This window comes from Salvelinus fontinalis, chromosome 36 (assembly GCF_029448725.1).
Source record: "Salvelinus fontinalis isolate EN_2023a chromosome 36, ASM2944872v1, whole genome shotgun sequence".
Classification (NCBI taxonomy): Eukaryota; Metazoa; Chordata; class Actinopteri; order Salmoniformes; family Salmonidae; genus Salvelinus; species Salvelinus fontinalis.
Window position 1 is genome coordinate 20,707,108 of NC_074700.1, and position 72,089 is coordinate 20,779,196.

The 72,089-nt window shown below is 43.7% G+C and overlaps 4 protein-coding genes across 4 annotated transcripts; 2 read left to right on the forward strand and 2 right to left on the reverse strand.

Moving 5' to 3' along the window:
- Positions 1 to 7,203: 7,203 nt before the first annotated feature.
- LOC129835672 (protein mono-ADP-ribosyltransferase PARP14-like) lies at positions 7,204 to 31,771 on the forward strand. Its single transcript, XM_055901390.1, has 15 exons — positions 7,204 to 7,533; positions 12,121 to 12,245; positions 12,739 to 14,919; positions 15,032 to 15,268; positions 15,409 to 15,633; positions 15,773 to 15,839; positions 26,339 to 26,485; positions 26,608 to 26,667; positions 27,254 to 27,430; positions 27,690 to 27,828; positions 28,923 to 28,975; positions 29,159 to 29,872; positions 30,153 to 30,289; positions 30,753 to 30,924; positions 31,236 to 31,771. Exons 1-15 carry the CDS (start codon positions 7,362 to 7,364, stop codon positions 31,520 to 31,522), a joined length of 4,893 nt encoding a protein of 1,630 aa, XP_055757365.1. The 5' UTR covers positions 7,204 to 7,361; the 3' UTR covers positions 31,523 to 31,771.
- Positions 31,772 to 32,222: 451 nt separating this feature from the next.
- On the reverse strand, positions 32,223 to 33,618 carry LOC129835714 (complement C1q-like protein 2). The gene is made up of 3 exons (XM_055901478.1): positions 33,179 to 33,618; positions 32,810 to 32,938; positions 32,223 to 32,640 (listed from the first exon to the last, which is right to left on the reverse strand). The coding sequence occupies exons 1-3, from the start codon at positions 33,531 to 33,533 to the stop codon at positions 32,354 to 32,356; spliced, it is 771 nt and encodes a 256-aa protein (XP_055757453.1). The 5' UTR covers positions 33,534 to 33,618; the 3' UTR covers positions 32,223 to 32,353.
- Positions 33,619 to 40,655: 7,037 nt separating this feature from the next.
- On the forward strand, positions 40,656 to 46,016 carry LOC129835685 (kelch-like protein 33). The gene is made up of 5 exons (XM_055901416.1): positions 40,656 to 41,557; positions 41,892 to 42,502; positions 42,708 to 43,045; positions 43,324 to 43,494; positions 43,712 to 46,016. Exons 1-5 carry the CDS (start codon positions 40,708 to 40,710, stop codon positions 44,238 to 44,240), a joined length of 2,499 nt encoding a protein of 832 aa, XP_055757391.1. The 5' UTR covers positions 40,656 to 40,707; the 3' UTR covers positions 44,241 to 46,016.
- Positions 46,017 to 52,704: 6,688 nt separating this feature from the next.
- LOC129835686 (kelch-like protein 33) lies at positions 52,705 to 67,472 on the reverse strand. Its single transcript, XM_055901418.1, has 4 exons — positions 66,605 to 67,472; positions 53,807 to 54,746; positions 53,512 to 53,682; positions 52,705 to 53,374 (listed from the first exon to the last, which is right to left on the reverse strand). The coding sequence occupies exons 1-4, from the start codon at positions 67,470 to 67,472 to the stop codon at positions 52,852 to 52,854; spliced, it is 2,502 nt and encodes an 833-aa protein (XP_055757393.1). The 3' UTR covers positions 52,705 to 52,851.
- Between the last annotated feature and the right edge of the window lie 4,617 nt (positions 67,473 to 72,089).

The window sequence follows — 72,089 nt, forward strand, 5'->3', positions numbered from 1 at the left end:
GAAATGAAAACCACCTGCCTCTAATTGAGAGCCATATCAGGTCGCCCTTTAAACCAACATAGAAACAGAAAACATAGACTGCCCACCCAAACTCACGTCCTGACCAACTAACACATACAAAACTAACAGAAAACAGGTCAGGAACGTGACATAACCCCCCCCTTAAGGTGCGAACTCCGGGCGCACCAGCACAAAGTTTAGGGGAGGGTCTGGGTGGGCATCTGACCACGGTGGTGGCTCAGGCTCTGGGCGAGGTCCCCACCCCACCATAGTCAATCCCAGCTTACGTTTCCCCCTACGACTGACCACCCTCCTATTCCACCCACTTAATTTTTTGGGTAACATTGAGACAAGGGGCAGCACCGGGACAAGGGACAGCACCGGGATAGAGAGGTAGCTCAGGACAGAGGGATAACTCAGGACAGAAAGGTAGCTCAGGACAGAGAGGTAGCTCAGGATAGAGGGGCAACTCCGGACTGAAGGGCAGCTCCGGACAGAGAGACAGCTCTGGACTGAGGGGCAGTTCTGGATAAATAGCCGCTCTGGGCTGAGGGACAGCTCATGACTGGCTGACGACTCTGGACGCTCATGGCTGGCTGACGGCTCTGGACGCTCATGGCTGGCTGACGGCTCTGGACGCTCATGGCTGGCTGACGGCTCTGGACGCTCATGGCTGGCTGACGGCTCTGGACGCTCATGGCTGGCTGACGGCTCTGGACGCTCATGGCTGGCTGACGGCTGTGGCAGATACTGTCTGGTTGGCGGCTCTGGCAGATCCTGTCTGGTTGGCGGCTCTGGCAGATCCTGTCTGGTTGGCGGCTCTGGCAGGTCCTGTCTGGTTGGCGGCTCTGGCAGATCCTGTCTGGTTGGCGGCTCTGGCAGATCCTGTCTGGTTGACGGCTCTGGCAGATCCTGACTGACGAATGGCTCTAGCGGCTCCTGACTGACTAACGGCTCTGACGGCTCGGGACAGACGGGCGGCTCTAATGACTCGGGACAGATGGATGGCTCAGACGGCACTGGGCAGACGGATGGCTCAGACGGCACTGGGCAGACGGATGGCTCAGACGGCACTGGGCAGACGGATGGCTCAGACGGCGCTGGTGAGACGAATGGCTCAGATGGCGCTAGTGAGACGGATGGCTCTGGCCGGATGAGACGCACTGTAGGCCTGGTGCGTGGTACCGGAACTGGAGGTACCGGGCTAAGGACACACACCTTCAGGCTAGTGCGGGGAACAACAACAGGGCACACTGGACTCTCAATGCGCACTATAGGCCTGGTGCGTGGTACCGGAACTGGAGGTACTGGGCTGAGGGCACGCACATCAGGGCGAGTGCGGGGAGAAGGAACAGTGCGTACAGGGCTCTGGAGACGCACAGGTGGCTTAGTGCGTGGTGCCGGAACTGGAGGCACTGGGCTGGAGACACGCACCATAGGGAGAGTGCGTGGAGGAGGAACAGGGCTCTGGAAACGCACTGGAAGCCTGGTGCGTGGTGTAGGCACTGGTGGTACTGGGCTGGGGCGGGGAGGTGGCGCCGGAAATACCGGACCGTGTAGACGTACTGGCTCCCTTGAGCATTGAGCCTGCCCAACCTTACCTGGCTGACCTGGACGACGAACTTACATGAAACACGAAGAACGCATGAACATGGAAAACTGACTACTGTAAGAAATTGTAATAGATACTGGAAACTTGTTATAACAACTTCTCAACACAAGCTATACTTTGCACAACATGCACCCCCCCCCCCCGCTTTTCTCTCAGACACATTCTGCTCTCATCAGATAACAACCACCGACACACACATTCCTTTCAAGGTTGGGACTCGAAGACAAAGAACTTTGTTAAGAGCCAATGGAACGTCGACACCAGGCCCGAACAGGACTACCCACGACCCAGATCGACCAATCCGACGAACAGACTCCTAGAATATACCTACGTCATTTTACTGTATAAATGATCTGCACACCATGTTTCGGGGCTCCTTCCGATAGTTCCATAAGAACTAGACGAACGAGTCCGTGCGGCACGCTTTGCCAGATATCTTTACCTTTGAATAAACTGCCTTTACTATTCCTAAAGTCCACCATGTCTAGCGTCTCAACTTGGTCTCATTTCTCCAGTAACGATTCATCAACACTACATAAAAGAACGAACATACAAACAAACCGAAAACAGTCCCGTGTGGCGCAACAACATACACAGACACAGGAGACAACCACCCACAACAAACAGTGTGAAAACACCTACCTTAATATGACTCTCAATCAGAGGAAATGAAAACCACCCGCCTCTAATTGAGAGCCATATCAGGTCGCCCTTTAAACCAACATAGAAACAGAAAACATAGACTGCCCACCCAAACTCACGTCCTGACCAACTAACACATACAAAACTAACAGAAAACAGGTCAGGAACGTGACAGGAAGGATATATCATGTAATGAAGTGAATTTCGATACTGGATTTGACAAAGAAGGCTCCGAGTCCTCGGTCCTTGTTAAGTTAGAATATTTTTTTATTGTATATAGTGCAGCTGTTGATGAGCTCCTGTAGGAGTTTCAGTATTTTATCAGTTCTGTATCTTTGCCTATTACACAAAATACTATAACCCAAATGTTACCAGATCACAGTTGTCAAGTTGACAAATCGGTTGTTCAAGAGCTAGCCAATGCACTCTGCAAGTCAACCCCCATTGAATTAACAATAGGTGACAGAGGTCCACTCTACTGCTTGGAAAAGGGTACTTTAAGAGCCTCTTAAATGCTTGTTTTTTCCTTTGCAACACGTTTTGTTATGGTGTGAGCTCTAATGAACACAGCCCACCTTCAATAAAGAACATGCTCAAATCAACAGAGGACCGCATTAAGAGGATTCAGTTCAGGGGGATGACAATGTACACATTGAACATAGTAGTAGGCCTAATGTTACAAATAGAGATAATATGATTAATTGCTAGACCTACTGTACTTGTCAGAGAGACACATAAGATAATATCTAGAGAATTCATTCACTTTTGACAATGTTGTTCTCTACAGAACACAGCCCAGGCTCACACACTTTACAATAACAGACAGGTGAGTGACTACACCTAGATAGAACAAGAGATAACCAAACCAGTTTATCCTAATCACTTTGTGTGCGTGTTTGTGTACGGACAATGGAAGTATATACAGTGCATTCGGAAAGTATTCAGACCCCTTCTATTTTTCCCCATTTTGTTACGTTACAGAAAAAGTCAAGGGGTCTGAATACTTTCCAAATGCACTCTAGGTTTTTTTCTATGAGATAATATCAGTACGTTAACCTGACCTTTATGAATTATGAAGCCTTTATGCGTGTTATGTTTTTGTTTTATCACATAAATGCTTCAATATTCACAAAAAGTTACATTACCTAATGAACATCATCTCATAGAACAAAACGTATAAGATCTCCTAAGCTCGTGTTTACAACAGATCTTATTTTCTGTGTTTATCCAAAAACCCTACAAAAATAAACATTTTCCATAGGCTTTGTCCAACCAACCATGGCGGAGTTAGTGCCTACAAAAAGACGCCATTACTATTGCCCTCTTTTGAAGCATTTATGTAACACGCTGAACAAAAATATAAATACATTTTAGTCATTTGGCAGACGCTCTTATCCAGAGAGACTTACAGTAGAGTGCATACATTTTTTTTATTACATTTTACATACTGAGACAATCCCTACTGGCCAAACCCTCCCTAACCCGGACGACGCTATGCCAATTGTGCGTTGCCCCACGGACCTCCCGGTTGCAGCCGGCTGCGACAGAGCCTGGGCGCGAACCCAGCCCAGCCTGGGCACGAACCCAGAGACTCTGGTGGCGCAGCTAGCACTGCAATGCAGTGCCCTAGACCACTGCGCCACCCGGGAGGTTGATGCAACATGTAAAGTGTTGGTTCCACTTTCATGAAATTTTCCACGCGCACAAAAAGCGTATTTTTTACTCACATTTTGTGCCCAAATTTGTTTACATCCCCGCTAGTGAGCATTTCTCCTTTGCCAAGATAATCCATCCACCTGACAGATGTAGCATATCAAGAACATGATCAAACAGCATGAGCATTACACAGGTGCACCTTGTGCTGGGAACAATAAAAGGCCACTTTAAAAAGTGCAGTTTTGTCACACAACACAATGACACAAATGCCTCAAGTTTTGAGGGAGTGTGCAGTTGGTATGCTGACTGCAGGAATGTCCTGCCCAGTCATGTGAAATCGATAGTTTAGGGCCTGATTAATTCATTTCAAGTGACTGATTTTCTTATATGAACTGTAACTCAGTAAAATCTTTGCAATTGTTTCATGTTGCGTTTACCTTTTTTTTCAGTCTAATAAAAAACACATAAAGGCTTCATAATTCATAAAGGTCATTTTATTATTTATTATCTCATAGAACAAAACGTATAAGATCTCGTAAGCCTGTGTTAACCTCAGACCTTATTTTTAGTGTTTATTCCAAAACCCCATTCATTCCACATACATTTTTTGAATAGGGATGGCTGAACGAAGCAGAAGTAAGTCATTTCCAGGTTTTAGGACTACAAGCTGGCAAGCTCTATATGGCGTGCTTAAAACTCTAAATACGTCCGGCTCCATAGGAATACGAGGATGATGTCAGCGCTATCACTATCTACCTGTTTTAATGAGCACGTTTGAGTGGTAAGGCTAAAGCAACCTACTGTAGATGAAAGTTAAGGAGGGTGACTGAGACGCCCGCCATTTGGTGCAACACAGACCTGGTGGAAAGTGTGGTGAAAAGAGAAAACACTGTATGTACTACTGAGTTTTGATGTAGAGTTATTACCAGATAAAGTCAAGTTAAGAGGTCAGTTATCCCATGAAATCTTTTGTCCTGAACTCATTACAGTTTGTTAGGGTGTGATATAGGGGTCAACATTATAAAGAAAAACTTGTATAAACAATGGCAGCACTGTCATGTTGATCTGAGATTTGCTCTTGGAAAATCACATTTGTGTCCGACTTTCGGCTGTCACAGATGCACCTCCCCTAACTTCACTCCTCGACTTTCTTCTTCTTCTTTGGTATTATGGCGGTCGGCAAACAAATGTTGTAGGTGCATGCCGCCACCTAATGTATTGGCTGTGCATCACATTGGAGGCTGGTGGGAGGAGCTATAGGAGGACGGGCTCATTGTAATGGCTGGAATGGAATAAATGGGATGGCATCAAACACATCAAACGTATGGAAAGCACATGTTTTCTCCATTCCATTTAATCCCTTCCAGCAATTACAATGAGCCCGTCCTCCTATAGCTCCTCCCACCAGCCTCCACTGGTGTTTTAGCTTACTATTCTGTATTATAAATTCATTACACTATGAAAAAATTGCCCATCCCACTAACCCTACACCCATTAAAACCAAATAACTATTTTACTACTCTGGCCCGATCTGATCCTACACCTGGGAGGACAGAACACTATTGTTCAAAACACCTTGTAACTCATATGCAGTAAAATCTGATACACCCAACCACGTCTCTGCAGCTGTCACCGCAACATCTATCCTCTGTGATTTACGTTCCATTCCTGCGGTACAGTTGACAATCATGGCCATGAAAAAATAAATAATAATAATACTGAATCACTTATTCCTATCACTCTATCAGAGCCGGCTGTAGGCTTTTGGGGGCCCTAAACGAGATTTGGTTGGGGGAGGGCCCTCACCTCGTGGCAAAACATTTTAGTGGCCCCCCTCTTGATGGTGGAGAGAATAATTTGAGTCAATTTCCTGCAATTCTACACATTTTGCCATGGGTACAGATCATTTGTTGCTGTTTTACAGCTAATTGTGTGCAATTCTACCCATTTTGTGATGGGGTGGAGAGAAAAATGTACAAGTTTAGATAGCTGGCTAGACTAACTACCAATCTAAAAACTGTTAGCTGACATGGTTAATTGAGTGACTGTCAGTGACTTGACATAACAAGAGAAAAACTGATGATGCATTACCAAATTTCGAAATTGCACCTAAGTAAGTGATTGCTTATGTCGCTTATGCCTGGAACCGGCCCTGCACTCTCTATTGACCTTGGTCTACTGACAAGGATCCTTTTAGCATCCCTCATCCTGGACACATCTTCTTCTACCACTCTCTTCACTGCCTCAGCATAAGACACCTTATGCACTACTCTGATCCTGGCAACCTCAACCTGTCTTTCTCTCACTGGACACCTCTGATCTCCAGCACCCTGGGTACCCCTACAGTTTACACACTCTTTTTCCCATCGATGCTGCACATTCCTTTGTCTCATGTCCTCCTGCATATTTCTCGCATCTAGGAATCTCCCACCTACACAGTGCTGCCACATGACCATACGCTTGACACCTAAAACACTGAAATCATATGTGCGTGGAAGGAGTTATATAACAAACCAAGTGATGAGGGTGTTAGTATGTGGCTGCCGCTGCTATGCAAGTGAACTTGAACTATATGTGCAGGTGATCAGGGGTGTATTCCTTCTGCCGATTCTGTTGAAAAACATTTCTTAAGCGGAAGGAAACGAAACAGGGATAGACCTGCTGAATTTGTCCAATAGAAACTTAGATCAGATGGATGCAGGCAAGAGTGTGCAAGGCAGTACTGAATGTGTCACTGTCTGTCATCTTGATTACTCCAATTTGTCTCTCCACATATGCACCTATATTCAAAGCATTAATTTGTAGGCTAGTTTGTAGCAACCTCATTATGGTATACGAAAAATGTGAGTGTCATGTAGTAGTCTAAACCTATCAATGATACATGGAGCTGGGTGAATGGAATATGAATGAGTCATCCAATATACTGTGATAGTATGTCCACTGAATACATGAAGAGTGGCATAGTTGGTTCCTATATAAGTCAAGTTTTTGGTCACGTTCAGGTGGGTCAAACAAAAAAAAAATAATAATTGGTTGACAATAGAGCCATACACAATGCAGGTGATGGCTGGTAAAGAGCAACTGCAGAAACTTGCAGTCGACTGCAGTCAAAACTACATTACCTATGATCACATGATTTTTGTAAAGTTCATGCAGTCCACATTAGGCGCAAGTCTGACCATTTTCATCCCCATAATTCAACACACTTTGAAAGGCGTTGACCACTTGACAAAAATGATCCACTTGAACGTGCCCGATGTCTATGTTGCCAAGTAGAATACAAAAAGGTGTGTTCCTTTTGCGAGAAGTGTGCTCGCGCGCTTCAGCCTACATTGATTGGCAAGTTCACCGGCAACAATAAACTGACGGTTGTCCTGTTCGAATGAAACTGATTTGAGATCATGTATAGTAGCTAATATAAGAAAGCGAATAGGCTACTTTAAGTTACAATATGGAAGTTTACAAATACCCCGTTTTCTTCGAGGTTCACAGTCTGGATCCAGCACAGAAAGAGAAGATAGAGAAGTACTTTCAGGTTCGCCGTAAATCTGGTGGTGGAGACTGCGGACCGATACACAATGTTGGTGACAACGTTTACAAGATCGCATTTATTGACCAAGCAGGTATGAAAATGTTGAAATTAGTATTTGAACTGTACTTGAAACTAAAGGTGAAACGTAAAAAAGTATCTTAAATGTTTTCCTGTGGATAATTCTGTAACAGTTTCACTTTCACATTTAAATTGGCTACATCACAGGCCCTGCTCACCCCATACATCTCTGTCATATCATAACCAATAGAAGTTAAAGGGATATTTCACCCAAATTAAAAATGTACATATTGGTTTCCATACCCTGTAAGCAGTCTATGGACAAGGTATGACCGCAATCCATGCTTTGGTTTAGTTTTTCTGGCACGGTTTCCATAATGTTTTAGTATTTGTGGCACAAATCCCATTCCGGTCATGGGACCGATATTAACCAGTTGGTTTTATATTCACACATTCAGACATTCAACAGACATTAAACAGATATTCGCCAAAAGCCATTTAAAATTGTAAAAATCAATAACTCATTAATTGATTGTCACAGAAACATAAGAATATATATATGGTTAATTCTATAAATGTCTAGTATACTTATACAACCTTTGCTTTGAATAAAAAAATCCAGTTTTGATTTGATGGAAATACATAAAATCTTTAAAATGCAGTTTAAAGCTATATAAATCAATAACTAATTCAGGCTTTGTCACAGAATCATCAAAATAGATATGATTTATTCTATAAAAGTCTAGCACACTTTTACGACCTTTGTTTTGAATACAAATTCCAGTTTTGATTTGATAGAAATATATCAAATATATAAGATGCCATTAAAAGTGGTATAAATCAATAACTAATTCACCGTTTGTCACAGAAACATCAAACTAGGTATGATTGATTCTATAAATGTCTAGCATACTTTTATAACCTTTGTTTTGAGGAAAACTCCAGTATAATTAATAAAGTTTTCAAAGCGCTGGCAGTGCATTCAGACTTCTATCACCCGAAGCATGCACACAAGATGAAAATACATGCAAGCCATGCATGAAGTACTTGAAGAGTTTGTGCACCTGTATACATGGTTCTGTTCCTGCTTCAGGTGAGTCTGATGGCATCACCACCCATATAGCCTATAATGCCCAACTTAGGGTGTACAGGTACTTCAGATTAGCTCAATGACCATTTACTTAGCCTCTGAGTATCACAGAAACTGTCATTTAGACGAAGGGAGTAGGAACCAGGTGCAGTTAGTGAGTTTAATAACAATGAACGATAACAAAACAAGAGAAGCATCTGACATGGAAACAAAAAATACTACCTAATGACAAGAGTGCTATATAAAGGTTAAGTAATCAAGGGAGTAATGAAGTCCAGGTGTGACTGATAATGAGATGCAGGTGTGCGTTGCCAGGACCGGTGGTTAGTAGACCGGCGACATCGAGTGCTGGAGAGGGGGAGCAGGGGTAGATGTGGCAGTTCCCCCCGACACTCGGCTCCAGCCGCAGGACGACGCCGGCCAGGAGGACAGCCCCGAGGGAGAGGAGCAGCCCGGTCTGAACACAAAGGTGGAATTCTCGGATGATGTTGGGATCTAGAATGTCGTCCACTGGAACCTAACACCACTCCTCTGGATTGTACCCCTCCCAGTCCACCAGGTACTGGAGCCGACCCCCATCCTAAGTCTAGGATGGATCTGACGGCATAGGCAGGGCTTCCCTCAATGTCTGGGGGGGTGGGGGGGTCGTGGGGGACGGCATCAGCCAGGGGACCAGGAACCACTGGCCTGAGAAGGGTAACATGATTGTGAGTGCCTGAAGTTAGTGGGGAGTTGTAATCTGTAAATTACATTGTTGACCCTCCGGGGGACCTTGAACGGCCCCACAAACCAGGAACTCAGCTCCTTACAGGCCAGGTGGAGCAGGAGGATCCTGGCGGAGAGCCAGACACGATCACCAGGATGGAACACGGTAGCCTCACTGCAGTGGCCATCCGCCTGCTCTTTCTGATGATGCGCTGGAGTCTCATGTGAGTATCGTTCCATACCTCTTCTGCGCGCCTGAACCACTTGTTTACCACAAGAGCTTCGGTCTGGCTCGAAGTCCATGGAGCCAGGGCTGGCTGATAACCCAGAACACACTGGAAGGGATTCAGCCCGGTGGAGGAGTGTCGCAATAAACTCTGGGTGTATTCAGCCCAAGGAAGGAATCGGGCCAAATCCCCCTGCCGGTCCTGGCAGTGGCTCCTCAGGAACCTCCCCAGCCCCTGGTTCATCCTCTCCACCTGCTCGTTAGACTGACGCCAGTACCCAGAAGTGAGGCTGACTGTGACCCCCAGCTTCTCCATGAAAGCCTTCCATACACGTGATGTGAATTGGGGGCCACGATCTGAGACGATATCCTCCGGAAGGCCATATTGCCGGAAGACCTGCTGAAACAGTGCCTCAGCGACCTGGAGAGCATTACGGCGACAAGAGAGAAGGATGAAATGGCATGATTTAGAGAATCTGTCCACTATCACCAACTTGGTGGTGAAACTATCAGAAGAGGGGAGATCAGTGACAAAGTCAATGGACAGATGAGACCAGGGACGCTGAGGCACGGGAAGGAGTTTCCCTACTGGAGCGTTCCAGGGGGATTTGGATTGGGCACATACAAAACAGGAGTTAACATAATGAGTTACGTCCTGCGCCAAGGTAAGCCACCAGTACTTTCCAGAGATGGACTTAATGGTGTGGGTGATACCTGGATGTCCAGCGACGACAGCTGTGTGCGCCCAGGTCAATAGCTGATCCCTTATCCCTGTGGGAACGAAGGTGCGCTCAGGAGGACAGGTGGCACATGGATATAATTTCTGTGGATTACCTTGACATTGGGACAGGACAGCCCACAACCTACTTCTGAGGTGTCCACCTACACCACAAAGGGCAGTGTAGAATCTGGATGTTTAAGCAACGGGGCGGAGGTGAAACAACCCTTCAGCAGGCGAAGGACAGCCAGACAGTAAAATTTATACTAGGAAAGGTTTGGCAGAAAGTGGTGAGGATGGAATGCGCATGCCAAACCCAGGAGACGGATGATCACGTGGCTGTCCCTCTGCTCTTGTGGATCCCCGGTTAGAACGTACCGGACACCGTTGAAGCTGGTGCCCCTTCTGTCTGCAACAAGGACAGAGCCACAGCTGTCTACGACGGCGTCGCTCAGCTGCGGAGACGCGTGTTGCCCCCACCTCCATTGGTTCAGTCTCTGACTCAGAACGATCAACGGAGGAGGGAGAGCGGCGATGCGGGTTCCAACGCTCCCGTAGCAGGTTTTCCAGACGGAGGACCATTGTGATGAGGGTGTCCAAGGATAGGTTATCATCTCGGCATGCTAAACTCCTTCTGGACCTCTTCTGAAGAGGTTGCAGAGCACCAGCTCATTCCAGCCTCTGGATGCTGCCGCTGTCTGAAAGGTGAGCGCGTACTCTTCCGCGGTCTGGCCATCCTGCCATAGTTGGAGTAGGCGCTCACCCCCCTCTCTACCCTCTGGTGGCTGGTCGAAGACCACCCTGAACAGAGCCATGAACCCCACATAGGAACCCAGCTTATCCTCTCTCTCCCAGACGGCCGTGTCCCACTCCAACGCTCGTCCTGTCAGCAGAGAAATAAATGTGGCAACCTTGGACCTCTTGGTGGTGGGGGCTCCCATCTGATGAGCGAAATATAGGGAGCACTGGAGTAGGAAGCCACGGCATTTCAATGGAGTCCCGTCATATTTGTCCAGAAAGGACAATCTGGCATTGCTGAACAGGACGGACAGCTGGATGGGCTGTGGTACTGGCTCGCTGGGTCGACTTGTGGTTGAGAATCCTCCGCTGTTTGGAGATGAAGTCCCTTGAGTAATGAAGAGGACCTCATCACAGCCGTTCCCAAATGAGCCAGCTGGTCGAGGTGTTGACAAAGTAGGTGTCCCTGTTCAGCGACCATCTGGGAGATGTCTTGATTAACTGCTGCTTCCATTTGTGGAGGTAGTATTCTGTAACATAGATGCCGGGAGTCAGGAAGCAAGTGCAGTTAGTGAGTTTAATAACAACAAACATGGATCGATAACAAAACAAGGGAAGTGTCTCAAATGGAATCACAAACAACAATACCTGATGACTGATAACAAAAGACTGTGATATAAAGGGTAAGTAATCAAGGGAGTAATGAAGTCCAGGTGTGACTCATAATGAGACGCAGGTGTGCTTGAAGATGGTTGCCAGGTGTGTGTAAAGGTGGGTTGCCAGGACCTGTGGTTACTAGACTGACGACGTTGAATGCCGGTGAGGGGGAGTGGGAGTAGACGTTACAGAAACACAACACTTTGAATGAATAGCCCAAAAATTCATACGTTTCTATTGATTAAATTGATCAAAATAACTGTTAAAAACATGCAAAACATACAAAAACAGATGTGTGAAAATGTAAAAAAAATAAGCTTGTGTTACAAAAGGTTAATTAAATAAAACGTGTTACTGCTTGACAGACAGTGTCTCTATGCAATCATTACCAATTTGGGGTAAGAAAATGACCCCATGTGGTGCTTTTAAGATAAAAATATGTTGGTGCTTTTAGTTGTTATTTTTATTACCACCACAACTATAACAACGACTACAACATCAACTCATGCCTCTGTAACTCTTCCAGTCCAGGAGAGGGTACTTCAGAAACCTAATCATGTGTTGGAGATGCCTGGAGGACCTCTCTCCCTCACTCTGAGAGACAGCCTGGAGACTCCACCCACAACAACCTCCACAGTCAGCAGTCAGGAGGTGAGGCCAGACTATACAGTACAGCTGCACCTATATAGTGCATGCTTAGTCACATAACTTGTTAGATAAAACATTTATGTTCCATAATATGAGGTCAAAACACACAGACATCAATGCACTGTTGTTGTATTTACATCCCAGTAAACACAAAGTTTAGTCATATATCATGGATCTGTCAGGTAATAACTTTATTGTCCCGTCAAATGAGGTCAAAATAGTCTGATTACATTGCATGTTTGATTGTTATAATAAGTAAAACATGAATTTACAATATGAGGAATGACATTAAAATAAATTCCAACTGAAAACAATCTGTACTAAACTAACAAAATGGACAAATGCCAAACCAGTTGCTAGATTTATCAGATAATCCAGACGCAGCTGTACGGTCAACCTACAATAATAAATGAATAATAAACGTAGATAAAGACAGACATAATAATCATTAAGAGTGGAATTCCCCAGGACTTACACCTTTTTTCTCTGACTCTAGAGTCACCAGTCCCTCCCATTCCCTCCCTCCCTCCCTGTCCAGACAACGCCACCTGGTGGCCTAGAGCATGAACTCCATCTAGACTCCTACCTCCTGAGATACCTGAAGGAGAGCCCTGGGGCTGGAAGAGACCTGCAGCAGCAGCTGTCCTCTCTGGGCTGCTCTGTCCACCTCCATCCAGAGGACGGGACAGCAGTGGTCAGAGGCTCAGGCCAAGCTGGGTCATGTGGAGATGGGGTTGGGGTGGGACCATGGAAGGCACAGGTAGAGAGGCTGTTCAAACATCTCCAGGAGCAGCACAAATGCCACTATGAGGTAGACCCACGTAAGCTCCAGACTCTGCTGCAGAGCAGTACCCTGGGTTCAGAGGATGTGAGGGTTTACTGCGAGGCAGGGGAAGGGTTTGCGGTGGTGGTTGGGGAGGAGCCCGAGGTCCAGGCCAAGCTGAAGGAACTGGAGGCCTTCCAGGGTCAGGGTCTGAGCTCCGGGAAGCAGGAGAAGATCAGCACCACCTGTCGTCTGGGACAGTCCAAGCTCCGGCTTCTAGAGGAAGTTATAGAGAAGGATCTAGGTGAGGCTGTTCCAGGGGTGAGGGTGACGCGCAGTGACTCATCTCAGCTGGTGCTGGAGGGTTCAGCAGGTGAAGTCCGGACAGCCAGACAGTTAGTTACAGATAAGATCTCTCTGGTGCTGGAGCGGGTGGTGCCTGAGATGTCCCCCCACCTCCTGTCCTTCCTGAGGGATGAGTATGGGAGGCCTGGAAACCTGAGCAGTCTGCTGGGGTTGGGACTCCATGTGGAGGTAGAGCTGGGGGATACAGAGCTCCGTCTGTTCTCCCTCTCATCTGGGAAACTGGATCAGGTTGAGAAGGATCTGCTGGGGGAGTTTGGAGAGGAGAAGATCGATGTGCCCAACTGTGGCACCCTGCCATCTGTACTGAAATCCAAGCTTGAGAAGAAGGTCAAGGAGATGAACCAGAGCAGATGCAGGGTGGTAGCCAGGTATGGTCCTGGGTGTAGAGTGCAGTTGCTGGGCCACGTGAAGGAGGTTCAGGAGCTGAGGGAGGAGATCGGGGCCTTTCTGATAGACCAGTCCAGTGTGGAGGAGACAGTGTGTCTCCCTTACCCGGAGATTGCTGACCACCTACCAGAACTGCTGGAGAGGATTGGTGTGGAACACACTGGGGTGACCCTCTACCCCTCAGCCTCAGCCATCCACCCCACTGTGGTGCTCTGTGGACCCTCTGTCCGGGTCGCCCAGGTTAGGGACAGGTTGGTACCTGCTCTGGCCTCCTTGGTCCACCAGACTGTGACCATAGACCGGCCGGGGGCGCTACGCTACTTCCAGGGCCTGGGAAGGGAGTACCTGGGAGTGGTGGGCCGCTCTCAACACTGCCTCATCCAGCTGCACAACCACGGTGGTGTTGCCGGCGAAGCTAGCGCCGGACCAAGACTGGAGGAGATGGTCACAGCCACCAGCTATCGCCTTCAGCGGGGGCTGCAGGTTGTGGTGCGTCAAGGTGACATCACCAAGGAACGGGCGAATGCGCTGGTGAACGCAGCCAATGAGGACCTGGATCACACTGGTGGCGTGGCTGCAGCTCTAAGCCGTGCGGGGGGGCCTGAGGTACAGCAGGCCAGCAGGGATCTGGTTAGGCAGATAGGGAGAGTGCCCACAGGTACAGTGCTAGTGACTACAGGAGGGAAGCTGCCTTGTAAGATGCTGCTGCATGCAGTGGGACCAGTAGGTGGCAGGGTAGGTGGGAATGAGCGTCCTCTGCTGGAGAAGACAGTAAAGGCAGCCCTGGATCTGGCAGAGACCATGGAACTCCAGACCTTGGCCATGCCCTGCATCAGCTCGGGGATATTCGGTGTTCCTCTGAAGGTGTGCTCTGAGGCCATAGTCTCTGCAGTGAGGGACTTTGGGAGGGAACAGCGCATCCTTACCAAGGTCACTCTGATTGATGTGAGTGGAGAGGCAGTGAGAGCCATGCAGGAGGCCTGTGATAGGCTGTTACAGGGGAAGAGGGAGTTTCCTGGGTGGGAGGTAGAGTCCAGCACCACCACTACCACTACACATGCTCCTCAGAGAGACACCACTGCTGCCTCCACCAGGGGACCAGTGGCTCCAGAGGTCTGTGTCCAGGTGGAGATCATCCAGGGAACCATAGAGAAGCAGGAGGTAAGAGAGAGACACACTGACATGGCCACAGCCTTGATTCAACATTCTGTGAATTAGGTTGACTTCATACTGACTCAATGTTCCCTTTCTCTTTCCATCTCTCTCTCTAAAGGTGGATGCGCTGGTGTCCCCCATGGTTGGTAGCGACCCTCTCTCCTCCCGTATTGGTAATGTCTTGTCGTCGGCAGCTGGACCAGGGCTGATGACAGCGTTTCAGAGGGAATCAGGGGAACACACTGCACCTGGTGACAACGTCCTGGTGGAGGGACTGTCTGGTCTCAGCTCTGGCCGTGTCTTCTTCCTCAGCTGTGCACACTGGGACAACAACCTCCACGGACCAGCAGTACAGGTGTGTCCCCTTGTGTGTGTCTGTGTGTCCCTATGTCCGTGTGTGTGTGTGTGTGTGTGTGTGCATGTGTGAGTGTGTCTTCACTTGGCAGTTGTGACCTTTGAACCACCATTAACTCAGCAACTCTGGTCCTCTCTCAGGCTCTGAGGCAAGGTGTGAGGAGAGTTCTAGCCTCTTGTGAGATCCGGGGATTCTGTTCTGTTGCCTTCCCTGTAGTTGGAACTGGTGTGGTTCTCCAGTTTCCTCACAACGTGGTAACACAGGTTCTGCTAGAAGAGGTCCGTAGGTATGAACAGAATCGAGCGAGCAGAACCCCCTTCCTTGTCCGCATTGTCGTCCATCCCAATGACAGAGATTCTACCAAGGTGAAAAGAGACTTTTAAAGAAGGGCGCTTCTCTTGACTTCAATGGATGTTTCATGCAAATTAAAAACTCAAGTTACTGTTTAACACAGTTCATCACTGGTTGCCCTTGACCTGTGGTTGTATTCTGTTTTACTTCCAGGCTTTCCAGACATCCCAGAGTGCTTTGCATGTCAGAGGGTTTGTAATGGATGCTTCTCCAGATCAGAGTGAGTTAAGGATACTATTCCTGTCATATTTACAAATACACCTCTGCTGTCTTCCACCAGGATCTCAGCGATCATTGCCTCATTGCCTGCGTCTGTAATGGGTCTGTGGTCAAACGACCACCCCTCATCACTGTTAAACGCTCCCTAAAATACTTCAGCGAGCAGGCCTTTCTAATCGACCTGGCCCGGGTATCCTGGAAGGATATTGACCTCATCCCATCAGTAGAGGATGCCTGGTTGTTCTTTAAAAGTGCTTTCCTCACCATCTTAAATAAGCATGCCCCATTTAAAAAAAATGTAGAACTAAGAACAGATATGTTCCCTGGTTCACACCTGACTTGACTGCCCTTGACCAGCGCAAAAACATCCTGTGGCGTACTGCATTAGCATCGAATAGCCCCCGCGATATTCAGCTTTTCAGGGAAGTCAGGAACCAATATACACAGTCAGCTAGGAAAGCAAAGGCTAGCTTTTTCAAACAGAATTTTTAATCCTGTAGCACTAATTCCAAAAAGTTTTGGGACACTGTAAAGTCCATGGAGAATAAGAGCACCTCCTCCCAGCTGCCCACTCCACTGAGGCTAGGAAACACTGTCACCACCGATAAATCCACGATAATCGAGAATTTCAACACGCATTTTTCTACGGCTAGCCATGCTTTTCACCTGGCTAACCCTACCCTGGCCAACAGCTCTGCACCCCCCGCAGCGATTTGCCCAAGCCCCCCCCATTTCTCCTTCACCCAAATCCAGATAGCTGATGTTCTGAAAGAGATGCAAAATCTGGACCCCTACAAATCAGCTCGGCTAGACAATCTGGACCCCTACAAATCAGCTCGGCTAGACAATCTGGACCCCTACAAATCAGCTGGGCTAGACAATCTGGACCCTCTATTACTAGCATGTTCAAACTCTCTTTCGAATCGTCTGAAGTCCCTAAAGATTGGAAAGCTGCCACTTTCAACCCCCTCTTCAAAGGGGAAGACACTCTAGACCCAAACTGTTACAGACCTACAGTTGAAGTCGGAAGTTTACATACACTTAGGTTGGAGTCATTAAAACTAGATTTTCAGAAGCTTCTAAAGTCATGACATCGTTTTCTGGAATTTTACAAGCTGTTTAAAGGCATAGTCAACTTAGTGTATGTAAACTTCTGACCCACTGGAATTGTGATACAGTGAATTATAAGTGAAATAATCTGTCATTAAAAAATTGTTGTAAAAATGACTTGTGTCATGGACAAAGTAGATGTCCTAACCGACTTGCCAAAACTATTGTTTGTTAACAAGAAATTTGTGGAGTGGTTGAAAAAAAATAGTTTTAATTACTCCAACCTAAGTGTATGTAAACTTCCGACTTCAACTGTACATGTACTGTAGTTATTACCACGCATGAGATCCCCACATTGTAGCCTGTACATTGAAAATATTCACTGATCATGTGCTCTTCCTTGGTAAATAAAGGTGCGGTTCAGGTATGAATCTCTGAGACATTCTTTTTTCAGTCATATGAAACTCCATTATTTGAATGATGCTGTGTCTGCATGTATGTATTACAATTATACACTTCAACAGTGTTTACCACTCCTGCTCCTGAGACATCAATGATTACACATTGTAACTATGAAATAGACTAGAAACATGATTGATTTGTAATTCATATATACAGAAAAGACCTATGCATATCTAGCTCCCTTCATCTGCATTAGTCTGAGGACACAGGATAGTATTTCAATGACCTACTTAATTTCAACCTGTGGAGAATTTGAAACGTTTTCTTGAAAGAAGTTAATTATTCAGGTGTTGTAACTACATAAATGCATTATAATTATGATAATTGTAATATTATATTATAAATACAAGTTCAATCTGTACTTCAATGCACATATGTTGTGCATTATGAAACAAGGAAGAAAGACTAAGTGGGGAGAGAGGTGTAGAAGACAGAAAGGGAAAGAGGTAAGAACAGCGGCAGACAGAATATGATTCATGAATTACAGTGCTACCCTAATATTCTCTCAGTTCATCACAATTGCGGTGTCTCCTAACCAGCCTTGGGCCCCCAGGTGGCCCGAAGGTTATCTTAAGAGCAGGTGAGGTGGCGATGACGGGACTGGCTCCTCTCTCACATCAAAACATACCTGCAGACGAGAGACAGATGGATAGAGAGAGAACATGATTAAGCTTTGTTTTTTTTATTCTAACACAGTCAGTCATCATAATTATCAGGAGGTGAAATGCAAAACTGACCTTGGATCATTAACTCTGGGACTACTACATCTCTGTCTTATTTAAATTTTAAAGCATCTCTTTAATAATAAGTCCTGTTGACCCGACCAAGTGACATCTCACCTATGATCATGCTGTGCCCTCTGTGTCAGCCAGTTCAGATGCGGGAGGGGTTCACCAACACAGCTGATATAACCTAGAGGATTTAGAGAGAAGGGGGAGAGGGATGAAGTGAAGAAGAGAGACTGTTTTTGTGTGTGTGTGGTCTCACCTGGTGTCCACACAAAGTGGCTACAGAGAACTTTATGCTGAAAAACAGACACGAGGACAAACAATAGAAGATCATGTCAATAGAAGATACTGTATGTGATGCAGACACGTATCTGAGTGTACCTGAAACATTTAACTATAGAGGGCTATGTGTCTCACCACTTGGTTATTGCAAGGCTAACCCCCAGGGAAATCATGACTTGGCAGCAACAGATAGTCCAGTGAAAATGTCTGTGTTTATGTGGTGTAAATCTGAAAATTAGCAGCTGACATCTTAAGTTTTTTTTAAATTAATGCATGTGAGACAGGTTGCATGTACAACAAGACAGGCAGAGAGGAAGAGAGAAAATAACAGAACAGTTTAATTACCTCTGGTTATGGACAATTTTGCCAGCAATAAAGTTTCCACGGCCTGTTCCTCGGACAGTAAACATCTGGCAATATCAACATTTTCAGCCCCTTGATCAGCTCGCTCTCTGAATGTAAAGAAAACAGATTATTTTTTATAGATATGAAAATAATAACTGAGATATGACCGTTCAAACTAAAGCAGCAGGTGTCATTTTTAGGATACGTAAATACAGCCCAGTGCTGCTTACCTGAGATGCCATCTTCGTAGGTGTCTGCTTTGATGCACTAAATGCACTAAAATAAGGCCTGTTTTTTCGCGATTACTTCAAAACGACAGCAAGCAGCTGGGAAATAAGGTCATGTTATGAAACTGGGCTCCACGGCGGATGCAATGAACTAGTTTTTATCAGAAAAGAACGTTGTTAAAAATCTTATGTGTCCAGTGTCGTGGTCATTTCCTGTATTACTAAATGGAAAGAGTTTACAAACCACACACAAGTCAGAGTTATTTTTTAAACTATCTTTAATTATATGAGCTTCACCATAGCCCTTTGACTCTCAGATCAATTCAGTGTCTAAAAATGAATTCTCTGAGAGTGCTTCCAAAATAAATCTCAGTATCTTTTATAGCCAAGATACACCCCTCTCAACTCACATGACAAACCACAGATCTTAGAAACTTCACAAAGGGCCTTTCACTTGAAAGAGGAGTATCCCATAGCCAGATAGCATTAGCTATCGTTCAGTTTGGTCTCTTAGACGAGGTTCTACTTCTCGTTCTTGGTACTTCATATTACCAAAACATTACCTCATCCAATGGCATATATCAATTGTCAATTCTAGATACTCCCATCTCAAATACACCCCAACCTTGTACAAGCTCACGGAGGGGGGTGAGCCTCTAGGTCATATACTATGAATGATACATTTCAACATACTCCTCCCCCCCAATGGGAAAAGGAGGGAATGACTGGAGTACAGACATAGTGGAGCCCTTCACATGGTTTCACAGATATATTCATTATGAAGACAATGTTCAAACCTGACTTCTCCCTTTCTGATATTCTGCATATTACCAGACATGTAAAAGACAAGCCTGACCTCTCCCCTCTCTGGGCCCCAAGTGACTTTTCCCTAGAGGAGAAAGGAAAATGTAACCGCCAACAGTATAGTCCAAAAGAAGACATTCTAATGACAAGTATAAGATAAATAAAACATCTTATTTATCTATGTTACCTAACTAATTCTGATTCAGCTACGACACCAGCCAACTACGATTTCAGAGCACTCTAAGTCTGAGTGTACCAGAGAGCAGAATAATTACTTTACTAGCGCTCAACACCTGTTGAATATGGCCGTGGTCAGTAAACGTCAGGAAAAAAAGCGCAATTAAATTGTTTCCAGCAGCACATTTACAGTCACCAACACTCTGGTTAACACGAAAACTGCTTTACCAGCTCTGCTAGGGTGACTAAAATGGTCAGTGGTCTCATTTGTGTCTGGAATTAGCTAGCTAACGTTAGCTTTGGTGCTTGACTGTCGTTGTAAGGCCACCTCGAATCCAAGATGGCGTAGCAGTCAGATGTCCTTTGTCCTCGTCTTGTCCCGTGTATATATATTTTATATATTTTTCTTCGCATATCTTTTTATATATATTTTTTTTTTTCTTCTTAAAAACTCAACTTCAAAACACTCTCCTGCAACCCACCTCACCAAATGTGGTGCGGATCTGTTTTTTTTTTCCTCAAAAGTATTATTCACCTCGTATCCGAAATCTACAACAGAAGCTAGCCAGAAGTTAGCCAGCTCACAAGCTAACGTTAGTAGTTCAGCTAACCACAGCTAGCGCTCATCAGCTATCCTTTAGCTCGGAAAACTATTGCCAGTTTTGTACAACGCAACTCAGACCAGAGCATACCAGACCTTTTTTCTCTCCATACCCCCGGATTTTTACCGCAAGCTCTGGACATTTACACCTGGATCTTGCAGCTAACTAGCTGCTATCCGAGTGACTATCGGCTAACATCAATTCCGGAGCAAACACCAATTATCCCGGAGCTAGCCAGCTGAAGAGTTCCATCAGCCACTCCTGGGCTACAATCACCTATCCGGACCCGTTTTACTGCCGATGCGGAGCCCCACCGGGCCTTCACGACTGGGATACCGACGTTATCTGCCCGAGGGAGTATTTCAACTGGCCCCTCCATCGCGACGTAACCTGAACGTCCATATGCTAACTGCGGCCCGCTAATCGTTAGCTGTCTTGAGCATATTGGCTGCTATCTGAATAAGTCTATCGAACATCTTCTTAGGCCACTATAACTATTTTGACAATTGGATTGGTCCCCTCTACCACGCGGAACCCCACTAATCTACCGACGGAATTGCACGGCGTGGCTAAAAACAGACCTCCATCTTCTGCTAGCTTGCTACCCATGACTAGCTGTCTGAATCACGAAGCTAGCACCAGTTAGCAAACACAATTCTACAACTCACAACCTCTCTTTCGCCACCGCCATCCGGCTTGGATTCTCTGTCGACACGACCACGTCTGGTCTGCAGACAAATACCCCATCCGCTGTGCCCTCAACTGGCCTCCGTCTGAGCAGACCCCCTCCGTCTGAGCAGACCACCCCCCCGGGCTACTAACTTTAAACGCTGCGGGCTAGCTTAGTGGAGGCCTCACTGCTCCATCTACGGCTGCCCCCTGGACACTATGATCACTCGGCTACATAGCTGATGCCTGCTTGACTGTCCATTAATTCACGGTACTCCATTCCGTTTATTTGTGTTTTATCTGTCGGCTCTGTGCTTTAACTCAGGATCTGTGTGTAGTTAATCCGACCCTGTCTGCCTGGTCGTCGCCATTTTTACCTGCTGTTGCTGTTAGCTGACTAGCTGCTGTTATCTCACCTGTTGTTTTAGCTAGCTCTCCCAATCAAGACCTGCAATCACTTTATGCCTTATTGTATGTCTCTCTCAAATATCAATATGCCTTGCATACTGTTGTTCAGGCTAGTTATCATTGTTTTGGTTTGCAATGGACCCCGGAGTTCCACTCTCCGTACCTCTGATACCTCCTTTGTCCCACCCCCCACACATGCGGTGACCTCACCCATTGAGACCAGCATGTCCAGAGATACAACCTCTCTTATCATCACCCAGTGCCTGGGCTTGCCTCCGCTGTACCCGTGCCCCACCATACCCTGGTCTGCACATTATGCCCAGAATCTATTCTACCACGGCCATAAATCTGCTCCTTTTATTCCTTGTCCCCAACGCTCTAGGCGACCAGTTTTGATAGCCTTTAGCCGCACCCTCATCCTACTACTCCTCTGTTCCTCGGGTGATGTGGAGGTAAACCCAGGCCCTGCATGTCCCCAGTCACCCTCATTTGTTGACTTCTGTGATCGAAAAAGCCTTGGCCTTATGCATGTCAACATCAGAAGCATCCTCCCTAAGTTTGCCTTACTCACCGCTTTAGCACACTCTGCCAACCCTGATGTCCTTGCCGTTTCCGAATCCTGGCTTAGGAAGGCCACCAAAAATTCTGAGATTTCCATACCCAACTATAACACTTTCCGTCAAGATAGAACTGCCAAAGGGGGAGGAGTTGCAATCTACTGCAGAGATAGCCTGCAAAGTTCTGTCATACTTTCCAGGTCTATGCCCAAACAGTTCGAACTTCTAATTTTAAAAATTAATCTCTCCAGAAATAAGTCTCTCACTGTTGCCGCCTGCTACCGACCCCCCTCAGCTCCCAGCTGTGCCCTGGACACCATCTGTGAATTGATCGCTCCCCATCTAGCTTCAGAGTTTGTTCTGTTAGGTGACCTAAACTGGGATATGCTTAACACCCCGGCAGTCCTACAATCTAAGCTTGATGCCCTCAATCTCACTCAAATCATCAAGGAACCCACCAGGTACAACCCTAAATCCGTAAACATGGGCACCCTAATAGACATTATCCTTACCAACTTGCGCTCCAAATACACCTCTGCTGTCTTCAATCAAGATCTCAGCGATCACTGCCTCATTGCCTGTATCCGCCACGGGTCCGCGGCCAAACGACCACCCCTTATCACTGTCAAACGCTCCCTAAAACACTTCTGCGAGCAGGCCTTTCTAATCGACCTGGCCCGGGTAACCTGGAAGGATATTGACCTCATCCCGTCAGTTGAGGATGCCTGGTCATTCTTTAAAAGTTACTTCCTCACCATATTAGACAAGCATGCTCCGTTCAAAAAATGCAGAACCAAGAACAGATATAGCCCTTGGTTCACTCCAGACCTGACTGCCCTCGACCAGCACAAAAACATCCTGTGGCGAACTGCAATAGCATCGAAGAGCCCCCGCGATATGCAACTGTTCAGGGAAGTCAGGAACCAATACACGCAGTCAGTCAGGAAAGCAAAGGCCAGCTTTTTCAAGCAGAAATTTGCATCCTGTAGCTCTAACTCCAAAAAGTTCTGGGATACTGTAAGGTCAATGGAAAACAAGAGCACCTCCTCCCAGCTGCCCACTTCACTGAGGCTAGGTAACACGGTCACCACTGATAAGTCCGTGATAATCGAAAACTTCAACAAACATTTCTCAATGGCTGGCCATGCCTTCCTCCTGGCGACTCCAACCTTGGCCAACAGCCCCGCCCCCCCGCTGCTACTCGCCCAAGCCTCCCCAGCTTCTCCTTTACCCATATCCAGATAGCAGATGTTCTGAAAGAGCTGGAAAACCTGGACCCATACAAATCAGCTGGGCTTGACAATCTGGACCCCCTATTTCTGAAACTGTCCGCCGCCATTGTCGCACCCCCTATTACCAGCCTGTTCAACCTCTCCTTCGTATCATCTGAGATCCCCAAGGATTGGAAAGCTGCCGCGGTCATCCCCCTCTTCAAAGGGGGAGACACCCTAGACCCAAACTGTTACAGACCTATATCCATCCTGCCCTGCCTATCTAAGGTCTTCGAAAGCCAAGTCAACAAACAGATCACTGACCATCTCGAATCCCACCGTACCTTCTCCGCTGTGCAATCCGGTTTCCGAGCCGGTCACGGGTGCACCTCAGCCACGCTCAAGGTACTAAACGATGTCATAACCGCTATCGATAAAAGACATTACTGTGCAGCCGTCTTCATCGACCTGGCCAAGGCTTTCGACTCTGTCAATCACCATATTCTTATCGGCAGACTCAGTAGCCTCGGTTTTTCTAATGACTGCCTTGCCTGGTTCACCAACTACTTTGCAGACAGAGTTCAGTGTGTCAAATCGGAGGGCATGTTGTCCGGTCCTCTGGCAGTCTCTATGGGGGTACCACAGGGTTCAATTCTCGGGCCGACTATTTTCTCTGTATACATCAATGATGTTGCTCTTGCTGCGGGCGATTCCCTGATCCACCTCTATGCAGACGACACCATTCTGTATACTTCCGGCCCTTCCTTGGACACTGTGCTATCTAACCTCCAAACGAGCTTCATTGCCATACAACACTCCTTCCGTGGCCTCCAACTGCTCTTAAACGCTAGTAAAACCAAATGCATGCTTTTCAACCGTTCGCTGCCTGCACCCGCACGCCCGACTAGCATCACCACCCTGGACGGTTCCGACCTAGAATATGTGGACATCTATAAGTACCTAGGTGTCTGGCTAGACTGCAAACTCTCCTTCCAGACTCATATCAAACATCTCTAATCCAAAATCAAATCTAGAGTCGGCTTTCTATTCCGCAACAAAGCCTCCTTCACTCACGCCGCCAAACTTACCCTAGTAAAACTGACTATCCTACCGATCCTCGACTTCGGCGATGTCATCTACAAAATAGCTTCCAATACTCTACTCAGCAAACTGGATGCAGTTTATCACAGTGCCATCCGTTTTGTTACTAAAGCACCTTATACGACCCACCACTGCGACCTGTATGCCCTAGTCGGCTGGCCCTCGCTACATGTTCGTCGTCAGACCCACTGGCTCCAGGTCATCTACAAGGCTATGCTAGGTAAAGTGCCGCCTTATCTCAGTTCACTGGTCACGATGGCTACACCCACCCGTAGCACGCGCTCCAGCAGGTGTATCTCACTGATCATCCCTAAAGCCAAAACCTCATTTGGACGCCTTTCCTTCCAGTTCTCTGCTGCCTGCGACTGGAACGAATTGCAAAAATCTCTGAAGTTGGAGACTTTTATCTCCCTCAACAACTTTAAAAATCTGCTATCCGAGCAGCTAACCGATCGCTGCAGCTGTACATAGTCCATCTGTAAACTACCCACCCAATTTACCTACCTCACCCCCCATACTGCTTTTATTTATTTACTTTTCTGCTCTTTTGCACACCAGTATCTCTTCTTGCACATGATCATCTGATGATTTATCACTCCAGTGTTAATCTGCTAAATTGTAATTACTCGATTTATTGCCTACCTCATGCCTTTTGCACACATTGTATATAGATTCTCTTTTTTCTACCATATTATTGACTTGTTTATTGTTTACTCCATGTGTAACTCTGTGTTGTTGTCTGTTCACACTGCTATGCTTTATCTTGGCCAGGTCGCAGTTGCAAATGAGAACTTGTTCTCAACTAGCCTACCTGGTTAAATAAAGGTGAAATAAAATAAATAAAAAAAATGCTCAAATCAACCCTACTCCTCGGCCCGAACGTCCAGTGTGCCATCCGAGAGTGAAACGGTTTACAAACAGACAACTGTTCTCTGAAAAAATGAATTAAGCCAAATTTCTTAAAATCAATCCCATATACTATGTTATTACAAAAAAGCTTTTAAATTCTCTGGTAATGCCAATACGGAATACTATCAAATGCTTCTCAAAGATGCCCACTGGTGGTAAAACTAGCAATAACTTGCAGTAACAGAAGAAATGGCTGAGAATTAAATGACGTGCCACAGAATGCTGCAGCAGCATGCAAGGTGTGCCGTAGTATGACACAACTTTTAAAGGAGGAACCTCTGTACATGGAGGATATTTTTGCAGAATTCTGCATGCAGTCTCAATTTAGTATTTGTCCCATTTTGTGAATTATTGGTTGGTGAGCGGGCCCCAGACCTCACAACCATAAAGGGCAATGGATTCTATAACTGATAAGTAAGTATTTTTTGCCAGATCCTAATTGGTATGTCGAATATTAGGTTTCCTATGATGGCATAGAAAGCCCTTCTTGCCTTGTCTCTCAGCTCGTTCCCAGCTTTGTGGAGGTTACCTGTGGCGCTGATGTTTAGGCCAAGATATGTATCGTTTTTGTGTGCTCTAGGGCAACGGTGTCTAGATGGAATTTGTATTTGTGGTCCTGGCCTTTTTTGGAACACCATTATTTTTGTCTTACTGAAATTTACTGTCAGGGCCCAGGTCTGACGGAATCAGTGCAGAAGATCTAGGTGCTGTTGTAGGCCCTCCTTGGTTGGGACAGAAGCACCAGATCCTCAGCAAACAGTAGACAATTGACTTCAGATTCTAGTACTGTAGGATGAGGCCGGGTGCTGCAGACTGTTATAGTGCCCTCGCCAATTCGTTCATATATATGTTGAAGATGATGGGGCTTAAGGTGCGTCCCTGTCTCACCCAACAGCCCTGTGGAAAGAAATGTGTGTTTTTTGTCAATTGTTTGTCAATCTCTCTCTCTCTCTCTCTCTCTCGCTCAGCCTCCTTCTATCGCCACGTCTCAACCACTCAGGACGAGGTCTCTGCCACGCTGGGCAGTGTCAAGCTACAGCTGGTCTTTGGCGACATCATCCGTGAGACCACTGATGTCATCGTCAACACCACAGACTTCTCAGCCAACCATTCAGGTAGCACTAGTTATTATTGTCCTCCAATGTGCTTTTGATTAGTCATCACTGTGTGTGTAGGTATGTGTGTGTTTGTTTGTTTTGTTCTACGTGTCCCCTCATGTCCCATTATCTTCCTCTAGGTGTCTCCAAAGCTATTCTGACTGCTGCAGGTTCCACAGTCCAAGCAGAGTTAGCACAAGGTTGGTTATACAGCGTTCTAATACACAATCCTATTAACACAATCACAAACTCAGAGCAATCCATTCACACAAGTCAGAAAGTAATCATTTGACGAAGTCAAATCTTTTTCCACTAAGACGTAGAGACATTGAAGGATTACTTCACAGATCGCTTTATCAGCTTATTCTTCACTTATTAATGGAGGCTGGTGGGAGGAGCTATAGGAGGACGGGCTCATTGTAATGGCTGGAATGGAATAAATGGAACCCAGTCAAACACATCAAACGTATGGAAACCACATGTTCGACTCCGTTCCCTTGATTCAATTCCAGCCATTACAATGAGCCCTTCCTCCTGTAGCCCCTCCTACCAGCCTCCACTGTCACGCATATGTCTATAATTGAACACTAAGTGCCTTCCAGTGGATGCTGCTGAGGGTAGGATGGCGCATAATAATGTCTGGAATGGAGTCAATGGAATGGCATCAAACACATCAAAGACGTGGTTTCCATGTGGTTGAAACCATCCCATTGACTCCATTCCAGACATTATTATGAGCTGTCCTCCCCTCAGCAGCCTCCTTATCTTTATTTTTCTCTCCATCAGTGGGTGTGCCAGGAGACTTGATGTGCACCACGGGGCCCGGTGCACTGGGCTGCAAGGAGATCGTTCACGTCAGCTTTAAATGCGACACACAGAGGATCAGCAAGGTCTGCGGGAAGATACTGAAACAGTGTGAGAGAAAGGGCTACCGCTCAGCAGCCTTCCCTGCAGTCAACACTGGTATGTACAGTATGTCTCATTTTGTGCGAAATGGAATACCGACTCCCTTAATTTGCTCTTGTATCAACCCTCTGCCATACCAATTTGTGTTCAATACTTTTATTGTGCTCAGTTGTTAGTCTTACATTTCGTTGGACACAATTTAGTTAATGTCAAAACAAATACTGATGAAGTTCATTAGTGACAGCAGCATCTATATTCTGTAATATATTGGTTAGATGATATTCTAGACATTAAAAAACACGTATTTCCTGTCCAGGTGCTGCTCGGGCAGACTCTGGCTCTGTGTGTAAGGCCATGTTGGACGGCATGGCGTCAAGTGTGAGGGACTTGTCCCCCAACATCCTCTCTGTCATCCGCATTGTCGTGCTGCAGAGACCCGTCTTCCAGGCATTCAAGTCAGTCTCCATTTTAATTGTCTGAAATGTTGGGGCTTCCCACCCCTGTTCCTGAAGAGCTAGGCTACAGTCCAAACACGTTCATTTTACTCCCATCAGCCCTCGCGCTAGCCACTTTCCCTCGTCGAAACCGGATGCAGTTTGATTGTCATCTTAAGTGGAGGTCCAGTTGACAAACGTTGTCCCCTCGGCCCTCGATTTAGCTGCAGGGAGCGAGTGAAGAACTTGGATCACTTGTCTGGTTGATATGACCCACAATTCAATTCAAAATGTAGTCCCGTGTCAAACTTCAGTGGTTGCAAAGTGTCCAATTTTATCAACGCGGCTGCATTTTCAGTAGGTGAGACAAAATTATGATGCAAAAATAATTTATAGATTACATTGATTTTAGCATTGGCAAATGGGAATTACGATCAAATTGGCTTAGTCTCGTAGTGAGGAGCATATAAAACATAGCTAGCTTCATAAACATATTTTGGGGAATTTATTTGAAATAAATTACCAAACTATAAAACTAGCTAGCCAGCTATGGGTAACCGTAGCTAGCTACCTGATAAAACTGCTAGCTAGCTACGTTATCTTGCTAGGTACATTAATAGCTTTAGGTTGGTCGTTTTTTTAAGCTGAACTTCAAGATTTCTACCAAAGACGTCGCGCCTCCGATCATCACTCTACCTCGCTTGGGCAAGGGACATTTAAGGTACACTCGGATGTGACATGTAAAACGTCATTCAAGGTCTGAGGGTTTAGGGCCGAGGGCTCTCTACTTTGCGTTTGGACTGCAAGCCCTACCATGCTGTAGGTTTAGAGTGGAACCCTTATGTGGCACACCTGATTCTAATAATTAGCTGGTTGATAAGCTGAATCAGGTGAGTTACAACTGGGGTTGGAGGGAAAAACTTACAGAGGGTAGCTCTCCAGGAACAGGGTTGGGCAACCCTGGTTTAAATGGTATGGTAAGTTTGTTTGTAGTTTGCTTCTCTTATAGAATGAGTTTTGTTATCTAATCAGAGGTTATTTACGAGTTTTAGTTATGATGTCTGGATGTTAAGCTTTGGACAGGACATTTTATTTATGTTTTTGTTTGTTTGCAGGTCAGAGCTGGAGAGCCGACTGGGAGCTATCGCTCCAATCCCAACACTGAAAGGTATGTGTGTTTGTTGTGTATACTTGTGTATGTACAAATTATCTTTATATTGTTGGGTATGTAGATATAACTTGGGCCCAGAGTTTTACCGGGTGATGCTTTGATGACAGTGAAAACTTTGCATTCTAGTTATAAAATGTGACTTTACACTCTGTCTTTACTCTCCTCTCTTTGTCTCCTCAGAGAGAGCCCAACAGATACTGAAGAAGAAACTGAGGATCAGCTTTTCCTCCCCCTCGCATGGCTCCCTTCCCCCTCCTCATGCCCTTCCAGGCCTCACCATCACCCCCTGGAGACCGCCCCCGGTGGTGCTGAGCGTGGTGGGGTGCGGGGCGGACGCCATCAGGGGGGCCAGGCGGGAGCTGGAGGCCATCTTGCAGAACCAGCTGACTCAGAGAGATGTGAAGGGAGAGGACCTGTGCATGCTGGGAGAGGTGGAGCTGCAGGCCGTGCAGAAGAATGCCAAGGTCCTGGGAGTGAGCCTGGAGCTAGGTAGAGTTCAGAGAGCAGGAGGGGTGGAAGCTGGGGCTGGAGCTGGGGCTGGAGCTGCGGCTGGAGAGGTGTTTTATGTTCTCCAAGGCCTGAAGGAGGACGTTCTGAGTGTGCGCGAGGTGCTGGACAGTGCGCTCAGTGGCGCCCTCCGTAGGGAGCTGCAAGAGAGAAATGAGGCACTAATGGCCCTCAGTGTCCAGTGGTCTATGTGCAGGCATGGTGATGTTTGGGAGGAGCTGGGGATGCATGACAACTACCATCTGGAGCAGGCACACCTAAGAGGAGATGTCTCAGCAGAGTTGGATGTCCCAGATGGGAGCAAAGTCAGGGTGAACCTGAAGAACAACATGGCCACTGACTGGAGTACGGGTTGCACCTATAAGATGAAGCGAGAGGAGAGTGCAAGTACGGATTGATTTGTTTTATTTTCAGTTTTAGAATTTCTGACATAGTTTTATTATGTGTTATACTTTGGTCAGATAGCGGATGCTTTTATCCAGAGCGACTTTACAGTCAGACGTTGATTTGCAGTTAACACTAATCCTTCAAACCATTATGCCATCAGCCTAATGACTCCTAGCCACTATTGATTTCACTGTTATCTTTAAAACCTGTTTAACATTTTAAACATCCTCTGATAGTCTTGTTCATGCCGTAAACTCCACTTATAGTCCTGTGTTTTTAGAATTGCCATCGTACTGGGATGATATGGCCGCTGGTGAAACGCGGAAGAGAGTGCTGCTCTTGCCCACCTCGTCAGAGTACCAGGCGGTGGCACAGGGATTCCAAAGCACCACGGCAACGCAAGTCACCATCCACAAAGTAACAGACCAACAACCTGAAACGCCACAACCTGACACACAACCAGCTGCTTATTATGATTATACTGTATCTGATAGTATAGAAAAGTCAAATACCAATACATTACTGTTTTACAGTATTGTATGGTACACTGAACAAAAATATAAACGCAACATGTAAAGTGTTGGTCCCATGTTTCATGAGCTGAAGTAAAAGATCCCTGAAACGGGTTTTCTGATCTACGCCCCTACTTTTTTTAAAGGTATCTGTGACCAACAGATGCATATCTGTATTCCCAGTCATGTGAAATCCATAGATTAGGGCCTAATGAATTGATTTCAATTGACTGATTTTGTCATATGAACTTTAACTGAGTAAAATCTTTGAAATGGTTGTGTTTTATATTTTTGTTCAGTGTAAATACCAATACTGTAGTTGTGTATTAAGGTGTTGGTTTGTTCTTGAAACGTTGTCTCTTTTTCAGATCGAGCGTGTGCAGAATGTATTTCTGTGGCAGGCGTACGCATTGTGTGAGCAGCGCATCCGGGCCAAGAACGGAGCAGCGGAGGTAGGGGTAAGGAAACTCTACCACGGGACGGCAGCAACAACCTGTGACGCCATTGAATGTAATGGATTTGACAGGAGCTATGCTAATAGTAAGGGCTATTACAGTGCTATTACAATTCTATACATGCTATTACAATGCTATTACAATGCTATACATGCTATTACAATGCTATACATGCTATTACAGTGCTATTACAGTGCTATTACAATTCTATACATGCTATTACAATTCTATACATGCTATTACAATGCTATTACAATGCTATTACAATGCTATTACAATGCTATACATGCTATTACACGCTATTCCAATGCCGTCGTTTACTTTTACTTACTTTAATTTGTATTAGTTCATTCTCTCCGCTTCATCCATTTCCTCCACTCTGTCTTCTTCTTTTAGTTACAGCACATGGAGTGGGTGTGTATTTTGCTGTGGACGCCAGCTATTCAACCAATCCCAGATATACCCCTCCTGATGGTTCTGGGCACAGGCGTATGTACGTTGCACGTGTCCTGACCGGGCGCTATACCCTGGGTGACCGCTCCATGAAGTTCACCCCTCGTCGCTCCCCCACAGATTCCGCTGACTGCTATGACAGTCTAGTGGACAACCTGCAGAGACCCAGCATGTTTGTCATCTTCCACGACGACCAAGCGTACCCAGAGTACCTCATCACCTTCATATGATAGTGGGCCTATATAATGAATTAGAAACCATTCGTAATCGTTTATACGCATTTTTGTTTTACATGCATGAAGGCATTTAAATGTTTTTGAGTATGATTCTCACTTCTATCATTATAATCAGCTGTCATAATCATTCTCATCACTATATCTATGTATCATAAGGATTGTCACATTGCATGTGTTCTGCTGCAGGACCTAAAGCAGTACATAATCTGCAGAGGTTAATCATTAAAGTGGTAAAAAAATATATATATATATTTAAGTGAGATTTATTTGTGTCTTTTTGATTTGGTACTGTACTATATGTCAGATAGCTGTACTGTGAATGAGAATATATTATTGTGTTTTTGTGGAGTTAGCACATTGACGTTTATTGTCATGAGTCTTTCCCTGGAGGCAGAACTGGGCGACAGTGAGCGGTTTCGCTAGATGGTTCAGCTGCAAAGTCATAACTTGAAGGTTAGGGTTAAGCATTAGGTTTAGCAGTGTGGTTAAGGTTAGGATAAGGTTTAAATGAGATTTTATTACTTTTTGGCTGAGCTAGCTAGTGACCACTCTGCAGAGCTGCCTTCAGTACATGAGTCATCTCAATAAAAGGCAACCTGCACGCAGTTACATGTACAGAAATCCTGACTATTTGTTTCAATAAAATGAAATGTATTCTTTTTTATAAAAAATCTCATTTATTATATCTAATGAGAACAAATACAGGATGTCCCTCTTGCATTTCTACAAGCACACACTTACTATATGCTATGTCAAAACTGTAAGATATATGTGATTGACCAGAAAAAATATTGAACATTTCTAGCATATTTCATAATCTTTTCCTCATATGGGAAAGAGCAGGAAACCGTTAAATGAGGAGTAGTGATTTCCATTGTCAGATATCCGACGTCCATCTCTCCAGAGAGCAACATACACCTGCTCTCCCACTTGTAGCAGGAAGGTTGCGCTATTGGATGACGACTCAGAGGAACCCCCTTCTTTCTCATCATACACAGAGACCATTATCTGTCCATTACGACGTAAGCTTGCCCCTGTCATTGTACTCCATCCCCAGTCGAAAGCTGTGAAGGTGAAATGGTAGAGTCCTCTCACTGGTGCTGTAAAGATGCCTACAATCAGAAGAAAAATATTAATTATTCAGCATTATTGTTAATTTACTGTATAAGAAGTAAGAACATGTAACGTACAGTAATAGCTACACACAGCATACTAACTAACGTAAGCATGAGCATTGTGTGTAAAAATGTGAATACATTGTTTTGACATTGAGGGAAATACCTGTGGTTGGATTGTAGGCATTTCCAACGTTTGATAGAACACGCTGGAAGACCAGAGTGATTTCATTGCTGACAGGTCCAATGGTTCCAGAAATTCCTAAAGTAGCTGAGAATGCCACCTGGGGCCTGTCTAGGATTTAAGATGACATGACAACATTAGTTTTACTGTTACATTTTGATCATTTACAATATTTACTGTTCAGTTTACAATAACACAACTTGATTGGCACAACAACATAACAAAAATTGGATCAAAATTACTTTAAGTACACTTATAACACACTAAAACAATGAACAATTGGAATACTTTTAAGTTACTCAATGACTATGCACTAATGCCTCTCAGTGAACCATACATCATACTCTTTACCTTCATTGAATCTCTTCAGTTCATTCACTGTGGCGTTTAACGACCTAACTTGGCTCTCACTGGCTTCCAGCCTGTTTCTCATGCCTTCCAATGACCTAACGGTTGCTCCCAGTCTCTCCTCCATTGCCCCCAGTTCTCTCATCACAGTGTGGATGGTAGGCTCACATCCTGATTGGGTTGTTGTAGTGGCTGCAGTCTCTACCTGTTGGTTGTGAGGCTTGTATTCATTCTCTATGTTCTGTCCCTGTTCAGGCTGAATCTGTACCATGATGTCATTCAGGTTGTCTTCTCCAGCATCTTCACTGAGAGTCCCAGACAGACACAGCAGCAGCAGGGTCAGAGTCAGTCCCCCCATTCTACAGATCAGTACTTAAACGTGTACTTCAGTAGTTGATATATCTACGGCTATATAACCTGCAGGTCCGTATTGATTCCTCAGGCTTTTTATTCTGTGATGTGTCTGTGTGTAGCCTACCTCTTTTTTATAAGCATGTCTGGGTTAAATATTATCCAAAGACATTGATGGGGAGAGGTATAAACAAAACAATAATTGCGTTTGTGTACACAAGGGAAGCTTGACTCACGTGGCCAGAGAGTTGCTAGAAATTATTGTTTTATTTGGTTGGTTATACAGTTTAGTTTACATTTTGCATTTATTCATACTATTTGTATGGAATTAAAGCTAATCCACTGTTAAGACTATTGATCAATTCTAAATCAATGACAGTAAATACAAATTATACCGTGTACATATAATTCTGACAATAAGATGTAGTGTTACATGTTGAATATTACTATTATCTCTAAGTACATTGGTTTTACATAAGATAAAGGAGGTGACCACTGGAGGTATTGTAAATGAGATGGTCACCAAAGACCCTCATGTTTGCCCACAGACGCATGTAGACCTGGTCTCCCTCTTCCCTCAGAATGGAGGCACTGTTGAATGACGAGTCATCTGTGGTCCGTGACTTCTGGTCATGGACAGAGACTATTGTTTGCCCATTATGATATAAACTCATAGCAGTGGTGTGTGCACTGGCATGATTGAAAGCAGAGAATCCGAAGACATAGACTCCTCTCACAGGCGTCACAAAGATGCCTGAAAAACAAATGAATCAATGAAAGTTTTTGTCAATTGTCAATTTGTTAAGTTGACATGCATTGCATTAGATGGCTTGACCATGGCTACCTGTGTTTGAGTTTTAGGCATGTTCAACATTGGGGAATATGTCTTTCTAAAGTGGTGCCAGGGTTATACGGCACTATATGTCCACCATTAATTCATAGTGCAGCTGAGAAAGCCACCTGGTGTCTCTGTAGACAAACAAAGGTTGGTGCTCAGCAAACTTGTGAGGATAGCAACAAAGTCATTGGTTTCCAGAGTCCCAAACAGACACACTAGCAGCAGGGTCAGAGTCAGTCCCCCAATTCTACAGATGGATAAACTTTAAGAGCAGGCCTAGATACTTGAAAGTTCATTCTGTGTTGACTTGCAGAGCATGACCACTGTATATACTGTACACAACCCAGAGTTAAATATTAGGTCGTACCTGCCATGAGCACAGATAATGACTAGGGTATTTTGCCCTCATATAAGTACCCTCGTAAATATATATATATATACAGTACCAGTCAAAAGTTTGGACACACCTACTCATTCCAGGGTTTTTCTACATTGTAGAATAATAGTGAAGACATCAACATTGTGAAATAACACATATGGAATCAAGTAGTAAAAAAAAAGTGTTAAACAAATCAAAATATATTTCATATTTGAGATTCTCCAAAGTTGCCACCCTTTGCCTTGATGACAGTTTTGCACACTCTTGGCATTCTCTCAACCAGTTTCATGACGTAGTCACCTGGAATGCAGGTGTGCCTTGTTAAAAGTTAATTTGTGGAATTTCTTTCCTTAATGCGTTTGAGCCAATCAGTTGTGTTGTGGCAAGGTAGGGGTGGTACACAGAAGATAGCCCTATTTGGTAAAAGTCCATATTATGCCAAGAACAGCTCAAATAAGCAAAGAGAAACGACAGTCCATTACTTTAAGACATGAATCTCAGTCAATCTGGAACTATTCAAGAACTTTGAAAGTTTCTTCAAGTGCAGTCGCAAAAACCATCAAGCGCTATGATGAAACTGGTTCTCATGAGGACCGCAACAGGAATGGAAGACCCAGAGTTACCTCTGCTGCAGAGGTTAAGTTCAGTTAACTGCACCTCAGAAATTGCATCCCAAATAAATGCTTCACGGAGTTCAAGTAACACACATATCTCAACAACAACTGTTCAGAGAAGACTGCGTGAATCAGGCCGTCATGGTCAAATTGCTGCAATGAAACCACTACTAAAGAAGAAGAGACTTGCTTGTGCCAAGAAACAAGAGCAATGAACATCAGACTGGTGGAAATCTGTCCTTTGGTCTGATTAGTCCAAATTTTTGATTTTTGGTTCCAACCACCGTGTCTTTGTGAGACACAGAGCAGGTGAATGGATGATCTCTGCATGTGTTGTTCTCACCGTGAAGCATAGAGGAAGAGGTGTTATGGTGTGGGGGTGCTTTGCTGGTGACACTGTCTGTGATTTAATTAGAATTCAAGGCACACTTAACCAGCATGTTTACCACAGCATTCTGGAGCGATACGCCATCCAATCTGGTTTGCGCTTAGTGGGACTATAATTTGTTTTTCAAAAGGACAATGACCCAACACACACATCCAGGCTGTGTAAGGGCTATTTGACCTAAAATGAGAGTGATGGAGTGCTGCATCAGATGACCTGGCCTCCATAATCACCCAACCTCAACCAAATTGAGATGGTTTGGGATGAGTTGGACCGCAGCATGAAGGAAAAGCAGCCAACAAGTGCTCAGCATATGTGGGAACTCCTTCAAGACTGTTGGAAAAGGATTCCAGGTGAAGCTGGTTGAGAGAATGCCAATAGTGTGCAAAGCTGTCATCAAGGCAAAGGGTGGCTACTTTGAAGAATCTAAAATCTAAAATATATTTAGATTTGTTTAACACAACATGATTCCATATGTGTTATTTCATAGTTTTGATGTATTCACTACTATTCTACAATGTAGAAAATAGTAAAAAATAAAGAAAAAACCTTGAATGAGTAGGTGTCCAAACTTTTGACTGGTACTGTATATACCAATACATTTGAACACATTAGCTTTTAAGCACCTGCCCCTCCCACCCCTTTCTTTTTAGTGTGAGACTGTCTCTATCTTGTGAATAAAGATTGTACTTTGTCCACTGCAGTCCAAATGTGTAATGAAGTAAGCCAGAGAAAAATAGATGGCATTGTCAGACTATCTTATCATTTCTGTTATTTTTTAATTCACAATTTTATGATTACACGTGCAGACAATATTCTCAAGGAAGTTATGCAGAAAAATAAGCCTTATCTACTCAGTATCTCCTTGGCCAGGGCATTAACCTTCAACTGCTTCACTGATTTACAGGAAGGAGCCATTGATCAGGCCTGATAAACTGCATTATCTGTCATGGGACACATTCATACATTCCCCAAAGTTGTGACCATCACACTCACAGAGTTGTCCCCAGGCATGCTACCTGGCCAAACACAAGTGCATGAAAAGAAACCAAGGATACGGTCATCAGCTTCAGAAGGGCTGCTGACAAGGCTTGTGGAGTCCTTCCGAATGCTGGGTGTAGTGATGTCAGCTGACCTGTCCTGGTTCGAGCATGACAGGTATATCTTAAAAAAGGTTAAACCCACAACGAACTACATAAGTGTAGCAAGGTCAGCTGGCCTCCCAACTGAAGTATGAAGTATCCCAATCATGAAGTATGCCTCGCCAGAGTGGGTCGGCCTTCCAAAGTGTCTCTCTAAGGACTTAGAATGCATTCAGAGACGATGCTGCCACATCATTAACACACACATTGTGAGCCAGCTTAGACCTTTCAAAAATGTATTGTGACCAACTATATGTTCTTGTGACCAGGGCATTGTCTTATGTCAGATCGCGTCACTCCTACACTACGCTCGTCCATCAACCAATCTTTCTTGTAGGATGTGGAACTCATCTCTAAAATTTGAGATTTGGCACATCCCCCTAACACTAGTTCCTAATTCTGAAAATCACTCTGCTTTCCTTAGCTATGACGCACTGACAAGTACTACGGCAAACCATGCTCCAGTTAGCTGCTTAATGCAAGCTTCTTTGAATCGCCATACGAAAGCTAGATTGCCAGCTTGTTGGTGAAGTTGTAAGGAACCAAAATTCTAGGACTGTTCTCAGAAATCAGCATGTATCTGACTTTGCCAGCTGTCACGGTGCCACGTTACTTTGGCCACCGTGATGACGTCACAGAGAGCAGTCAGATGTGCTGTAGAACTCGTTGCACTAATCACAGCAGAACAGATATCATGAAAACACATTTGTACATTAGTTAGAACTTCATCACACAAACCAGCTAGCAAGAGGGAGTACTCAGCGTTGAATGTTTGGACCTGCGTTGTTAGCTTCCCTGCCTTTCATTTCATATAGATTGATTTGAGACTGGTTCAGCTAGCAAGCAAACAGACAGAAAATACCATTTCATATGGATTGATTTGAGACTGGTTCAGCCAGCAAGCAAACAGCCAGAAAAGACCATTTCATATGGATTGATTTGAGACTGGTTTAGCCAGCAAGCAAACAGCCAGAAAAGACCATTTCATATGGATTGATTTGAGACTGGTTCAGCCAGCAAGCAAACAGCCAGAAAAGACCATTTCATATGGATTGATTTGAGACTGGTTCAGCTAGCAAGCAAACAGCCAGAAAAGACCATTTCATATGGATTGATTTGAGACTGGTTCCGCCAGCAAGCAAACAGCAAGAAAAGACCATTTCATATGGATTGATTTGAGACTGGTTCAGCCAGCAAGCAAACAGCCAGAAAAGACCATTTCATATGGATTGATTTGAGACTGGTTCAGCCAGCAAGCAAACAGCCAGAAAAGACCATTTCATATGGATTGATTTGAGATTGGTTCAGCCAGCAAGCAAACAGCCAGAAAAGACCATTTCATATGGATTGATTTGAGACTGGTTCAGCTAGCAAGCAAACAGCAAGAAAATACCATTTCATATGGATTGATTTGAGACTGGTTCAGCCAGCAAGCAAACAGCCAGAAAATACCATTTCATATGGATTGATTTGAGACTGGTTCAGCCAGCAAGCAAACAGCCAGAAAAGACCATTTCATATGGATTGATTTGAGACTGGTTCAGCCAGCAAGCAAACAGCAAGAAAAGACCATTTCATATGGATTGATTTGAGACTGGTTCAGCCAGCAAGCAAACAGCCAGAAAAGACTATTTCATATGGATTGATTTGAGACTGGTTCAGCTAGCAAGCAAACAGCAAGAAAATACCATTTCATGCACATTTCAGACCCCTAAATTTTTTAAATAATTCATGCACATTTCAGACCCCTAAAAATGTTTAATAATTCATGCACATTTTCAATTTCATAAATTCTTATTCTAGAACCACAAAACACCTTAGCAAGATGTAGAACTGGATAAAAAACGTCAATATTAGCTACAGGTTTATTGTTTCTGGCCAGGTTAACTCTGACTCTTTTGAGGATGAAAGGGGGTTCAGTGGACGATGTCACCTTGGTAACATTTTTCGAAAGTTAGAACAGCATATTACAGCTGAACTTCCAGCTATCCCAAGGGCGTTCACGAGTTATCAGACAGAACAGTGCAGACGGCCGACGCTCTGACATGAGACAATGGTGACCAGGCATACAGCACCCTTTGTTTTGACCCACTACATTTTCTTGCGACCTATCACGCATTTCTGTTACTGAATGTTCTTGTGACCTATCACACATTTCTGTTACTGAATGTTCTTGTGACCTATCACACATTTCTGTTACTGAATCTCCTTGTGACCTACATTCATTTCTCCTGGCCCACTGGCTGACTACACTTCATAAGTTCTAATGTTTTTGTCTCTAGTCTTAGATTGTAATGATACTGTATGCTGGTCCAGACCACGAGTCTCTCCAAACAGAATCCCCTTGACCTAGTAGCTATGAATAGATTGTTGTTTACGTCTGAACCCTAGCCTGTAAATGTGTGTGCCCAAAGTCAACTGGACAGAGTGTTCAGAGTCTGAATCACTTAGAGAGAGGGATGTGTGTTTGTGATTTTATCTGTATAATCTGTGAACTGAATGGAAGTCTGAATACCTCACCTGTGTGTATTGTAACAGGCTGCGTTTCAGTGACATCTCAAATGTCTTACATATTTAGAGAATTTGACTTGCATTTACTGACAATATATACAACACTCACCAATATTTTGTTTGCATATGGCCCTAACAATGATTAACAATGAACCGTATGTCCCATGAAGTACTGGTTGTTTAAGGAAGTTCTACAGAAAAATAAGTCATATCTACACAGTACCTCCTTGGCCAGGGCATTAACCTCCAAGTGCTTCATTGATAGTATATTTTATACTACGTTTACAGGTAGGAGCCATTGACCAGGCCTGATAAATCTGGGATGCATTCTCATTGTAACCCAGCTAAGGCCTTACAAAAATATATTGTGACCAACAACACTTTCATGTCACTTAGGCCTTCTACACCTTTTGTGACCAACTTTCATGTGATCCACTACACTTTTACGTGACCTAACACACAGTTTGGTCACTTTCTTGTCTCTTTTGGTGACTTTCTCTTGACCCACTATACTTTCCAACAGCCTGACTACACTTCATATGATCCTGTAAGCAGACCCAGAGTTTATTAAAACATAATCCCCTTGACCTAGTAGCTATGAATAGAATTCTTGTTTACGTCTGAAGCCTAGCCTGTGAACGTGTGTGAGATCAAAATCAGAAAGAGTGTAGGAGTCTGACAGAGAGAGAGAGAGAGAAAAAGAGAGAGAGAGAAAGAGATACAAAGAGAGAGAGAGAGAGAGAGAGAGAGAAAAAGAGAGAGAGAGATGCACATAAAGTGTCTGAGTGGAGAAAGAAAGAGAGAGTGTGGTTGAGAGAGAAGGGGAGAAAGGTTAGATCTGGGCAGAGAGAGAAATAGAGACAGAGAGAAATAGACAGAGAGAAAAAGAGAGAGAAAAAGAGACAGAGAGAGAGAGAATGAGAGTGAGAGAGATAGTGAGAGAAAGAGAGTGAGTGAAAGACAGAGTGAGAGAGGAGAGAGCGAGAGAGAGAAAGAAAAATAGAGAGGCAGAGACAGAGTGAGAGAGAACGAGAGACAGAAAAGGAGAGAGAGAGAAAGAGATACAAAGAGAAAGAGAGAGAGAGAGAGAGAGAAAATGAGAGAGAGATGCACATAAAGTGTCTGAGTGGAGAAAGAAAGAGAGAGTGTGGTTGAGAGAGAAGGGGAGAAAGGTTAGATCTGGGCTATGTGTATAGCAGTAGATAGTTAGCATAACATATACATAGCCTACATAATCTGTGATAGAGAGGTTGTCTAAAGAGCAGTTGGATCGATCTCTAACTGAGTCCTAAAGTTCGAGCCATAAACAGCCATGGAGTTTACCAGACGGTACCTGCCCATGGAATGGGAGGAACGGTGGAGGAAAGAGAAGGAAAGGAGAAGGGTGATTGAGGAAGGAGGAGAAGAGGTAGAAGCAGACGATCGAAAGCTGAGGTGGATTGTGGCCTACAACAACAACCGGATGGGCGTGATGAGGAGAAAGGAAAAAGAGGGAGCAAGGGTCAAGAAGAGGAACAACAGTACGGCAAGCCAGGGAGAAGAGGAAGAAGAAGGGGAAGTGTCAGAGAGGAGTGAAGGACTGGGAGATGAAGAGAAGGTTCGTACATTCTACAGACATACCTATCCTAAAGAGGTCTTCCAGGGTCTGGAGCAGCTCAGGGACTCCTCTCTCCTCACTGACCTGACTCTGAGCACTGAGGATGGGCAGCGTCTCTATGCACACTCCCCTGTCCTGGCTGCTGTGAGCACCCTTGTCCACCAGAGACTGCAAGAGAGGGATGAAGAGATGGAGAAGAGGAAGGGGAGGAGAGATGTTGACATGGACATAAAGACAGAGATATTCATCAGTCTGGGTCATGAGGTGGGGCTTGTGGGGCTGGCAGGGATGGTGGAGTTTGCCTACACTGGGGGATTAGCAGCTCTGAACAGACACACACTGGCCCAGATACAGACTGCAGCTACAACACTAGGGGTCCCCAGAGTTCTAGAACTCTGCAGTGAAGAGAAGGAGAAGATGAAGAAGGGAGTAGAGAAGAGGGCAGGAGAGAAGAAGATCTCTGCTGAAGAACAGATGAAGGTCAGTCTTCAGTCCATCAGAGAGCTGTGGGCAGAGAGAGTGGGCTGTGATGTGGAGCTGGAGGTTGGAGGAACGTCATTCCATGGTGAGTAGACTGAAGTCAAAATACATCACGACTATGTACTGTAGAATGATAGAGGAGGCAATGTTTGTGGTTTTATGGGGGTTTGCCGGGGATCAAGCTGGAGTAGTCCCAGTATTCTGTTTAGGAGTAACTTGATGATAACAATGGTGATGATGATGATGATGATGATGATGATGATGATGATGATGATGATGATGATGATGATGATGATGATGATGATGATGATGATGATGATGATGATGATGATGGTAATAATAATGATTCTAAAGAGGTTTTGATGATACTGCTGATGCTGAAATCAGATGATGAACATTCCTCCCTCTCCTGACTCAAGTCCACAGAGTGCTCCTGGCTGCCAGTAGTGATTACTTCCGGGGAATGTTTACCAGCGGGATGAGGGAATCACAGCAGCCCTGTGTGGCCCTTCCCTTCCTGGAAGCCTCTGAGCTTGAGACCCTGATTGGCTGTTCCTACAGCGGGTCCCTCTCCCTCAGCTGGGGGTGTGTTTTTGAGATCACCTGCACAGCCCTGCAGCTCCAGTTCCAGCCCACCCTCTCGATGTGCCTCGATTTCCTGGAACAGGAAATGGATGCCCACTCATGTCTGGACGTGGCCTCCTTCGCCCTGGCGTATGGGATGCTGGAACTCCTCGAGGCGGCCGAGGACTTTGTTCTGAGGAACTTCCAAGAAGTGTCTACCAGCCTGAAATTCCTGGACCTTCCGGCTGATAAACTGCTGGATTTTCTCCACTCTGACGGCCTCTGCGCGCCCTCAGAGCTAGCCGTGTTCAGGGCCGTGGTGGTCTGGGTAGAGGCCGATCCAGCGGAGAGGCTAGCCCAGGCCCAGGAGCTGATGACAGGAGTCCGCTTCCCGCTCATGACCTTTAAGGAGTTCAGAGAGGTCAGGGCAATCAACCTGCGCATGGAGTGCAGCAGCGACACAGAGGTAAGATACAATACGATATGATACAACTGTATCTCAATACAATATAACACGATAAACTTTGATTGTATAGGGAAATAGTCTTGAGGAATTCTGCTGTATATTAAGACATATAACAGATAGTGTATAATACACATCACACATACAGCAATTTGTTTTTTTTAAAAGCTCATTATAAATAAATGTATTATTTGTATTATTACTACAGGTGGATCTGTACGGCTCAGCCCTCAAAGAGTTTGGCTTCAGTCTTCCCGAGACACAGGACCAGTGCCGGGTCCGACGGCCAAAAGACGCCCTGGTTCTGGTCGGAGGCGACCAGCTGGATCCTGACTTGGGGAAACGGCTTCCCAGCAGGCAGCTGTGGTTCGCTAACTCCCTCCGCACCGGAACAGGCCTGGTGAAGGCCATGGACTGGAGGATTCTGGGAGAGATACCAGAGAAGCCCAGGTTTAGACACGGGGTGGGGGTGATGGAGGGGCGGCTGTACGTGCTTGGAGGGTGTGAGTTCTACACAAAGACTGATACGCTGAAATCGGTATACAGGTATGAAGAGGTCTAAGACCAGTTGTTTTAACAATACATGTTGCTTTTTTTGATGTAGAAAATGTATGTTTCTTATCATTGAGGAGGCTGAGATTAGGGATTTTCTGAAAATGTTATCTCTTTATCTTTATCTCACACACACACACACACACACACACACACACACACACACACACACACACACACACACACACACACACACACACACACACACACACACACACACACACACACACACACACACACACACACACACACACACACACACACACACACAGGTATGACCCAATGCAGGACAGCTGGCAGAGGTTGGCTGACATGCAGGAGTACAGAAGTAACTTTTCGGTGGTGGTGCGGGGTGATCGTCTCTACGCCATCGGAGGAGACATGGACATGAATACCAACCTGGACAGTGTGGAGGACTACAGCCCCGTATCTGACACATGGAGGTAAGATAATACTCTTTCTTCCATGAGGTTCTATTAAACAGGAAAGTATATTAAACAGACTTTTAAAATAAAAAGTTTTTGGGACACATGCAGAAGAATGTAAGAGCAGCATATAATTTTGACTCTATTCAACAATAGCGCTCTCAATTTGAACCATTCGTGATTGTTCTGAATCATTACCATTGCCAACCTCTTACCAACCATTGCCAATCTCCAGCTATGCCAAGCCTCTGGACCAGGCCCTGAGTGGCCATGCTGCCACATTGTTGGATGGAGAGATCTTCATCTCAGGGGGGTTTGACTGCAGGTACCAGTGTCTGACGTCCATGTTCCTGTACCACCCTGAGAGAGGAACTACCTACCGGGCAGAGATGAGCCAGGATCGGGCCCAGCACTGTATGGAGGTCCTGCATCATGGTGGTGGTGGTCTCTGTGTGGTTGGAGGGGTGTGTAACCTACGTACGTTCTACACCGACCAGCTGGCCTGTGAGGTCTACGACACCGTTACTGACTCCTGGAGTGCCCTCACGCCACTGGCCGTCTCCCATGTTGGAGCAGCCTCTGTGGTTCTGGAGGGGAAGCTCTATGTGCTGGGAGGATACTGCCAAGAGGACTACAGGGAGACCAGACTGGTTCACCGATATGAACCCATTACCCAACGTTGGGAGAATATGGGCAAGATGCCCGGGCCTAACACTGACATAAGAGCCTGTTTGCTCCGCCTACCCGCCCACTTGAGACAATGAGAGAGGGAACTTTCGAGAGTGATGAAGTTCCACATTACATTGAAGTTGTTTTATGAACTGAAAAACACTTAAAGAGGCAGGACTATTTTAATGCTCCACCTGCTTGCCCACTTGAGACAATAAAACAATGAGAGAGGGAGGGTCACATGGTGAGAAAGAGGGCTGGGGTTGCCATATATAAAATAAAATAAATAAGACTGTAAAACACAGAGAAAGAGCTATGCTGGCATTTGTGAATCTACAGGTGCGAAAAAAACATATTGTATGCCAGAAATCATAGCCTAATTCTTTATGTCATTGATATATTGTTTTGATTGAAAAACAGCCAATTCCATTCGTATTTGGAATAATCCCTTTTTACCTCAGGTGTTTAATGACAGCACCTTAAAGTCCTGGTTCCAAAGTGGCATCATGAATTTTTAACATACTATGATGGATATCTACTGTCACACAGTCAATTACAATAAATATTTGGATTAATCCAGGCCGATTTCTTTAAGTTCCTACAACTCCGAAATCTTATTTAATCACTTCAACAGAATCTGGATGAACCTAATGTAACGGCAGCCTTCCTCCTCTTCACGAGAAGAGAAGGTGTAGCAAGGATCGGACCAACACGCAGCGTAGCCAGTGCTCAACATGTTTAATACAAAACTGTGAACACTTACAATTACAAAATAACAAAATGTGGCAAACCGATACAGTCCTAGCTGGTGCAGAGAAAACACAGAGACAGGAAACAACCACCCACAATCCCCAACACAAAACAAGCCACCTAAATATGATTCCCAATCAGAGACAACACAAAACACCTGCCTCTGATTGGGAACCATATTAGGCCAAACATAGAAACAGACAAACTAGACACACAACATAGAATGCCCACCCAGCTCACTTCCTGACCAACACTAAAACAAGTAAAACACACAAGAACTATGGTCAGAACGTGACACCTTAGGCATCTAGCGTAGAAGAAATACTGAAAGAAGCTGCTAGGCCAAATAAATTGATTGCCTGTGATAAACTGACACCATTTTGGGGTCATGTACTGTATGTCCTATTTCCTTGTCACTGGGAATGTATATCCCTCCATCTCCACGGGTCTATCTGTTGGGATATGTAAATATTTGTGATTCATCTCAGAGAAAGCTATGTTGTCATGGTCTGTATAGCCATCAATTGAAAAGCCTCATATTCACCATTAATAGCAAACTGGAGGACTGAACTATCTAGCTGCATACTGTACCTTAAGATTTTATATATTATAAAATTAAATAAAAAAAACAGAAGTGTTTGAAGAAATTTGGTAACCATATGTTGATCACTTTGGGGATGTGTTGTGTAGTGGGCATTTTGTTTTGCAAAGTGTTGTTTGTCGGGTGCTGTGAATATTTTTTTTTTTTTACTGTTTGTAGAAAACAAAAGAAAAATGAATGCATGTTTGTTGATAGTATTACATAACTTATGACCTCCTTACAAAGAGTGTTATTTGTTTCATGAAATGATTGGACACACTGTCACACCCTGACCTTGGAGATTTTTTTATGTCTCTATTTTGGTTGGTCAGGGCGTGAGTTTGGGTGGGTATTCTATGTCTGGTGTTCTATGTTGTCCTTGTTTTGTATTTCTATGTGTTTGGCCTGGTGTGGTTCCCAATCAGAGGCAGATGTCTATCATTGTCTCTGATTGAGAACCATACTTAGGTAGCCTGTTCCCACCTATGTTGGTGGGTAGTTCTTTTCTGTTTTGTGTATTGCACCTTGCAGAACTGTTCGTTTGTCGTTTTGTTCAAGTGTTTCGTATTTATTAAAAGTAATATGGACACTTACCACGCTGCACCTTGTTCCTCTTCTCCTTCTCCCGACGACGTTCGTTATACACACACCTACAAAAGTTTGGACACACCTACTTATTCAAGGGTTTTTCTTTATTTTTGCTATTTTCTACATTTTAGAATAATAGTGAAGACATCAAAACTATGAAATAACACATATGGAATCATGCAGTAACCTCAAAAAAGTGTTAAACAAATTTTATATTTGAGATTCTTCAAAGTAGCCATCCTTTGCCTTGATGACAGCTTTACACACTCTTGGCATTCTCTCAACCAGCTTCATGAGGTAGTCACATGAAATGCATTTCAATTAACAGGTGTGCCTTGTTAAACGTTAATTGTGGAATTTCTTTCCTTCTTAATGTGTTTGAGCCAATCGGTTGTGTTGTAACAAGGTAGGGGTGGTATACAGAAGACAGCCCTATTTCGTAAAAGACCAAGTCCATATTATGGCAAGAACAGCTCAATTAAGCAAAGAGAAATGACAGTCCATCATTACTTTAAGACATGAAGGTCAGTCAATGCGGAAAATTTCAAAAAGTTTGCAAGTTTCTTCAAGTGTAGTCACAAAAACCATCAAGCGCTATGATGAAACTGGCTCTTATTAGGACCGCCAATGGAAAGGAAGACAGTCACAATCTTATCCTTTGCAGCAGAGGTAACTCTGCTGCAAAGGATAAGTTCATTAGAGTTAAAGTTAACTGCACCTCAGATTCCAGTGTCTATATGAGTTCACACTTTCAGTGTTAAATTAACACACTGCTTAGTTTAAAGACTTATTTGCATATTTCCCAGTGTGCCTTGCCTTTCGAGTGAATGACTGTGACTGTATTTGTTAGTGACAGGGACATTGTTGTTCCATTCATCCAGTATCAGTCCACAGGCGAGTCGATTCATCCAGTTTCTTCACCAAGTGAGATCATAAGGGAATATCTTATCATTAAAATGTAATTATTTAACACAATACTAGTGATGGTAAAAATGAGGCTTTCTTAAGGTTTCAGGGCTTTCACCAAATTGTGCAGATTTTTAAAATTTTTCCTCCACTATTTTCAGCAAAACTGGTGGAGCGGTAAGTCATTGGCTTCTGTAGCCTACACCATGTTTCCCTTTTTCGTTTACTATTTTTCAAAAACTGAATCTATGGCATTATTTAGGATGCTTAACACAGAAATGTATACTATACTAAATAAAACAAATGATTTTAACAACAGTGCAGAAAGTGTGGTGTCACATACTGTAAACTGGAGAATTGTCTTTTTAAAGCCACCTCAAACTTGTATTTTAAACAGATACAAAAAAATGCTTGCTATTTCTTCAAAGAGGATGAGCTGGCCAATCAGTGGTTTACTTACATTAATATTTTTTATGACCGCTATACACCCTCACCATCGTTGTTGGGGTAAACTGCAATCATTCCAACACAGAAAAGCTGCTTTTTACTGTACTTAATACATTTTTGGAACTAAAACGATTTAACTCATATTGTAATTAATTATAGATCATATTTCATATAAATCTGGAAACACTGGACAGTTAGTTTAAACTTGGAATCCATTCAGTAGACCTATTTCACAATCTAGATGTATTTTTTAATGCACTATACTACACTTGTGGAAATTTTCAGGGAAATATTTACTAAGGGCTATCATCCTTGTTTGGTACAGATTAGTTTTTTGAGATAAAACATTTCCAGCACTGTATAAGTGATTGTTTGGCATCATCATCAGGGCCTCTTCATTTGTTAATAAATATGTTATACTTAACAGTTTACCTAAATGTTCATCATTATTTCCCTTATAATGGACCGGTTAAGGTTAAATTTGATTCTTACATTGTAACATGCAGCATTTATATAGGAACAAATACAAACTATTGAAAACTTATTATAAAACGCATGTGTTTTCTAACCATGGAAATTCATACCTGAAAATGAAAATGTACATACACATTATATACAAATCTGAATATAATTTTGTATATCATTTATATACAAATGATATACAAAACTCATAACTGGGGTGCAACTCAGCATTAATAAGGTGCTCTTAATGTTTTATACACTCAGTGTATGTTGATTTATCAAAACCATATGAAACCTTTTAGGACAACAAAATGTTGTAGAGTTTACATTATCAGAACATATGCTTTACTTATAATATTCATAGAGGACTATATAATTAATATATTTTGTCTCACATATGTCATACCATATCTAAGACAATCACCACAATCATGTATTCAGTTGTATTTTCCACATAAGGCATATACGTTAACACATACAGTACGCCAATACACCACTAACATACAGTACAGTAAGGCAAAACATGCAACATCTTACCACATTCTTATTTGATTTTTGTACAAATAATCTTCTTCTGCCATACAAGATTCTTATTTGATTATGATCATTTTCCATATGGGGATAAACTAGTAGGTTAATTTCCCAGCCAAGCAGATACAAGTAGTCAAGTCATTTTGGTTGTGAAGTGTTATATCAAAAATCATTGTTCTTTTTTTATAACAAAATGCAATTCAGCACTTGACTGTCTATTGGATCAGCCTTTCACAGACCCTCCCATTCAACACCACCTCATAAGATGAGGAAGTACATTGTTTATGAGGATTGCCTGCTGCAGTTGTTTGAGAGATTTCCAGTTTGCAGCCAAACATGCAACATAGAGAATACCAGCAAAGGGAACATCAAATTTACATTTTAAATTTATGTAATTTAGCAGACGCGCTTATCCAGAGCGACTTACACGAGTGAGCGCATACATGTTCATACTGGTCCCCCGTGGGAATCAAGCCCACAACCCTGGCGTTGCTAGCCCCATGCTCTACCAACTGAGCCACATGGGACATGTGTGGCTGAACCATTACGCAGACATGCCCTCGCTGTGAGCATTCCTACGAATGGAACAGGGAGGACACTTGAATCAGGTTGGTCACGTTTTACCTGGTCAAAGGTCAAAACAGTTTAGGGTTTTGTCCCAATTCACCTTCATTGCCCAGCTTGGTGGAACCAGCCTGATTACTGCTTTTAGCATTTTATTTCACATATAACGATATCTGAAGTGAAATAGAAAGCCGAACGCAGCAATCAGGTTGGTTCCACCAAGCTAATCATCACCACCATTAATAATGCAATTAGTGCATTGTTTGTGTGTGACCGACCAGTATCTTTGATGATATACGTTGCCATGCCCATCAATGGGGCGCCGGCAAAGACCTTGCCTCCAGCCTCACCTCGTTTGTTCACCAATGGTCGTTGATGGGGAAACCAGAATTAGGTAGGTTTAGTCTGACCTGTTCAAACTTCAATATAGTATATGTTTTTTTGTCAGATATCACCTATTCTAACTGCCATTGGTCATAGAACAGTGACTGTGTATGTGTGCACAGATGCATCTACGAAGCCAGCACTTGGAGACTTGCATGATGATGTGATGGAGTCCTGACTGACAGACAGGCTTGACACTGACGTTTCTGAACGGAGAGAGACCTGGCACTCAACATAAACCTTTTACTAGACAACTTTTACTTGTATTGTCTTTTTCTGTTATTGAATTGAATGGTATCCATCATTATGGGGAGGGAAAAACCCTGTGTCCTGCACCAGGATCAGGGAACTCCTGTTGTATACATGACACCAAACAGTTATATTAGCAGAACACTGCTTCTATGGTATTATGTAAAGGGTTGTTTATTCCAAATTGACCTGCCACTACATCTGAAAGCCATTAAAACAATTTGTTTAGAAAATCTACATAAATTCAGCAATTGCATTCTGCTCATATTACTCTGTAGGCTACTGACCCCCAAGCCAACTCACGTTTGGCACCTGTCATGGCCGCCAGCATTTCTTGAGGTGCAAGCCAAAAAACAAGGCCAAATCAGCTGTTGCAGTTCCCCTTTAACCTTAATCTAGTTGTTTTCTAGACGTCTCCTGGTTCTGTATGTTTATAGTGTTCTATGTGTGTTTTCTTTCTTTCCCGCTTCTCAGCTGTAATGCTCTCTTTTAGAGTATGGGTTCCTTTTACTAACACTTCTTTTTTCGATTGTTTTTCCCTTTTTGACATGGTTTTTGTTCTATTAGAAATACATCTATATGTATAGTACTATCTAGTATTTGTATTCCTATCTGATTGTATAACATTTAGTGGCCTTCATGGGTACTTCAGATAACCACACCAGGGGCCTCATTTATCAATATTGCATAGCAACTATTCTGAAATACTACTTACAAACTGAATTTAGAATGTTTGTATGCATAAAAAAGTGTTATTTATCAAACAATCCTACAAGCATCATACTCACACCTGTAAGAGATAACCATTGATCAATTCCAATTGTTTTTAGCCTCAGTGCTTCTGCACAACTTTGGCTATTTGCATTTCGAAGCGCCTTTAATTAACCATGTATGATCAAAATCATCCCGCTAAAGCCCATGGGAATATACAACGCAGTACCATGAAATACAATGGCGCAACAAAAAACGAGACAGAGGTAATAGTGTCGGAGATTGAGTACAGCATTTATTTGGCTCGCTCAGTTGTGGTTTGACCAGAAAAAATTAAAACATAGGGACAAAGAGAGGACCAAAAAGACAATTCAAGTTGCTTTAGCAATGGCAAATATACTTCAAATGAGTAGGCAACACTCACCAATAAGCCATCCATCCTCAACAGCTCACTCCTGTAGGCGTATAGGCTAATGTATAGGCTAACAATGCTGTTCTGCAGAATGAACGAGTTGTGCATTCCACCTGACTACCTTGCCACCACAGTCAGCAGCATATTTTGCGCATCACATAACCTATCATTGCCTCGTTTGTATCTGGGAACCCATTGTTGGCAAAGAAACCCCTCTTGACCTGTTGTGCGGTGGTGTATGAAAATTGTATGGGGGTTCTCAGATACATGGGGTTTCAGCTGTTTGAAGCTGGTGTACAATACTGAACGTAAAATAGGCTAAATCCAAATAAAACACATACAACAGATCTACCGCTTCTTGCATTTACATTTACATGTTAGTCATTTAGCAGAAGCTCTTATCCAGAGCAACTTACAGTAGTGACTTCATACATTTTTTGGTACTTTTTTCTTGGACTTGTTTTCAATGAGAATGACAGATCTATAACTTCCATTTCTATGTGAATTTCATCGGGTTGCCCATACAGTTACATATTGCAGCCTTTATTAGGAAGAGCGTTGGGTGTTGAGCAATAGTATATCCTATACAATTGCACACACTAGGTTTCCAATCTAAGGCACAAAAACGTGAAAACATGAATTCATTACCTTGATGCTTTGTTTGTTAAATCGAATGAGACCATGCTGTAGATCAATCAGACAACAACAGATGATCAACATCAATTCGCTAGAGATATTAGATTCACTGTGGATCCAGGCACAAATGTTTTCACCTGCATAACGAATGAGACACCAAAATACTTTTCTCGCAAACACCTTTCTTCCAGCAGTTGTTCTATCACATGCACTATCGCAACAGCTGTTCGTCACTTGACTGTCATTTGGATAATTCCTTCCTGGATCAGATGATGATTAAACGTAACTAATCAGCTGGACACCAAATGAGCATCCAACAAGTATAATGCTTAATTACTGAAGAACCATGTTAATGACAGTGTCGATTTAGGTTTTAAGTATCAAGTTAAGGTGACTCTTTCGTTAGAAGCATTCCGTTTTGCAATCGCATTCATCATTTTAGATTTGTGTGCCCATGAAAACTGTTTCCACCCTGTAACATATGAAGACACGAAATGTTACGTAGTTACCCTGCATTTCTGATATCTTTACACAAAAACTGTCTGACAGCTAGTATTCTTACAGGGTTCAAGTTAAATGTCTAATTTAACTGATTAATGCTTAATATATGATATAATAACAACTTACACTGCCATAAATGCAAGAACAAAAAAGTAATGTTTTATGTCACACGATTTTGGACAAATGTAGACAAATGTAACATATGTCAACGTTAAGCAAGCTAGCTAACTTTATTATTAGCAATGTTAGCTAGTTTATCAAGCTAGCTAAAATCTTATTGGCTGAATAATTTATCCCACTTCAAAGGCAAGTGAACACATTCATGTCAGAGGTATGACTTCCCACTTCCCAGTTTCTCATTTCTCACGAGGACATGAAGCTACCCTGAAATTGTAATACCCTTCCTGTTTTGTTATAGTAATTCACTTATAGCCTGCACATGGAGAGAAATAAACATGTTTAAGTTGCTTAATTGGTGTCCTTGTGAATATAGTGATTAAAGAATGGCACATGCTACGTAAAGTGTCAAAACAATATTAACATCCTTCATCCATTGAAATACATGCTTGTAAGATCAATGTTACATTACATAAGTTGGCTATGGCCATTGGTTCTAATTTTGGAACTAGCTAATGATAGTTAATTTATTACCCAAGGCCTAGAATGTGACACTAAAGCAGATGCCAAAAAAGCTGTCTAGCTAAATAGCTTGATTTTCACCATCAACTTCTACATCTACATTGAATTTACCTATAGAAAATTAGCAATTCGCCAGCTGGTTCAGTTAGCTGTGAGACAGTAGAGAACATTTATATGTAATTTTATTAATGATCTGAAGCTAAATATGAACAGAAATATAGCTTGGTGTTAGCTAGATGGATGGTATACTCAGTATTCTTAACGTATAAGAATACTGGTGGAGTGAGGTGTGGGTCATGTAATGGAATAATATTTAGTGTGGTGTTATAGGATGTATAGTGATGTTTCATTGTCTCAAGTGTTTGGGCAGGTGGAGCAAACAGGCTCTTATGTCAGTGTTAGGTCCGGGTATCTCGCCGATATTCTCCCATCGTTGGATGGTGGGATCATAGCGATGCACCAGTCTGGTCTCCCTGTATCTCTCTTGGCAGTATCCTCCCAGCACATAGATCTTCCCCTCCAGAACCACAGAGGCTGCTCCAACATGGGAGACGGCCAGGGGCGTGAGGGTACTCCAGGAGTCACTAACAGGGTCGTAGACCTCACAGGCCAGCTGGTCAATAGACGTCATGTTTTCATCAACGGTGACTCCTCCGGCCACATAAAGATGGTTGTTTAAAGTCTCCATGCAGTGATAGGCTCGAGGTTGGCTCATCTCTGCCAGGTAGGTTGTTCCTCTCTCAGGATGGTACAGGAACATGGACACCAGACACTGGTACCTGCAGTCGAACCCCCCTGAGATGAAGACCTCTCCATCCAACAATGTGGCAGCATGGCAACTCAAGGTCATATCCAAGGGTTGGGCAAAGCTAACAGGGAAGGCCACATTTGGTAAAGATAGCAACAAAGAAACAAAGTTTTGCTTAAGTTACATACCATTTCTAATGGAACCATTAACTACCGCAAGTGATTCTGTGTTACCATTCCTACCAAAGAAAAACCTTACCTCCAGGAATCTGTATTTGGACAGTAGCGCTCCACACTACCCAGGTTAGTTTCTGGATCAATGTACCCTCCAATGGCATATATCATCTCGTCCAGAACAACCACAGAAAAATTACACCTTTTCTCCTGCAAGTTGGCCAATCTCTCCCAGCGGTTCTGAAGCAGATCATATCTGAAAGAACACAAAGAATGAGAGATGAAGGAAGAAAATAATGTAAAAACATAAATATGTAAAAATATTAATACCTAATGGACTCCTTGGTTAGTAGATACAAACCCAAAAGTTCTTATCTCACCTGTAGACCGAGTTTAGAACGCCAAGCATGCCTTTATAATTCTGTCCCCCGAGCACGTACAACTTCCCTGCGACTACAGCCAATTCGTGACTTAACCTTGGTGGCTTTGGCATCTCTCCCAGCAACCTCCACTCAACTGTCTTCACAACGCCTGTGTAGTTCCTCAGAGAGTTCCCAAACCACAGTTCTCGACTGGGGGTTCGCCGGATAAAGTCGGCAGAGATCTGATCTCCACCCACCAAGACTAGGCTGTCCTTTGGCAGGTAGACCCTGCACGGGGTCTCAGATGCAACGTGATAAGAGCGAAAGTCCTCCAGCATAGTCTGGTAGAGACGTTTTATGTTGCATTCAGTCCACAGTTTTGCAGTTTTAACTTCACTGAACTCCTTGAATGTCATGAGAGGAAAGTGGACGTTCTTCATCAGCTCTTTGGTGAGTTTAATCCTTTCGCTGGGACAGGCCTCGATCCAGACCACCACTGCCTTGAAGACTACAAGCTCAGAGGGCACAAAGAGGGAGTTGCTTTTCAGGTATTTTCTAAGCTTATTGACTGGCAGGTCTTGGAATTTAGGGGTTGCTGCCACATTTTCGAAGTGTCTCAGGATAAAGTCGTTGGCCACTTCAAGGAGTTCCGTTACGCCATAAGCCTCTGCGAAGGACGCCACGTCCAGGCAGGAGTGGGCGTCCATTTCTTGTTTCAGGAAGTCGAGGCACAGCAAGAGCGCGGGCTGGAACTGGAGCTGGAAGGCAATGCAGGTGATCTCAAAGACACGTCCCCAGCTGAGGGGGAGGTACCCGCTGTAGGAGTAGCCAATCAGGGCCTCCAGCTCTGAGGCTTGCAGGAAGGGAAGGGCCACACAGGCCTGCATAGATTCCTTCATCCCGCTGGTGAACATTCCTCGGAAGTAGTCACTGCTGGCAGACAGGAGCACTCTGTGGACTTGAGTCAGGAGAGAGAAGAGGAAATTGAATATTGCTGTTATCATCAGGTAGCTCATATAGACTACTTCCACATCTGGTTTATCATGACTCTTATGAATTCAGATGTAAGACAAAAGGCATAATCTTACAATTTGTTTTGATCACAGACGAGTACTCAACAATAAACAAAAAAATATACAATTAACATTTCATTTAAATCTTTCTCATTTTAAAATCTGATTATTATTATGTTATTATATATTAATATATTAATAATATTTATATATCAACCTATTATTCTTATATACAGTGTTTTTCGTAAGTATATGGAGTAGCCAGCCAAATAGAAAAGTACGGGTGATAGCCCCCAATTTTTTTGCAGCACGAGCTCTATTTTGGTGGCCTCTGGTACATTCTAATACCATGATTCCATCCAAAATACACAGCTACATTTTGAATACTTTAATAACTTTACAATGACTGCAATAAAATGACTTGGCAAAAGCAATCCTGAAAATGTATGAATTCAGTGGGTTGTTAATTGTTTTGGATAACGTCGAAGCCTATATGATCAGGGATTGTCACGCCCTGACCTTAGTATTCTTTGTTTTCTTTATTATTTTGGTTAGGTCAGGGTGTGATAAGGGGTGGTTTGTTTTGTTTTTGACTTGTCTAGGGGTTTTTGTATGTCTATGGGTTTTTGACTAGTCTAGGTAGTTATATGTCTATGGTTGCCTAGATTGGTTCTCAATTAGAGGTAGCTGTTTATAGTTGTCTCTGATTGGGAACCATATTTAGGCAGCCATATTCCTTGAGTATTTCGTGGGTGATTGTCTATGTATTAGTTGCTTGTGTCTGCACTTATTATATATAGCTTCACGTTCGTTTTATTGTTTTTGTAAGTTTATTCAGTGTTCTTTGTTATTAAAAGTAAAGATGTATCCATATTACGCTGCGCATTGGTCCTGCTCTCTTTCGCCCGACGACGAAAGTGACAGGAATACTTTCTAAGTAAGATACAATTTTTTTTTTTACATGAAGCCTTTCTTCTCTTGGAATGTAAGTAATATTTACTGCAAGATATAAATTACCACATTTATTTTTAGTTAATAGTTTGGCCTGGCAATCAATCACTGTCGGTGGGATTGTCAGGCGAGGGGGCAGGATGACTTTGACTCACAGAGTTGGTAGTGTTTCAGATCTGTCAATCAGTCACTGTGGGTGGGAGTTTGAGGTAAAGCTGTAGATTAGCAATCTAGTCAGACAAAAAGTCTAGTCAGTATTTTGAATTACATTTACTGTGGCGTAAACTAAATCTAGTCTATTTCAATGTAGTTTATTTTGGCAAAATCTGTCGACTATTGTGTGTTCAGTGTTCCTCTGAGGATGGGCCTCTATGAGATAGCACTGACAGAGGAGATTTACGATGTCTTTGGCCAATAAAGCCTAAAGAGCATTCCAGATAGTGAGGTAATGTTTTCGTACTATGAAGTACCAGGAACGAGATTAGAACCTCGTCTTAGAGACCAAACTGAACGATAATTTATAGCTAATGCTATCTGGCTATGGGATACTCCTTTCTCAAGTAAAAGGCCCTTTGTGAAGAGTTCCTGAGATCTGTGGTTCGCCATGTAAATTGAGAGGGGTGTATCTTGGCTATAAAATATCTTTGTATTCTACTGTAGGGACTCTCAGAATTCATTATAGACACTGAATTGATCTGAGAGTCACAGGGCTATGGTGAAGCTCATATAATTAAAGATGCAATTTAAGTATAACTCTGACTGGTGTGTGGTTTGTAACTCTCCTCATTTGGTAATACAGGAAAATGCCACGACAGGATTCCCTGTTGAGAAACACCCTGGCAGATTGTGCACCCACACCTTTATACAAAGTTAGGTGAACATGACTAGACCTACAGGTGTGATTGAATAATGAAGCAGGTGTTAAGCATGGACTTTGCTACACAGAAAGCAGCAGTTGACTACTCACTCCATTGTCGACACTTTAATCAAATCAGTAGGCCTCTATCAATACCTTTAATAATACCATGTAAGTATCATGACATTAGCTTTTATAACCTTCAATCTGTTTTCTTTTATCCTATTTTGGAACAGAACGAGGCTCTCTCTCCAATACTTATTGTTCCTGTAGTGATGATTTGACATCTTCTGCGAATGTTTTATCATCATTTCCCAGCTAGCACAGTGGATCTGGGCCGATTCCGTCTGAGAGTTGGGGCACTCGGCTGAGAGTCAGACTCGGCCGACGTCATGTGGCCGAGTCTGGGCCGCTTTCGGCGGTATTACTTATGGCTAGGATGCGGGGATTGAGCTCAGGCCGATTCCGGTGTGTGTAATCTGGCCCAAATGTATCACTTGGGGCTCGGGCCGAATCCGGTGGGAGCTTTCTGGCCCAAATGCATTACTTTGGGCTCGGGCCAATTGGGGCTACTCTCTGGCAGGTGATTACACGAGCTGCTTTATATAATTAACATTTCATTATGTCTTTATTTTTTCCATATTTTCCTCATTGTTTATGTGATCGAAAAAATACAATTAACATTTAAATGAAATTCTTTAAGAGTCCTGTGTAGTATTTTAGTTTTTTGATACTTTGTGCAAGGCAATTGATAAACATTAAAAACTTAGTGGATGGAACCTTCCAAGTGTGGTTTAAGACACTGCATCGCAGTACGTTTCTACAGATTCAGGTTTGAGACCCGTGCCGGCCGCGACCGGGAGACACATGAGGCGATGCACAATTATTCCAGCATCGTACGGGTTAGGGAAGTCCTTGTCCCGTTGCGCTGTAGCGACTCCTGTGGCGGGCTAGGCACATGCACGCTGACACGGTCACCAGGTGTATGGTGTGTCCTCCGTCACAAATAGCTTTTTTGTAGATGGGTATATTTTGTATGTATAAAATGTATAATAGTCATGTTTAAAAAGACTATATCGGGTAATTTTGTATACCTTCATTTAAATTTGCATTGGGCCGCTTCTGGGGGGGATTCTGGTAAGATGCAGGCAAATTCAGCTGAATTCTGGTAGACGGAAATGGCCCGATGTACTTGGGCAGATTCTGGGTAGTCATTCATTTTGATTCCGGGCCGGTTCAATCAATTCCGGTCCCTGAGGGCCCAGAGGGCCGCTTCCTCATTGCTAGCTGGGTTATCTGCAGATAATTGCCAAAAAGCAGTAGCAGCCTACCAGTATGCAAATTAGGCAGCCAAATGAAAGTCACCAATGTGATCGGTTCCAGTCACCTAAAAGATTTGGTCATACACAGTCCTTAATTCACAAACAACCCTACCCATCACTAGGCTACACTGACAAGTCACTTTAGCGGTCAGTGCAAAGTCTCGACATGGGCTTAGAATCTAAGGAAAACACAAACAAGATATTTTGTTTACTTGTCCCAATGAAATACAATTTATTCAGTCAGTTCGACACCTTTTATAAACTAATCAACACAAGCTGTTCGGTCGTCAATCGAAGTACAGTAAATTACCTATGCGGCCGACTTTGTGGCTGGCTATATAGGCCTATGAAACACGCTAAATCAAATAAATGAATGTTCCACAAAACAACACATGAGTAGATTTCAACTCATCGTCACCACTTACTTACATTACAACAGACGTGTAAATTCACTCCTCTGTGAAAAGAAATTTGACAGCAGCCAACCACAACGCACAGCCAACCACAGAGCACAAAAATAATACAGGTACTGAGAGGCAGGACAGACAGCAGACTGACAAACCAGCAGGGTTTCCCTGTCGCTCACTTAGATAAATCCAGGGGTGCAACATTGGAATTAGAAGTGGGGGGACATGATTTTTTTTTTTAAACCCAGTTGGATAAACACTGTAAACAGCCTACACGACCGCTTGGATGTGTCCGCATGGTCCTAAAGCACACCGTTGCCTCGTTTTGTATCACATTCCAATGATAAAAATGCAATTTCAGAATGTGGGGGGGACATTTCCCACAGTCTCCAGTGAAAGTTGTGCCCCTGAATAGATCACTACAAGATGCATAACCTATCTTTCATTCTAGCGGGAGAATAGAGCCCCACAGTGGAGGTATCATAATACCAATAAAACCTAGCGGTCAAACAGGGAAATGTTTCCAATCGTTTTTCCACTGTTCACTTTTCTCATAGGGGATTTTAGAAACACTTAAAAATAAGGGGTGTGTTTCGTGTACAATCGTGGCCGAAAGTTTTGAGAATGACACAAATATTAATTTCCACAAAGTTCGCTGCTTCAGTGTCTTTAGATATTTTTGTCAGATGTAACTATGGAATACTGAAGTATAATTACAAGCATTTCATAAGTGTCAAAAGCATTTATTGACAAAGAGTCAATATTTGTAGTGTTGACCCTTCATTTTCAAGATCTCTGCAATCCGCCTTGGCATGTCAATTAACTTCTGGGCCACATCCTGACTGATGGCAGCCCATTTTTGCATAATCAATGCTTGGAGTTAGTCAGAATTTGTGTGTTTTTGTTTGTCCATCCACCTCTTGAGGATTGACCACAAGTTCTCAATGGTATTAAGGTCTGGGGAGTTTCCTGGCCATGGACTCAAAATATCGATGTTTTGTTCCCCGAGCCACTTAGTTACCACTTTCGCCTTATGACAAGTTGCGCCATCATGCTGGAAAAGTCATTGTTCGTCACCAAACTGTTCCTGTATGGTTGGGAGAAGTTGCTCTCGGAGGATGTGTTGGTACCATTCTTTATTCATGGCTGTGTTCTTAGGCAAAATTGTGAGTGAGCCCACTCCCTTGGCTGAGAAGCAACCCCACGCATTAATGGTCTCAGGATGCTTTACTGTTGGCATGACACAGAACTGATGGTAGCGCTCACCTTGTCTTCTACGGACAAGCTTTTTTCCGGATGCCCGAAACAATCGGAAAAGGGATTCATCAGAGAAAATGACTTTACCCCAGTCCTCAGCAGTCCATTCCCTGTACCTTTTTGCAGAATATCAGTCTGTCCCTGATGTTTTTCCTGGAGAGAAGTGGCTTCTTTGCAGCCAATCTTGACACCAGGCCATTCTCCAAAAGTCTTCGCCTCACTGTGCTTACAGATGCACTCACACCTGCCTGCTGCCATTCCTGAGCAAGCTCTGTACTGGTGGTGCCCTGATCCCGCAGCTGAATCAACTTCAGGAGACGGTCCTGGCACTTGCTGGACTTTATTGGGCGCCCTGAAGCCTTCTTCCCAACAATTGAACCGCTCTCCTTGAAGTTCTTGATGATGCGATAAATGGTTGATTTAGGTGCAATCTTACTGGCAGCAATATCCTTGCCTGTGAAAACCTTTTTGTGCAAAGCAATGATGACGGCACGTGTTTCCTTGCAGGTAACCATGGATGACAGAGGAAGAACAATGATTCCAAGCACCACCCTCCTTTTGAAGCTTCCAGTCTGTTATTCAAACTCAATCAGCATGACAGAGTGATCTTCAGCCTTGTCCTCATCAACACTCACACCTGTGTTAACGAGAGAATCACTGACATGATGTCAGCTGGTCCTTTTGTGGCAGGGATGAAATGCAGTGGAAATGTTTTTGGGGGATTCAGTTCATTTGCATGGCAAAGATGGACTTGCAATTAATTGCAATTCATCTGATCACTCTTCATAACATTCTGGAGTATATGCAAATTGCCATCATACAAACGGATGCAGCAGACTTTGTGAAAATTAATATTTGTGTCATTCTCAAAACTTTTGGCCACAACTGTAGGCTTACCCTGGCTTGACATTTTTATAACCATGTAAATCTCTATCATAGAAGTTGACTTTTATCAGTATATTCAGCTCTATTTACTCTCAGATTCAAAAATTATAATTAGCATAAAAGTAGACATGCAAGACTACAAATCCCTGCAAGCTCCTGCACGTCATCTCTAGTGGACACATTTACTTAAAGGTATTGTGTCAATTTCAAACTGGCACAAGACAATTCACAGAATTGAAATGTTGCCAATGTATTAATTACTACATTTAGCTAACATTAGATAGTTCATCCACGACTGTTCTGCCGACATAATTCCGTCCGTTGTGCCCCTGAACCGGCCTTTGCCGGACGTCGGTGAAGAAGCTTCTACTAGCCTCGGCTTGCTAACTTTTTTGAACTCCATGTCTCCCGCTTGCTAGCGTAATAACGACTACCTAGCGGTTTCCCTGTTTCATCTTTTGCCATTCACTGGACCCTATGATCACTTGGCTACAAAGCTGATGGATGCTGGACTGTTCATTAATCACGGTACTCCATTTAGTTTATTTTGTTTATCTGTCAGCCGCAGCCTCGAACTCAGGCCCTGTGTGTAGTTAACTGACCCTCTCTGCCCATTCATCGCCATTTTACCTGTTGTTGTCTTAGCTGATTAGCTGTTGTTGTCTTACCTAGCTCTCACAATCAACACCTGTGATTGCTTTATGGCTCGGTTTATGTCTCTCTCTAATGTCAATATGCCTTGTATACTGTTGTTTAGGATAGTTATCATTGTTTTAGTTTACTGTAGAGCCCCTAGTCCCAGTCAACATGCCTCAGATACCTCTTTTGTCCCACCCCCCACACATGTGCTGACCTCACCCAGCATAACTAGTGCGTCCAGAGATGCAACCTCTCTTATCATCACTCAATGTCTAGGTTTACCTCCACTGTACCCGCACCCTACCATACCCCTGTCTGTACATTTTGCCTTGAATCTATCCTATCATACCCAGAAATCTGCTCCTTTTATTCTCTGTCCCCAACGCAGTAGACGACCAGTTTTGATAGCCTTTAGCCGTACCCTCATTCTACTCCTCCTCTGTTCCTAAGGTGATGTAGAGGTTAACCCAGGCCCTGTGTGTCCCCAGGCGCTCTCATTTGTTGACTTCTGTAACCGTAAAAGCCTTGGTTTCATGCATGTTAACAGCCTCCTCCCTAAGTTTGTTTTACTTACTGCTTTAGCACACTCCGCCAACCCTGATGTCCTTGCTGTGTCTGAATCCGGGCTTAGGAAGGCCACCAAAAATATCCGTCAAGATAGAACTGCCAAAGGGGGAGGAGATGCAATCTACTGCAGAGATAGCCTGCAAAGTTATGTCATGCTTTCCAGGTCTTGTCCAAACAGTTCGAGCTTCAAATTTGAAAAATGAATCTCTCCAGAAATAAGTCTCTCACTGTTTCCGCCTGTTACAGACCCCCCTCAGCTCTCAACTGTGCCATGGACACCATATGTGAATTGACTGCCCCCCATCTATCTTCAGAGTTTGTTCTGTTAGGTGACCTAAACTGGGATATGCTTATCACCCTGGTCATCCTACAATCTAAGCAAGATGCCCTCAATCTCACACAAAGGATCAAGGAACCCACCAGGTACAACCCTAAATACGCACACATGGGCACCCTCATAGATATTATCCTGACCAACTTGCCCTCCAAATACACCTCTGCTGTTTTCAATCAGGATCTCACCGATCAATGCCTCATTAACTGCATCCGCTATGGGTCCGCGGTCAAACGACCACACCTCATCACTGTCAAACGCTCCCTAAAACACTTCTTGCGAGCAGGCCTTTCTAATCGACCTGGCCCGCGTATCCTGGAAGGATATTGACCTTATCCCGTCAGTAGAGGATGCCTTGTCGTTCTTTAAAACTTCTTGTCAATAAGGGGGCGCTGTTTTCACTTTGGAAAAAATCGTGCCCAAATTAAACGGCCTCGTACTCTTTTCTAGATCATACAATATGCATATTATTATTACTATTGGATAGAAAACACTCAAGTTTCTAAAACTGTTTGAATTATATCTGTGAGTAAAACAGAACTCATTTTGCAGCAAACTTCCATACAGGAAGTGAAAAATCTGAAAACGAGGCTCTGTTTCAGGGCCTGCCTATTCAACTGGCTTTTATTTATCGATATGCATGCACTTCATACACCTTCCACTAGATGTCAACAGGCAGTGGAAGGTGGAATTGGGTGTCTAGCTTGATCTGAGGCCGAACAAGAGCCTTTGGAGTGACAGGTCCGGAATTTTCTTTGTCTTCGAAGGCGCGCGGCGGAGCTCGACACTGTCTTCTGAAAAGCGTTCGGTTTACACGCAGAATATCTCCGGCTCTGATTTTATTTGATACATATGATAATAACATCATAAAGTAGTTTTTTTCAACCGAGTTATATCAGTTTATTCAACGTTTATTGGGACTTTTGGAGTTTTCCGTTCTTTGCGTCAAGAGAGGATGGGAATGTTAGCAACCTTGGCTAGCATTGTGGCGCGAATTCGACAGAAGAAATGGACATTCTAAAACCAAACAACGATTTATTCTGGACCAAGGACTCCTTGTACAACATTCTGATGGAAGCTCAGCAAAAGTAAGCAAACATTTATGATGTTATTTCGTATTTCTGTGTAAAATGTTGACTCCTATTCTCCGCCGTTTTGGTGAGCGCTGTCTCACAATAGCGCAAGCTGTATGTTATGGTAAAGTTATTTTTAAAAATCTAACACAGCGGTTGCATTAAGAACCAGTGTATCTTTCATTTGCCATACAACAAGTATTTTTATGTAAAGTTTATGATGAGTTCTTTGGTTAGATTAGGTGAGTGTCCAAAATTTCTCCGGAGATTCTGGTGAATCGATGCTACGTATTCACAATGTATAATCAGGATTTGTAGCTCTAAATATGCACATTTTCGAACAAAACATAATTGTATTGTATAACATGATGTTATAAGACTGTCATCTAATGGATTTGTTCAAGGTTAGTGATTCATTTTATCTCTATTTTGTCGGTTTTGTGCTATTTTTGCCGGGAGTAAATTGCGTTGTGTGTTTGGCTACTGTAGTGAGCTAATAGAAATATATATTGTGTTTTCGCTGTAAAACACTTAAAAAATCGGAAATATTGGCTGGAATCACAAGATGTTTATCTTTCATTTGCTGTACACCATGTATTTTTCATAAATGTTTTATGATGAGTATTTATGTATTTCACGTTGCTCTCTTTAATTATTCTGGCTGCTTTGGTGCTATTTGTGATTGTGGCTGCAATGTAAAACTATGATTTACACCTCAAATATGCACATTTTCGAACAAAACATAAATGTATTGTATAAGATGTTATAAGACTGTCATCTGATGAAGTTGTTTCTTGGTTAGTGACTAATTTTATCTCTATTTTGTCGGTTTTGTGAAAGCTACCTATGCGGTGGAAACATGGTGAAAATATGTGCTTGTGTGTTTGGCTATTGTGGTTAGCTAATAGAAATACATATTGTGTTTTCGCTGTAAAACATTTAAAAAATCGGAAATGATGGCTGGATTCACAAGATGTTTATCTTTCATTTGCTGTATTGGACTTGTGATTTCATGAAAATTATATTATATGATATCCCTGTCCCGTTAGGCTAGGCTATGCTAGCCTAACTCCAAAAAGTTTTGGGATACAGTAAAGTCCATGGAGAATAAGAGCACCTCCTCCCAGCTGCCCACTCCACTGAGGCTAGTAAACACTGTCACAACCGATAAATCTACGATAAGCGAGCATTTCAAGAAGCATTTCTCTATTGCTGGCCATGCTTTCCTCCTGGCTACACCAACCCCGGCCAACAGCTCCGCACTCCCTGCAGCAACTTGCACAGAAGCTACTTGCCCAAGCCTCCCCAGCTTCTCCTTCACCCAAATCCAGATAGCAAATGTTCTTAAAGAGCTGCAAAACCTGTACACATACAAATGAGCTGGGCTAGACAATCTGGACCCTCTCTTTCTAAAATTATCCGCCGCCATTGTTGCAATCCCTATTACCAGTCTGTTCAACCTCTCTTTCGTTTTGTCCGAGTTGGTCACGGGTGCACCTCAGCCACTTTCAAGGTACTAAACAATATCATAACCGCCATCGATAAAAGACAGTACTGTGCAGCCGTCTTCATCGACCTGGCCAAGGCTTTTGACTCTGTCAATCACCATATTCTTATTGGCAGACTCAACAGCCTTGGTTTCTCAAATGACTGCCTCGCCTGGTTCACCAACTACTTCTCAGATAGAGTTCAGTGTGTCAAATCGGAGGGCCTGTTGTCCGGACCTCTGGCAGTCTCTATGGGGGTGCAACAGAGTTTAATTATCGGCCTGACTCTTTTCTCTGTATATCTCAACGATGTCGCTCTTGCTGCGGGTGATTCCTTGATCCACCTCTACGCAGATGGAACCATTCTTTATACTTCCCCCCCTTCGTTGGACAATGTGTTAACAATCCTCCAAACGAGCTTCAATGCCTTACAACACTCCTTCCCTGGCCTCCAACTGCTCTTAAACGCTAGTAAAACTAAATGCATGCTCTTCAACCGATCACTGCCCGGACCCGCCCGACGAGCATCACTACTCTGGAGGTGTCACGCGGGACTAGGTGGGTGCAGGAATCAGACGCAGAGAGAGTTCCACTGGGGTATTGTGCTCTTTACTAAGGCACACACAAAATATAAGCCCAACAATACAGGGCACGGACATACAACGTGACAACCCAAAAACCACAGGGTGTCAAGTGTAAGAAAAGAAAATCCACCTCAGCCTACAATGCACACACGTAACAAACAGACAAACGAAAAAGGGATAGGTGGCGGCTAGTAGGACGGTGACGACGACCGCCGAGCCCCGACCGAACAGGCAGGTGAGCCAACTTCGGCGGAAGTCGTTACAGGAAGGTTCTGACTTAGAATATGTGGACAACTACAAATACCTAGGTATCTGGCTAGACTGTAAACTCTCCTTACAGACTCATATTAAACATCTCCAATACAAAATGAAGTCTAGAATCGGCTTCCTATTGCGCAACAAAGCCTCTTTCACTCACGCTGCCAAACATACCCTCATAAAACTGACTATCCTACCAATCCTCGACTTCGGCGATGTCATTTACAAAACAGCCTCCAACACTCTACTCAGCAAACTGGATGCAGTCTATCACAGTGCCATCCTTTTTGTCTCTTTGAAGCCCCATATACCACCCACCCCTGTGACCTGTGTGCTCTCGTCAGCTGGCCCTCGCTACATATTCTTCGCCAGACCCACTGGCTCCAGGTCATCTTTAAGTCTTTGTTAGGTAAAGCTCCACCTTATCTCAGCTCACTGGTCACCATAACAACACCCACCCGTAGCACGCACTCCAGCAGGTATATCTCACTGGTCATCCCCAAAGCCAACACCTCTTTTGGCCGCCGTTCCTTCCACTTCTCTGCTGCCAGTGACTGGAACGAATTGCAAAAATCACTGAAGATGGAGACTTATATTTCCCTCACTAACTTTAAACATCAGCTATCTGAGCAGCTAACCGATCGCTGCAGCTATGCATAGTCCATCTGTAATTAGCCCACCCAATCTACCTACCTCATCCCCACATTGTTTTTATCAACATTTTTGCTCTTTTGCACACCAGTATTTCTACTTTCACATCATCATCTGCACATCTATCACTCCAGTGTTAATTTGCTAAATTGTAACTACTTCGCTATTATGGCCTATCTATTGCCTTACCTCCTCACGCCATTTGCACACACTGCATATAAACTTTTTCTATTGTGTTATTGACTGTACGTTTGTTTATTCCATGTGTAACTCTGTTTGTTATTTGTGTCGCTTTGCTTTATCTTAGCCAAGTCCCAGTGTTAAATGAGAACTTGATCTCAACTGACCTTACTGGTCAAATAAAGGTTAAATCATTTTGTTAAATAAAAATTTGATCAAAAACAACATTATTACCATCATAAGCATGCATGGGTTATTTAGCTTGATCCAGGACGAGCCCCCATAAATAAATAGTCTCCTCTATCATTCTACAGTACATAGTCGTGATGTATTTTGACTTCAGTCTACTCACCATGGAATGACGTTCCTCCAACCTCCAGCTCCACATCACAGCCCACTCTCTCTGCCCACAGCTCTCTGATGGACTGAAGACTGACCTTCATCTGTTCTTCAGCAGAGATCTTCTTCTCTCCTGTCCTCTTCTCTACTCCCTTCTTCATCTTCTCCTCCTCTTCACTGCAGAGTTCTAGAACTCTGGGGACCCCTAGTGTTGTAGCTGCAGTCTGTATCTGGGCCAGTGTGTGTCTGTTCAGAGCTGCTAAGGCTCCAGTGTAGGCAAACTCCAGCACCCCTGCCAGCCCCACACACCCCACCTCAGGACCCAGACTGATGGATATCTCTGTCTGTACATACATGTCAACATCTCTCCTCTCGTTCTCCTCATCCCTCTCTTGCAGTCTCTGATGTACGAGGGTGCTCACAGCAGCCAGGACAGGGGAGTGCGCGTGGAGACGCTGCCCATCCTCAGTGCTCAGAGTCAGGTCAGTGAGGAGAGAGGAGTCCCTGAGCTGCTGCAGGGTTTGGAACATTTCTCTTGTGTAGGAGTCTCTAACGTATACCCTTATTGAATCCACATCCTCTATTCCACCTTTCTGCCCTCCAACAACTGTCCACTCTTCTTTCACTTCTTGAAGCTCATCCCCCTCTTCTTCAGTTGTCTCTCTCTTTAGATGTATTTGACTGTTTTCCTCCCTTCTAAATGTTTCATCATCTTTATCTTCTTCTTCTGTGTTCACCTGATCCCCACAACCCTTTTCTTTCACTTCTCCTGCACACTCTTCTCCATCTCGATCTATATTGTGCTTATCCCCCCTAAATTCTTCATCTTGCCTCCATAGAGCCTCCAAACCCTTCTGGAAACATGGTCCAGATAAAGCCATCGCTTCCAACAGCAACAGTCTTTATCTCAACAAATGTCCAACACTGCCTACCTACACATACAGCTTACTATTATATCAATTTTATTTTATTTTATAAAAAACACTACACAAATCTGTTGCCACACTAAAAAAGCTCTCAGCTATAGCTATCTGACTGACTGTGTGTGATCTTAGTGCAGTTCTCTCTTCCCCACTCTCTACAGGGTCAGGTATCTACGTTGTCGCCTCCTTCCCTTCCCTCTTCTTGTGTGTTCTAACTCCTGTTTGACAGAACCATTTATAAATCCCCACTCAACCAGACAAGCTGCTATATATAAACCCCTGAAGTCATACAGATCAGACCTCAAAGTAAACAATAAATAATTGTCTCTGTTTCTGGTCCTTGTTCTCATCTCTCAAAGTTTTCCCACGGTAGGGACTAATAATAACAATTTTCATTTCATTTTTGGATTCAGAGTAGCAAACAGTATGTCCCCAATTTTACCATGCAATACCTTTATGTTTATGTTAGTGATGGAGATGTGTCTTACAATGACCTACACTGACTCCATTTATTGTATGCCCATAACATTTTCTCATCATTCATTATTTCCTGACTTGTTTTCTCAAATAATTGCTCTATGTTTGTATTCATTTCTCTGTAGTTTGTACTGTGTAATACACTTGAAGCAGAGAAGGTCAAGAACCTGGAACCGTAAAAAGGGGAATGTTCTAAGCTTGGAGCCTGTTCGAGCTCCTTGAATCCCAAGGCTTCGTTCTCCCAGACCTTGGATGCCACCTCCCAGTGCATGTGACTAGGGGATCAGTTGGGTTATGGCATGCTTAGAGGGTCAGAGGGATTGTGTTGCTCCTCCACAGCCAAACACTGGGGAATCTGGGAAAGGAAAGGGGATACCTAGTCAGCTGTACAACTGAATGCATTCAACTGAAATGTGTTTTCCACATTTATCCCAACCCCTCTGAATCAGAGAGGTGCAGGGGGCTACCTTAATCAACATCCACGTCTTCGGTTCCAGAGGAGCAGGTTTTTTGTTGGGGGGTTAACTGCTCAAGGGCAGAATGGCAACGCCACTATATTGTGACATTACCACTATATATTATGACATTACCACTATATATTATTACAATACACACTATATATTATGACATTACCACTATATATTATTACAATACCACTATATATTATAACATTACCACTATATATTATTACAATACCACTATATATTATAACATTACCACTATATATTATTACAATACCACTATATATTATAACATTGCCACTATATATTATAACATTACCACTATATGTTATTACAATACCACTATATGTTAGTACAATACCACTATGTATTATTACAATACCACTATATATTATTACAATACCACTATATATTATTACAATACTACTATATATATTATTATTATTGCATTACCACTATCAATGTGGTTCATATTGCTTTGGTCTGATGATGGCTCTTGCTGTGGTTCTGGGGATAGCATTTCCATAATGTTATCTTGATCTTGGATTACATTAATGACCCATCTCTATTTTGACATACCATACTTATTTCCTTCATAAATGATGAATGAACATGAATGAATTAATGTCCTAAATCAATGGAGTATTGTTTGTCCAAAGTTGGTCAAACTGTGGGATTCTGCATATGGCTAATACTAAGTGCTTATACGTTGCACCCTAGATGAGACTATGTCTGTCTCAGAGATAACAGCACACATGTTGCAAAGACAGTCTCCTTGCATGTTTTAGGTACTGTATGTAATAAAGTGTTGCGTCCTTAATGAACTGTAAAAGGGAACTGTTCTGGGCATTTTGGTGCCTGACTTGGAGCCTGTTTGAGCTGCTTCAATCCAAGGCCTCTCTCATGTCAAGACATCCCAAAGCCTTGGCACCTCTCCTCCATTATGCATTCTGGAGCAAGAGAAAGGGACAACACATTCTTTACGAGTCAGAAGGATCACAGACACACAGCATAGAGCGCAAACACACACACACACACACACACACACACACACACACACACACACACACACACACACACACACACACACACACACACACACACACACACACACACACACACACACGTATACACACAGAGAGCGCACACACATACACACGTAGGTTGGCATTTATTGGGATGACTAATGTACTTGAGCCAGCTCTTCAGAGTGGTCACTAAATGGCACAGCCACAAAGTCATAAAATATGTTTTTAAACCTAACCTTACCCTTAGATTAAGACCAAAAAGCACATTTACGTTTTCAGGATATTTTTACAATAAAGCCAATTTTGACTTTGCAGCTGGCCCATCCAGTGGCAATCGCTCAATTCTACTTCCAGGGCAATATCCATGACAATACATGTCAACCTGCCACACACACACACAAACACACACACACACACACACACACACACATTCCGTAAAAAGGTCACATACGGTACTCAGAAACACAGAAGTGAAAGAGTGAAACACACCTAGAGAAATCAGTTACTTACACCGAAGTCATTTCAATTCCATATGGGGTCTCTGGGCCTCCAGGGAATGGAATGGTGCAGCTTATAAAGACTCAATAAAGCCTTCATAAGCACTACAAAAATGTGTCACAAGTCATCTATAACCGAATACCATACTTTATAAAGGGTTCAAAATTGTGGCAGAACTGTGTGACATAATCACCCATGTCAAATGTGTCATAACCCACTATGTCGAATATGACATAAACATGAGCTTTGTAAAGGGTGACATGTTGTGCTGTAGGATGACACACACTCTAAAGAGAAGTCATGTTAGTCACATTACACCAGGCAACATAAAGCCCCCAACATAAAGACATTGAAAGTGGCTTTCTTCTGGAACCAAGTTACATGTTCCTCAGTACACAAACACGCACACAACAATATAAATAAGCCATACCGTGCGGTGCTGGACCCAGTCAGGTCTTTGACACAACAATATAAATAAGCCATACCGTGCGGTGCTGGACTCAGTCAGATCTTTGACACAACAATATAAATAAGCCATACCGTGCGGTGCTGGACCCAGTCAGGTCTTTGACACAACAATATAACGAGCCATACCGTGCGGTGCTGGACCCAGTCAGGTCTTTGACACAACAATATAACGAGCCATACTGCACGGTGCTGGACCCAGTCAGGTCTTTGACACAACAATATAACGAGCCATACCGTGCGGTGCTAGACCCAGTCAGGTCTTTGACACAACAATATAACGAGCCATGCCGTGCGGTGCTGGACCCAGTCAGGTCTTTGACACAACAATATAACGAGCCATACTGCACGGTGCTGGACCCAGTCAGGTCTTTGACACAACAATATAACGAGCCATACCGTGCGGTGCTGGACCCAGTCAGATCTTTGACACAACAATATAACGAGCCATACCGTGCGGTGCTGGACCCAGTCAGGTCTTTGACACAACAATATAACGAGCCATACCGTGCGGTGCTGGACCCAGTCAGGTCTTTGACACAACAATATAACGAGCCATACTGCACGGTGCTGGACCCAGTCAGGTCTTTGACACAACAATATAACGAGCCATAGCGTGCGGTGCTGGACCCAGTCAGGTCTTTGACACAACACCATAACGAGCCATACCGTGCGGTGCTGGACCCAGTCAGGTCTTTGACACAACAATATAACGAGCCATACCGTGCGGTGCTGGACCCAGTCAGATCTTTGACACAACAATATAACGAGCCATACCGTGCGGTGCTGGACCCAGTCAGGTCTTTGACACAACAATATAACGAGCCATACTGCACGGTGCTGGGCCCAGTCAGGTCTTTGACACAACAATATAACGAGCCATACCGTGCGGTGCTGGACCCAGTCAGGTCTTTGACACAACAATATAACGAGCCATACCGTGTGATGCTGGACCCAATCAGGTCTTTGACACAACAATATAAATAAGCCATACCGTGCGGTGCTGGACCCAGTCAGGTCTTTGACACAACAACATAAAGAGCCATACCGTGCGGTGCTGGACCCAGTCAGGTCTTTGACACAACAATATAACGAGCCATACCGTGCGGTGCTAGACCCAGTCAGGTCTTTGACACATTCACCCTCTTCCCACTGAAAGATCAGCCACAACATGTTGCCGCCATCGTAGCAGTTTGTAATCAAGCCCTGGTCTCCAGCATGGGGACAGAAGAGGAATACCTGGTGGCTAGGTGGTCTCAGGTTGGACTACTCCAAACCATCTTGGCTCTGACACACACACAAGCTTTGCAGATCCAACTACCCATCTAAATACCTCTCACACCCTACAGTAACCTGTGAATCATGATAACCTTCAGAAATCGGCAGAAGGTTCTAACCTATTTGTTGACACTTTGTGTCCTGTAATACTTTGTCTGAAGTGAGACCCCTTTGGTCATTCAAAACACATCCATAAAGACTCTACATTGCATGACAGTGTGCTTACTTTAATGTCAGACACCTTTAGTCAGTAATAACTAGGGCTGTGGCGGTCACAACATTTTGTCAGCCGGTGATTGTTAAAAAAAATAACTGTTGGTCTCACGGTAATTGTCCGTTAATTAACATAAACACATTTTGCATCTCCT

Coding starts and splice junctions, on each gene's coding strand:
- LOC129835672 (XM_055901390.1), top strand. CDS start 7,362: ATGGAAGTTTACAAATACCCCGTTTTCTTCGAGGTTCACAGTCTGGAT. Junction 15,269..15,408: donor TCCACGGACCAGCAGTACAG/GTGTGTCCCCTT, acceptor GTCCTCTCTCAG/GCTCTGAGGCAAGGTGTGAG. Junction 29,873..30,152: donor GAAGCGAGAGGAGAGTGCAA/GTACGGATTGAT, acceptor CTGTGTTTTTAG/AATTGCCATCGTACTGGGAT.
- LOC129835714 (XM_055901478.1), bottom strand. CDS start 33,533: ATGGGGGGACTGACTCTGACCCTGCTGCTGCTGTGTCTGTCTGGGACT. Junction 32,939..33,178: donor ACTGAAGAGATTCAATGAAG/GTAAAGAGTATG, acceptor CTTAAATCCTAG/ACAGGCCCCAGGTGGCATTC. Junction 32,641..32,809: donor TGCCTACAATCCAACCACAG/GTATTTCCCTCA, acceptor TTCTGATTGTAG/GCATCTTTACAGCACCAGTG.
- LOC129835685 (XM_055901416.1), top strand. CDS start 40,708: ATGGAGTTTACCAGACGGTACCTGCCCATGGAATGGGAGGAACGGTGG. Junction 42,503..42,707: donor AGTGCAGCAGCGACACAGAG/GTAAGATACAAT, acceptor TTATTACTACAG/GTGGATCTGTACGGCTCAGC. Junction 43,046..43,323: donor ACGCTGAAATCGGTATACAG/GTATGAAGAGGT, acceptor ACACACACACAG/GTATGACCCAATGCAGGACA.
- LOC129835686 (XM_055901418.1), bottom strand. CDS start 67,472: ATGGCTTTATCTGGACCATGTTTCCAGAAGGGTTTGGAGGCTCTATGG. Junction 54,747..66,604: donor TGGAGGAACGTCATTCCATG/GTGAGTAGACTG, acceptor TCCTGACTCAAG/TCCACAGAGTGCTCCTGTCT. Junction 53,683..53,806: donor GTTCTAAACTCGGTCTACAG/GTGAGATAAGAA, acceptor GTGTTCTTTCAG/ATATGATCTGCTTCAGAACC.